The following is a 59,484-nucleotide window of genomic DNA, read 5'->3' as shown; positions in this document are numbered from 1 at the left end:
TTTCTAAAATGTAAATATTTGAGTTTATGAAAGCATGTATGTGTGCTAATGACATCTACATTTAAGTTTTGTGTATAAATATTAATATGCAACTTTTTGTTTAAAAAATGCTCCTAAATATTAGATGCTTTACGTTACATTAAAGAAAAGAAAGAAAAAAAAAGAAATTCACACCAATATTTAAGAACATCTAAAAAACCTTGAAATAATTTAAACCAAAAGCACAGAAGAACAAACAAAAGTCTCTGACCATCAGATCTTGAAGAGGAAAAGCTACTTTAATGATAAGAATAAGTTATGAGCAAGTTTCCATCACCAATCATCACACTGACCAAACACTTGCAATAATATCTATTATGCTAGGCAGATTATACTCTGTGATAAAAATGCTAAAAAAGATTCCTTTTTCAAAAGGTATTAAGTATAGGGACAGTTAGGTAGCTCAGTGGATAGAGAGCTAAGAATGGAGATGGCTGGTTTCAAATATGACCTCAGATACTTTCTAGCTGTGTGACCCTGGGCAAGTCACTTAACCCCTATTGTCTAGCCCTTACTGCACTTGTATCTTGGAATCGATGTTTGGTATCTATTCTAAGAGAGAAGGTAAGTGCTTAAAAAAAAAAGAAAGGAAAAAAAGAAAAAAGGAAATACTTTATTACCTAGTTCATCTATAACACTTTATACAGGGTGAACCTAAAGTCAAGATATTGGCCAGTATCTTCTCTCTCCAGAAAGGATTTATTTTTATAAAATGTTTAAAAATTGCAAAGTATTTTTTTTACTATTTAGGAAGATCATGGGAACATAGATATAGGAATGAAGGAAGCTGAGAAGTCATCTAGACCAACCCACTTATTTAGAAAAAAAATATTTTTTAAACCCTTACCTTCCATTATTATATTATGTATTGGTTCTAAGGTAGAAGAGTGGTAAGGGCTAGGCAATGGGGGTTAAGTGACTTACCCAGGGTCACACAACTGGGAAGTGTCTGATTCCACATTTGAACCTAGGACCTCCTGTCTCTAGGCCTGGCACTCAATTTACTGAGCTACCCAGCTGCCCCTGAAAAAATATTTTTAACAAACACAAATCAACTCTTTTTTTCTCTCTCTTTCCAAACTCCTCCATTGTCCTCACCAAAAAAAGAAAGACACAACCCTTGTAACAAATATATAGTCAATCAAGATATATTACCACATTAACCAAGTCAACTGCTACCCCTTCCTTCCTCTCCATTAATAACAACATTCGTCAGTCTGCATTCAGAGTCCATCTCCTCTCTGTTGGAGCATGACTAACATCTTCCGTCATGGATTCTCAGAAGTTATATTGACTCTCATTTTACAGATGAAGAAATCATCAAGGGATTATTTGCTCAAGGTCACATTAGGAACCTTGTTTTAACCTGTTCCATTAACTTCAAAAAAATGCTAGGGAGCAAATGATGGTAAATCTTAAAAAAAAACATAAATCTCTGCAAAGGGGGACTCAATTTATTTATTATTATTTATTTTTGTTTTGGGGGGTGGGTGATGTCCTCAGGCATGCATGGTCAGGGGGAGGGGAGTAGCCCAGCCCCATGTGGCTCTGGCTTTGGCTTTCTAGTAATGGATTCTGTGATGGAGTGACAGTGAGAGACAAGGTTCTGAGTACCTCCCCTTCTGGCATGTGTGCCATAGGTTTGCCACCACAGTGATAAGGATTCATGGTGCCCAAGAACTATCTTGTCCCCAGGAAATTTTGGAAAAGTTTTTTTTAAACCCTTACCTTCTGTCTTGGAGCCATTTAAGCCAATACTGTGTATTGGCTCCAAGGCAGAAGAGTGGTAAAGGCTAGGCAATGGGGGTCAAGTGACTTGCCCAGGGTCACACAGCTGGGAAGTGTCTGAGGCCAGATTTGAACCTAGGATCTCCTTCTCTAGGCCTGGCTCTCAATCCACTGAGATACCCAGCTGCCCCCTTGGAAAACTTTTATAGCTTTTATGGCTATTGGATTTGAAAATTCTGAGTTCCTCATGTGATGGAGCCTCAATAGTTGGGATGATTGTAACTAAGCAAGAGTCCCTTTATCTTCTTAAGCCTCCTTATTCATCCTCAGTCAAATAAAAAGTCCCACTGCTTTCCATTGAAGACCTGAGTTTTATAGAGAAGTCATTAGACTAAGAATTATTTTGGGTGCTCCAGAGGAAAAACAACCACATGGACTCTTTTTTCCCCATATAAATCACTAGGAGTGGTATCTACCACTTGTCCTAACAATCTTCTCTTCCTCTATTTTATTGATGTAAGCATTTAAACATATACTTTTTCCTCTGGTTACTGCTTTTTCTGCATCCATAATTACTGTCATACTGATGCATTATCATCTTCTTTAATAAAATTATTATTTCTATGGTATTTGATGCACCCACTATTTAAAATTAGGTATCTAGTTTCCAGTTTTTAATGTTTACATGGTCCTTTATTAAATGTAATTTTATTACATTTATTACATTGTGAGCTGAAAAGAATGTGTTTAATATTTCTGCTTTTCTTCATTTGACTTTGAGGTTTTTATGCCCTAATAAATGATCATTTTTTGTGAAGGTGCCATGTACCACTGAGAAAAAGATATATGTTCCTTTCTATTCCCATTCAGTTATCTCTGATGTCTATCATATCTAACTTATCTAAGATTTTTTTCATTTCCTTAACTTTATCTATTTGTGAAAGGGGGAAATTGATGTCCTGACTATTATAGTTTTGCCATTTCCCCCCTGTAATTCATTTACCTTTTCAATATAAAGTTGGATGCCACAGCATTTGGTGCATATATTTAGTATTCATATTATCTCATTACTATATATACAAAAGTATCATACAACCTTTCAACATAAGGTAGTTTCTCTGCTTATCTCTTGATTAAATCTATTTAATTTTTTGTTTATGTTCAAATATCAGTGTAATAATTTGTTTAAATAAGGTATTTGAAGAGGTAATTAAAAAAAAAACAAGATTTATATTTTTATTTTCTTGTAAAAATCTTTACACATGCAAACAAACCAGTGTAAGAAAGTCTCAAGCATCATTTAAACAAATAACTACACTTAAATAGTCAAATACCTCCAATTTATCCATATAAAAATAAGGTACATATTTGAGAAGACCACTCTATAGTTCTTACAGTGATAAACAATACAGAACTATAATAAAAGATACAATTAAATTTGATTAGGATTTCAATAAAATAATGCTAGGACATTTTAATGTGCAAAAAAAATAACATTGTTCTTTCAAAAGGAAATTTTATCAGTATTTCTAAAAACCTAGAGATCTTTTAATAAATCAAATCCTAATCATTTTGTTTCTTCTATTTCAATCAAGAGCCTGTACATCACAATATAGATAGGCATAAGCACCAGAGAATAATGTGGACTCCTAGACCAGTCAGCGCCTCTGTCTGCCCTGCCCTGAATGATTCCCACTGAAGTGTTTGCCTTTGTGTGTGTGCTGGAAGAACCAGGACCTCTTGAGTCTCTCCTGGTGATGTGATGGCCAATATCTTACCTGTGCTTCTTGGCAGCATCCTGAAACTTGCTCTGAGACCAAGAGTAGGATTTCCCCCCCTTTTTTGATCATGTCTATTGGAACTTTTCAAATCCTTCCTGGTGTGTTTGGCTTTCAGGTGTGGAGAGCCATGGTTGTTATGTTTTGGAGACTTTGACTGTCACTGCAGGATCAATTTCTGTATGTCACATATCGACTCCACCTTTGGAAGCCTGTTGTCTTTCTTCAGGTTCTTTTTTGATAGTGTGATGCTAGCAGAGATGGGTGTTTTCTCCTCTGACTTGACTTCTCTCAGTGATGATGGTTTGGAAGCTCGAGAAAAGTAATACAGTGTTGACAGAGTTGGAGTTCCAATCAGATTCAATCCTATTGCTTTTAATTTAGCTTCCTGTAGGGTTCCTTCCCTCATCTACTTACTTTTCCAGCAATTCATAGTTGGGCTTTTTTTCTGGTATAAAGTCTCAGAGTTTCTATACAGATATCTTGAATGACTTCTTCTATGGTTCCAAAGAATAGAAACCAATGAGGACAAGTTGGGAGGGCAATCTGAGGAGCCTAGCTACAAGGTAGATAGAAGTACATTGTATTATCTATTGTCTCTATTGTCTCTGGTTGAAATCGAACAAAGGCTAGCATTCATGTAATTCTAGGCTGTCTGAACCAGGGTGAGATTTCATTCACCTTCTAAGACATGTAAATACATAACAATGATCTTGTGCAGATTCTTGACATGAACACAAAATCACAACTCCTTCAATACCCTTCTCTCTGCCTTGGGTATTTGATTTTTGGTGTTTATGTAGTCCAGATCAGGGGCCTTGGCATCCTTTTTTCCTCTTACCTTCCTAAAATGGTGAAATATATTCATCATATCTCATATTCTCTGGTGATCTTCAGTTTTGGAAGCAAGATGGATACAGACCATGGCAACAATCTGAAAACTGTGTTTGAAGGACTAGGAGTAGAAAAAGTGGTAGAGCAGCACCTGCCCTGTAGCTATTATAACCACAGCAACTGGAGCAGGATGCTGGATTGCTAAATGAGCTGGCAGCCCAGGATGCAAAAGTCCTTCTCAATGGGCATGTAGAGGCTGTCCTGCAAAGACTGTGTGAGTGACAGACACTCCTCCATGATCAGCACTTGATATATGGACAGTGACAGCTCCAAGTAGAGCCAATAGCTGAAGAGGATCCACTCCCCGTCCTTCCTCCCAAATGAATTTTCCAGCCTTCACTAGCCACTAGCACTAGCAGGGGAACACACCCACCCCTACTCCAGTTTGACTAACCCAAATATACTTCCATGCTCTTGCCTGTGCCGGAGGGGATTGAGGTAGCATGTGGCCCCTAGGGGGAAGGGGAAAGAAGGTTACTATAACAGGAATTAGAATTGCAAGCATGGCTCACTCTATGAAAGAACAGTACATTACCTAGCTCAAACAGCTCCCAGTTTTAGGATGTCTCTTCTTCCTGCCATTCCTAGGCGCAATAGTTCTTGTTATTAGCTTGAATAATCCTGAGATTCAGGGAAGAAATTCATCTCCCATCTCCCCTTTGCCATTCTGGCCTTTTCAGTCTCTAAAATATATCAAATATGGGATTCCTCCACTCTATGTTCAGCATGGAATTCTCTCCCACTATGGGAGATCCCAGAGGTGTGACAAAAGGAACTTAAATGGATAATGATCCTGGGAAGGGGAAGGAACCTTAAAGAGTCTCGAGGTGAAATTTTTAAGCCTTTTCAGACTCCATGGTTTTATGTAAATCTCTATGTTGGAATTGAAAAAAAGAACATTTTAATTCAGCGTCTGTATTCTGTCATACATTTTGCATTTTGCTGATTGTTTGCTTTAAGATTTAATTTTGTTTGTAAGTTCATATATTAATCTGACCAATACTATTCCATTACACTGAATCATTTCAAGATACTGTGTTTTGGCTATTAGATATATTCTGTGACATTATTTTGATTTGGAGCTTTCCCCTATCATTGTACTGAACAAAATATCATTATACAACCTCATAGTCATCTTGCACAAACCTTCTTCACTGGCAAAACCATAGTACCTTAGGGATACTGAAGCTGTCATCAGATCCATTGAGGTCACATTATGCCTATATGGACTTTTTGTTCCATTTTGACTTTGTTAATTGTCACATAGATGATGGGTGGTCTCTGTCAACCTGGTTAACAATCTTTGGAGAATTTAATGACTTAAGAATTTAAATTTATTTTTAGGGGTCTTCAGGAAGTGATTTTTAGATATATAGTAACATACATAGCTCCTACTGATCATTTTGCCTGCCGTTGAGTACTTTGTAACAAGAGGTAAGGGTCCATTTAGTAGCTGAATGAAGTGCAATAAGATTTATATTCCCCACATCTGCATTTATAAAAATGTAATGGATGAGATATAGAAAGACATGTCTTTTAAGGCTGTTACAGTCTCATACCAGAGGATCTGGGAAGGTGTTCCTAGGGTGTGGTACCCCTGGATCGTTCCCAAGAGGGAGCATCTTTCATGAAGTATAAGTAGCTTCTGGATGATTTATAACTCTACGGCTTATTCTAGCCTTCAACCAGAATGATCTAGATTCTTGGTGACACTGTAGACCAAAAAGTTTTTCATCAGTAGTACAGAGGCTTGTGTTTTTTTTTCTGGGCTCCTCTGCCACATTTTGAAATTATGGCAGTAATAGACTTCGTTAAAAATATCTTTGCCAAAGTTGAAAGACTTACTACATCTATAAAACTTGAGACAATATTCATGAGTTCATAGGTTTTTTAAATGTCACACGGCATGTGGCTATACAGAGACTCCTGTGAATCCTATATGATAGTGGGTTTGTTTGCTGTTGTCAAGAACTGGGCTACTGTGAATTTTGGGTATTTTAGTACTTTCTTTGAATGTGCATTACCTACTGTACTCTTGTTTTATAAAGCTGTTCCCAGTTTTTCCACAAACATTCCAACATTTGTCATTATCCTTTACTATCAACTTAGACAGTTTGAGGTGGCATTTCAGGGCTCCTTAAGTTTGCATTTGTCTAATCAAGTTATTTAGAATATTTTTTGATAGGACTACAGATAATTTTAGAGTCAACTAGGTGGTAGAGTGCAATAGTTTGGAGAGAAAAGACAAGAATTCAAATTTGGCCTCAGACACGTATTAGCTGATTGAATCTATTCCTCTTTCCCTGATTTGGGAGAGGTGAGCACTTTTGCTTGAAATATATAACCCTTGCCACTGATGGATCCACATACATATTCTCATGGAGCCATGAATACAAACATACTCATAAATACATACAAACACATAGGAACAATACACTGTGAAATGGGATGATATGACAACTAGGGATAACTATTTTCTAGGAGCATTTGCTGGGATGAACATCAGAGGAATCAGATGGGGAAAACACCAAAAAGAATGAGTATATGTTACAATGAGATTTAGGAAACTAAAGGGGTCTCAGGAATGTCAGACTCATGTTCCCTGTCATCATCTAGGTACTTAGTAGTGTCTTCCCTCATCTGATCCAAGCCTTCCTTCCATGTCAGGATCTTACCTGAAGCAGGGGGCTCAGGGAGAAATCTTCTTCATTAAATAGACCTGGAATTATATATAATCTTGCCCAGACATTAAAATGTTAGTCAGTGTGGCCATATGGAGTGGAAGTGGGCATATCACAAGGCATCAGAGGAAGAGGAATGGAAGCAGAGTCATGAGGAGATGCTGAGATATTTCTGTTAAGAGGCTACTTTTAATACTTCTGTGCTCTGATTGGACAGTTCTAGGATACCACAAACTACAAGGACTTATTTAAGATCTTGATTTCATTTGCTGTACCCAAAATTTCCATTCAGAGGTTCTCATAGACCAGGTCCACACAAAAATCATCTCCAGGTAAGTCTCCCCATGGATATGTCTTCCCTTGAGGGTAGACCTATGCCTTCTGTCCTGGAGGAAATGGTATAGAAATGATTAGTAGGGATACATTCCCTCCTTTGGGGATTGTTGTAAGTGACAGAGGTTAAAACCAAAAGGGGGACAACTTTGAGGGAATAATAGAGGAATAAATGCTTCTCCTCTTGCCTTTCTCATTCTCTTATCTCAGCATCATTTCCTTTTCCATTGTCTTCTTTGTGGCCTCTTTCAGTTGTCCCTTCTTTCTCTTTGTGTGCAATAGGAAAAGACAAATTCATTTTGAAGGGAGTGGTGGCAAAAGAATTACTCTTAAGCACAGGTGGGTGGCTCAGTGGATTGAGAACCAGGCCTAGAAATGGGATGTCCTAGTTTCAAATCTGCCTTCAGACACTTACTAGCTGGGAGCCCCTGGGTAACTCACTTAGCCCCCCTTGCCTAGCCATTACCACTCTTCTGCCTTGGAACCAATACACGGTATTGAATCTGGTAAGGGATTCAAAAAAGAATTACTCTCAGCACATATTGAAAAGATGAATAATTTGAAATTATGGAAAGGGGTCATTTTACAGATATCCAGGAAGATTTTAGTATGTGTAGACAAAATATGTATCTGGTTCCCATTTCTTTTGCTCATTCCAGGAATCAGTTTAACACTAACCACTCTGCTTCTTTATTGAAAATTAAAAAGACTCATAGTTAGCAAAGAGTTCAGTAACATTTTCACACAATCAAGAAATTCTTTTATATCCTACAGATCTGACCAGCATCTTTTTGGCTTCCCTAATTTCATGGGAGGAGGGGATAAATCACTCATGAGAAGCCTAGCATCTCAAGATCATAGAGTAGGAATTAGAATGGACCTCAGAAGAGGTAAATGATATTCAATACACTTTGACTCTTTCTGTAATAATAAGAGTGTATCTTTCAAGATTGCAGATAGGATTTATATTGTCATTATAAAGTATTACTTTTGTATTGTACAAATGTGCTATACTACAGTATTTAAGGGTTATCAGTTAGAAGAGGGATTTGTTTTGATCTTCTTGATCTCAGAAGACAGTCCAAGGGGAATGGCTACAATTTGCTAAAGTAAAATTGTGGTTGGCTATCAGGAAATAATGTTTCACAAAGTCTCAACTCGGGATCCATGAGAAAGAGAAGGCTGACATTTGATACAAGAACCAAATTGGCAAGCATATGAATGAGGAAAATCTATTTGTATAAAGTACCTCACAACTTTCTGAACCAATTCTGAATGATTAACATACTTCTATTCCACACACCAATCCTACCTGGTAATTCAGATTATCACCTCGCCATTGCTCAACTGCCAACCTCAATCTCCCACTTCCCATGATTTGGATCTATCTCCTTCCTCCTAGATAGACAGACAGACAGACAGACAGACACAAACATACACACACACACACACACACACACATACACACACACACACCTCTAACCTCTTTCTTGATTTACATCATATTCTTATTGACTGTTTTTTGACCTTCAAACTGAATATCCAAAAAATATTTTTAAATGGCTAAAATAGAACTAATTGCTTTACCTCTCCACTAATCCAACCATCTGCTGAACTTTCATATTGTATAGTGTCATCTTCAGCACCTCTCACAAACAGACACCATCTAGTTATTCGGTTGTCCAAATTTTCTATTTCTCTCCTCTCATCATCTGATTTATATGTATTCTTCCCTCAAATCTCAGCTAAAGTTCCAGTTTCTACAAGAATCCTTTCCCAGTTTCCCTTCATCTGCCTGCCTTTCCCTTCTTCTCCCTCCCTTCACTCTGTGACTACTCCCAATATGTCCTGTCTATATATTTTTTGTGCATACATGATTGAATTCTACCTACTACATTATACTGAGAGCTTCTTGAGAACAGGAACATTCATATTGTGTGTGTGTGTTTGTTTCGTTGTATTAAAAATGTACCATAGGCACAACTGTGGGCCTGGCACATAGCAATTGCTTGGTGAAGGCTGTTTGACTGGCTGACCAATAAAGAACACAGAGGAATGGAGAACTAATTGGTTTTCCATGTAGAGCCCAGGAATCATGAGTCTGATGAGGTTTGCAAAACCGAATTTCAAGAATATTAGTCACATGAAGAGGCAAAATATCTCAACCTCTCCTTTAGGAATCAATATAAATTGAATGAATGGGCAAATACTTTTTGAATATAGAGATTTGTGTCATTGACAAGATTGAGCATTGGAAGTCATGTGGTGAGCAGAGAAGCACCTTCAAGTGATTCAGGGCTTTCTGAATAGATGGAGAACATCAGAGCCTGAAGCCCCCAATTGGGAAATGTTTTTCCTCATAGGTTTTCCAGCCAAGATCCTCTAAATGCCTGCCTCCACTTCCCTTGGATACTGAATGCATTAAGGAGTGAGACTCACCCAGTTAGACCAGTGAAGTTAAGGACAAGTAAGAAGAGGCAAGTCAAAAGGGAGAAAAGGTAGACAGTAACACATATATGGGAAGAGGTGTGGCCTTGAAGGGTGTGGCTGTAAGAACAAGAGGGCTCATTTCTACTTTACCAAATCATTTTAAACTCTTCTTTTTAAGATGAAGAGTAGTATGACTGATAGCCCTGTTACATGATTTCAAAGCTTATATCTCAGGCACAAAAGAAATCATTATTAATCTTTGGACATCAGCTTGGTAGGAAGTGTCCAATGAAGGGTACCCAGGGAATCTCTTGCCTAGGAACTTTGTCATTTTTATTTAGAGTTTAAAGAAAGGCACATTGAGCATTAACAATTCAGGTGCAACAATGATGGGAGAAGAGGCAACATTGTAAAGAGAACAACAGGAACTAGAACCATCTTTGAAGTCTAAATACTGGGACTAAAGTTGAGAAGAGCCGGGCTCCTATACACTGAGCCCTCTAAGAGATTGGCTCATCTCCTTCTCCTGCTCTAGATAGTGGACGTGAGAGATAAGGTAGGATATTTTCTGTTCTTTTCTATACCAGGTTCTGATTGGGGTCTCACACATTATCTCCAGGTTGGGGATCAGTGAAAAATGAGCAGGCAGGCAGAAGAATGAGAAGATACAGAAAATGAGACAATATTTAAGGAGACATTAATGGGCCTCAGCTTCTGTCCAGGAGAGAATCAAATCTCTTACTTAATCCTTAATGGTGTTCAAAAAATCTCAGCTTAGAATGAACTCATGACTACTCTGACTGCTCTGTCCCAGTCCTATTAGTGTTTGTCTGAGACAGGCTATATTCTAGTTGAATAGAGGCTGGTGAGAGAGGCAGGAGAAAGAAAAAACAGGTATTTAATGGGTGAGACTTCCCTTTGGAGCCCATGCATCCCCGGAAGAGAAAAATAGCAAAATTTTCCCAAAGGCTCTCTTAAACTGAACAGTGGGCAATCCCATAGCCAACCTCCCTGGACTATTCAAACAAAGGTATAACAATACAATATGATTTCACATGTGGAAATGAATATAGTGATACCCTATTCCAATCCATGTCTAAAAAAGAATTCCATGGGCATGTGGGTAGCATAGTGAATAGAATGCCAGTTTAGGAAGCAATAATCTGGTCTCAGCCAGTTCCTAGCTGTGTGACCAAGGACAAGTCACTTAAATCCAACTGCCTAGCCAAGACTGATTTCCTGCCTTCAAATCAATACTTAGTAATAATTCTAGGATAGAACATAAGGAATTTTTTAACCTTCATATTTTGCCTTAGAATCAATAATGTTTATAGGTTCCAAGGAAGAATAGGGATAAGGGCTAGGCAATAGTGGTTAAGTGACTTGTCCAGGGTCACACAGATAGGAAATATCTGAGGAGAGATTCAAACCCAGGACTTCTCATCTCTAGTCCTGGATCTCCATCCACCGAGCCACCCAGCTGCCCTCTTCCCTTCCTTTTTAAAAATAGGAAACTCTACCTTCCATCTTAGAATTGATAACTCTGGAACAGTCTCTCACCCACTTCCATGTCTTGGTGTCTCCAGGTCGACTGAGAGGAGCAGAGCTTTCTGAGGCTAGAACCACCTACCATGGCTGAGTCTCCCACACCTGAGCATCTGGAATCTGTTCGTGACACCACAGTGCAGCCAACTACACATTGGAGCTTAGATCCTCCAGCTGAGGCACCTGGAGAATTTATCTTACGCTACTGGATAGAGATCCTCTCTCTGGTCATTGCCCTGGTTGGGCTAGGGGGGAACAGCATTGTCCTGTTGCTGCTGGGCTTCCGCACCCGGAGGAGCCCCTTTTCTGTCTACATCCTCAACCTGGCCGCAGCCAACTCCCTCTTCCTTGGTAGCTACTTTAGTTTGTACTTGTGGAGAATTGTTGGCGATTTAAACCGTTTTGTCCTGGTGCTGCTGTGGTTCTGCATCCTAAACATGTCCTACTGTGTGGGTCTGAGCCTGCTGGCTGCGATCAGCACCGAGCGCTGCCTCTCTGTGCTCTTCCCCCTCTGGTACAGATGTCACCGGCCCAAGCACAGGTCTGTAGTTGTGTGCGCCATCCTATGGGCTCTGCCGGGCCTGTTCTGGGGAGTATTTGGGGCTCTTTATTTCCTTAACAAGAACCACTTCTATGATTGCTACCTCGTTCTCTCCTTCGTCCAGTTCATCTGGTTCCTCCTCCTCACCTCTGTGCTGGGCGTGTCCAGCCTGACGCTGGTGCTGAGGGTCCAGTGCAGCTCCCAGCGCAGGCGCCCTCCCAGGCTCTACCTCCTGGTGCTGCTCTCAGTCCTCCTGTTCCTGCTCTGCGGTCTGCCCTGGGGGATTGCTGATGCAGTTCGGTATTTTAGCGGCTTCGGTTTAATGTCTTATGAGATCTCCAGTCTCCTGGCCTGTGTGAACAGCGGCGCAAACCCTTTCATTTACTTCTTCCTGGGCAGCCAATGGCGTAGAAGAGGGAGGGAGCCGCTCAGGGTGGTCTTGCAGAGGGCCCTGGGGGAGGAGCAGGTGGGAGGGGATGGGGGAGGGACACTTCCCACCCCAAGACTCAGGATGAATAATCCTGAGGATGAGAACAAGATGCTCAGACAAGGGAGCCCATGAAATGACCCCCCTTCCCCCACCCCTGCGGAGAGCAGGAGCCCCCCTTTCACCTTTCTAGGAAGGGAGACAAGATCCCTCCCCATCCCTTATGGTGGTTCTTGGGGGTTTGAAGTATAAGGAAAAAGCATTTATTAACGGCCCACTATATGCCAGTTGCTTTGCTAAGGGCTTCACAAATATCTCATTTAATCCTCACCATATCCCTGGGAGGGAGGTACTGTCATGATCCCTACTTTATGCTTCAGGAACCTGAGGCCAACTTGGCGTTCAGAGATTTGCTCATGATTCCAAAGCTGGTGTCTGAAACTGGATTTGAGCTCAGGTCACCCTGACTCCAGGACCAATGCTGCCTGGATTCAGGAAGCCCTACTGACTGTAGGCTCCAGGATTTACTGGGAGGAGATCCAGGAATCTGGTGTGATAAATCTACAGGAGATCCATTCAAAGAAATGCCACTGACCCTGTCTGGGAAAGTAGAGGAAGAGGAAAGTCATCCTCTAAGGCCCCATGTCTCCCTGCCCTGCCCTTGTTAATCTCTGTGATGGAGGGGAGACAGTCAGGGATCAGACTCCTCCAGGTTCTATGGGTCCTGCTCCCCCACTTTGTCTTCCCTCAGGCTTGATCCACAACATTCCCTGGGAGATCTCCTCTCTCCTCTTGCCCTAAACAGAGGAGACTCTGGCTCAGCTATGTTTCCTCCTCTTCCCCTAGTCTTCTTTCTTTCCTCTCTTCTCACTCCCATCACAGAAGGTGAACTAAACATTTTCCTGCCTCTCCAAGTCAAGGTTGGGGCTCAGGATCCTCTGGTTCTCTGTCTGTTTCTCTAGGGCTTAGTTTCTCTCTGAGTCTCTGTGTTTCTTTGTCTCTGACTGCCTCTGTTCCAATCTTTGTCTCTTCATGACTCACTTCCTGATGAGGTCACTACATGGAGGGAGGTATTGTAGGGTTGTCACATGACTGAGGGAACCTCATTGAGGCCAAAACAAGGGAAAGGAGACCCCTCTCAGACTCACATTTTCAACACCCATATCTCCTCACTTTCCTTTTCACATTATTCCCTGCCCATTATTCCTTTTGTATTTTACCTGATTGAGTTAACATTAAAAGTTATCTGTTCCCCAAGTTGAGTGTGAGTGAGCAGGTCAAGGGGAAACCTTGGGGTCTCAAGTAGTGAGGGGGTTCTCCTCTCTTTCCCTCTCTCCATACCAAAGGCTAAGCCTCCCTTTTGGGGGGTACATCCTTTCCCTTTTCTTTTTTTTTAAACAGCATCTAGCTATGAAGGCTTATGTAGGGACTATAGGAACATGACTACAATACATACATTATAGAGGGTTAAATAATTAGGGAAAATTCGTTGCTCAATGGTAGGCTAATATAATCTAATACAATAATTTATTCAGTAATATAACTAAATTACTAAAGTATATTATAGATGTATAAAAATCTAATACATGGAATCTAAAATCTAATAATATGGAATATTAAAAAAGTCAAGCATTTTGCCAGAAATAATGCACAGGGAAGACTCCAACAGGATCTGCTTTTCTCCCTTCTCTACTCCCTCCCTCCCTCCTTCCTTCTTTCCCTCTTTCTTTCTTCCCCCTGCCTTCTTATCTTTTATTTCTTCTTCTTTTTGAGGGAGGAGGGCATGGTGGGTGGAGAAAAGTTAAATGTTTGTCATTTGGAGAAAAATACAATTAAGAAAGAAAGAGAGAGAGAGAGAGAAAAGAGAGAAAGAGAGAGAGAGAGAGAGAAAAGAGAGAGAGAGAGAGAGAGAGAGAGAGAGAGAGAGAGAGAGAGAGAGAGGAAGGAAGGAAGGAAGGAAGGAAGGAAGGAAGGAAGGAAGGAAGGAAGGAAGGAAGGAAGGAAGGAAGGAAGCAACAGTCATTCTCAGATAAGGCTGCAACAAGGAAGGTACTAGAAGAGCACAGATTTCCCAAAAGCATCCCAAGAAAATGTTAAAATAGTACTAAATGGAAGCAATCAAAATTAAAAAATTGTAATCTGAAGATGGGAATGAATATTTTCAAGTTCTTCCATCCAATTCAGGACCACACAAGCATATTGCCAGAAGTCTGCAAGTATGTAGAGTAAAGTCATAGTACAGGAGATGGAAACCAGTCAGAGAAAACTTGAAAGGCCTGATACCTAACCAGTCTTGGCCATGACCTATCAGAAGCAGCCAGTAACACAATAGAGAGAGCACTAAGCCTGGAGTTAGGAAGATCTGAGTTAAAAACCAGTCTCAGACACTGTCTGGTTGTGTGACCCTAGCACTTAACATCTGTTTGCCTCAGTTTAACTGTCAAAAGGAATAAAAATTGAATTTGCCTCACCAGATTGTTGTGAGAATTAAGTGAGAAATTTTGTAAGAGTGCTTAGCTCAGTGCATGGCACATAGTGGGCACTATCCCACTATGGCACTATGCCAAGGAATGAAACTGATAATTTATGTGTACCTTTCCTAATACATTATGATGATAAATCTGAGAATAAATATGACTCCATCCTTAAATTTTTTTTACTTGCAATAATTATTCTTGTAGCATATTAAAAGAGCAAGAATTTCTTGAAATATAAAACTCTGTGCAATAATGAGACTATTTTTAAAGATCTGAACAATCAAAAATTATGAATGAAAATTAATGACATATCCTTTAATTATTATATATTCAAAAGCACAGAAAATTATATTTCTTTTTAATTTTTGTATATTGGACATAATAGTAAATTTTAAAATAAAGACGCATTGAATAAGTAAAAAAAAAGGTGGATCAGTATATTATATTGACAAGATACTGATTGGATACATGTTGAAGAAGAAAACATACAATACAAAATACAGAAAAAGTTCGTTCCATTCCCTTCTCCCCCCATTCCTGCCAAATACTCATAATTATGATTTGGTCAAAATAGGACTCAGAGCCAGAGGTCCAGGTGGTGGTAGGAGATTTGGGGAAAGGGTCCTTGGCTGCCACAATAAAGCTATTTCTCACTGGGCTGTGAATCAGTGGGGTGGCATTTGTTTCCTTCCTTTTCCCTTCTTCTTCTCTAGTGTAGCAACAAGATCCAGATCCAGCATTCCATAGATCATTGTTCAGAAACAATAGATGTCATAAGATATTCCAGGGTTTAACTAGAAAGCCTTCTAGGTATATAAATTGAGATTTTGAACCCTAGACTTCATTCCCCTGAAGTCCTTGGTATTTCCCAGAATTCCCTATAATCTCTCCTGTATCTCCATGTTGGCAAGATCATGTTTTTGGTATTTAACTGACAGTAACACCTTCCACATCCTCTCTTTTTGTATGATGTAGCATGAGCAGTGATGGTGGTAAGTTGGGGAAAATTTGAAAATGTCTAACCAGCCATAGGCATGTGGTTTTTATTTTGTATTCTCTTTATTCCTTGATTTCTAATGATCCTTAATAAACCTCACCAAATATAATAATTTTATTACTAGAGATAAAATATAATGTTATATAGGAAATCAGAAACCTATACTCACTTTGTGATCAGATTAGGCCATGTTCATAATCTATAAGGGGTCAGAGTCAACACCAAGACAGGGATTGGATAAATTAGGGGATAAAGAAATATGACTGAGTGCAGCCTGAGTGCAGATGAAAACATGAAATAAGAAATCAGGAAAGTTAAAATGTGATTAGGTCTGCACTCTAAGGGGTATATAACAGTGTAGAATAATGTACAGTCCAATGAGACCTAGCTTCCTCATATCAGCTGTTAACTACTGCTTTGGATTCCTAAATCTGCCTTCAAATGCCAACCACTGATAAACCAGTCTCTGAGAATCATCTATTATTCAATATTTTTGTTGTGAAATTGCTACTGGGTAAAAGATTGCTTCTTGATAATGAGTCTAGTTTAGCCTAAGGGGGAACCAAAGCTTCTCAGTTTCCTGATCTCATTTTCTTTGTATTAGTACACTTTTTAAAAGTTCAAACAATCTCCCCTTCTCTTCTCACATAGAAAAACAAAACAAAACAAAACAAAACAAAACAACTTTTAGTGAGGTTCTTGGGTGAAGAAGCCAGCATGACTGAAATCGATTCATCTGCTTGCCATGGCCTGTGCAATGCCAATAAGCTCCATCCTTTCCCTTGTTTATGTCATGAACATACTGAGTACTTGCAATATTTTTCTTCAAAAGGGTATGAAAGTTTCCATGGAGCAGAGGAGAAGGAAGGATGGTTCTTGTCCTTCTTACCTTACCCAGAAAACTGATGTATGAATGGGTAAAGCAAGCTGTTCTGGACATTGCTGCTTTAGAATGTGCTCATCCTGATGGGAAGGAAGTAAGGGAGGGTGAGCTGAAGTCTAGGCTATCAGGCCAAACATGGGACTCAGGGATCTAGATAAGATGAAGGAACCTTGGTTCTCCAAGGTCTGAAACTAGGTTTTGAACCTTTAGACTCTCCCCATTATTTATATTCTTATCGAACCCTACATCTCTATTGAAGTAGTCCCAAGAGGGCCAGAGAAAAATTGAAATAACCAAAACAAATAAAAAACCCTGACAGCATTTTTTAGGGAACAAACCTGGCTTCCCTCCCCCAGGAAGTTGAGCTGTTTATGCAGACAGCAGACCAGTCTCTACTTTGCTTGGGGGTGAGAATTAGAAAGGGTGGAAAGACAAAGGAATTTCAGGAATATCAAAAAGATCAGAATGGAAGCAAGATAACACATGGTCAGCTAGGGCTAAGTGACTTAATGGATGTGAAAGTAAATTTCCCTTAATAACAGCCCCCACATAAATCTGAGGATTGCCTTTTCATCTCAGACCCCACATTCCTGTGTCAGTGATAAGGTTTGTTTGATTAAGAACCTATGTGTAAAAAGAAATAACTCTTTATCTTGTAACCCTATATAAACTGTTTCTTAATGTTAACCCAACACAGCTTACACTAGGGAAGCTTGTACCAGCTGGTAGATTCTTTTGTTGTTCTTTTATTAATAAATCACGGTTCCAATAATTGAAACTCTGGGTGTTGGACTCACTTGTGAAGTGCTCCTTTTCACTACCACCTATATTGGGGTACTCAGGTGAAGTGGGGCATGAATGTGTGTTAATGGTCTTTTAGTGCCAGGCAAACCTGGGTACCATTAGGATATTTCCTAAATGCTTCTTCAATCCCTCAATTCCCATTGGATAGATGAGAAGAAGAAGACTTTTACCAAGGAAGTGATTTTCTCACATTGCCAGAGATAAGAAGTATCTGGGTGGGATTATACTCTGAATGGAAGTCTATGTAAGAACCCCATAGAGAAAGATATTTTCCCAAGTTTATTCTGTGGCTAACATCATGGGGATGGAATATCTGGGAATTTTATGTTTGTGTGTGCATATATGTTGAGTCCAGTTCTGGTTCAGATTGCATGGAGGACACACACACATGGTAATGCAACTCACAAAAGGTACTTTTACTAACCAAACTATAGCTTGGGGCACACCACAAAAATTACTGGCCCTGGGACTTGGGCTTGCAGGCTTTTTATACACTTTTAGGGCAGAGGAAGTACAGAGGAATTCCTGGGGTGGGGGTAGTGAATAGGAACTCCTGGGGCTGGGGTCCTGAAACCCAGGCTCCAAAAGGGAAGGCACATCAGTCTTAGTCTTTGGTACCCAGATATTTAACATATGGTCATGGTGACCTAGGTTAGGTCAGTGAACCCTGAGATATATCTTTCTGAAACCTGGGATAACATATCCTTGTGAAAACCTGGGATAACATATCCTTGTGAAACCACATAACTAAGGACATGTCAACCTTAGTTCTTGGGACAAGGGGCCCATTAGGGGTTCACCTGGAAGGCAAGTTCCCATGATATCAGTATGTTTCTTCATATATACACATGCATTCATTTATAATTCACTTGCTTAATTAATGCATATATCTATGTAACATAATAGTGTTGTCAGTGATTCCCAAATATGCTTATTTCTTTATGTACATAACTATATATGTATACATGAATGTGCTCACACACATATGTTTTAATCCTTCATCTGCAAAGCCTTAACTTGGTTCACTGGAGCAGGTCTCCTTTCTTCATCTGTATTCCAAATAACAGAATCTCTGACTCTATTATGTTCTCCAGGCGAATCTGAATTTGGGGCAGAATGTTTGGTCTCATTTTCAGAATTATGCTGGAAGGGCCAGAAATCTGAGACAATAGGTAAAGGGGATTATAATATTTATTGGGAAAGGAAATAGGATTGGGAAAACAGGGGATAAAAGGAGGTTTGTAGCAGGGTATGGAGGAGAGAGAGGGGAGAGAGGAAATATTGCTTGGTGAGGCAAGGGAGGAGATGCCCCCTGCTGAGAGGAAACAGCAGGGGTCCAATAAGGACGGTTTGTCTTTAAATGACTGAAACTGAAGTTCAGCTCCCTCTATGACCAGAAAAGATAGTCCACTTATCCGACTGTGAATTCAAATAATATAAAGTTTAATAATCCAGTTGGAATTGGAGTTTTTCCTTAGCTTAAGATTATAGGGCCAGGCCCTAGAGGCTGGTGGAGGGTTTGTCCCACTCCTGTCTACTCTTGTTGTTCTAATTCAGAATCTTAGCAATAGAAAGAAAGCAAACAAGAACAATTCTAACCTTCAGAATCCTGTGTCTTCGGGCTGAACCAAGAAGAGCATGCCACTCCAAACTGGGCTGAACAAGCTCCTCTCTCCTCCGACACCCAGAAGCCAGTCCCTCCCGGCTGGAAGGAAGTGCTAGTCACAAGACCCAACTGCCACTCCCAGTTGGGCCCTTCCCCCACAAACTGTTAGTCTAGTTTCCTTTCCACAGGATTTAAGGTGACTTTCCTGTCTCTTGTCTAAACCACAGGACACAGGACTTTCAAAAGTCCCTAAGAAATCTAGGAAAGACAAATAGAATGGAAATAATGGGCCATTGTGAGAATGGAGATGTCTCTGAGCTCAGTTGGGGATTTAGAGAGAATGAACTGCCATGCATGCACTTTTAACATGCTCTTTCCTGGTATCTGTCTCTTGATGTTGAGGTCTGGAAAATTACTACTTATAGCATAAAAGAATGGAAAGTTTCTACTTTCCTAGGTGATGGGCAGAATACAAGTACCTACAAGTGAGTGCTCTTCCATCACTGAGTTGGAATGAACAAGTGCTGGAGGAGAGGGGAAAGATCATAATCTGATGGTATCTTCTGTGATTGCTGCTATCACTTTTGGTTTTACTGAAATTTCCTCTGTAACTATTGTGCTTTTATTGGAGATGGGCTAAGAAAACTCTTCCTATAGGCCAGGGATGTGGTGTCATAGCTCTCTGAAACTTCTGTATCTCTCATGAAAGAGGAGGGAAGTTAAAATACAATTACAGTATCTAAGAGCTAAGAAGAAGCTAATATTTTTGTCCTTCTGGTTTCTTTTCCTTCTCCTTTGATCTATTTGTGGAATTGTCCTAGTAAGTATCCAGGCTGAGATTACTGGGAATTAATTTTTTACAGTATAAAGAAATATTTTTAAGTGGGAAAATTTTTGCCTCAATCTGTATGCAGGTGATTAGATAGCTATAACATCACACCAGTAGAATCAAAATTAATCACTGTGTTATTCTTTAGTCCTTAAGAATAAGGATTTAACCGGTCAAGATGGTGGCTTAGAGAGAGCTAAAGTTCAGATCTCCGGAGACCCTTCCTTACAGATCTCAAACTGTATGCTCCTAGGGCACCAAAATTCAAAACAAACAACAGGATAGACCCCAGGAACCCTCCTCCTGTACCTGGATCAAAAGGTATGGCCCCCAAAAAGCTAGAACCTTAGATCATTTGGATCTAAGGGGTAGGCAGAAGGAAGGTCCCAGGACTCATCCCCTCCAACCCAGAGTGCTGAGTCTGAGGCAGCAGCGGGAACCTCAGAGCTGGCAAAAGGACCTCAGGGCTGGCTATTCTGAAGGCCTCACTCTGAAAACAACCTAACCCAGACATGGGGGCACCCAACACAGATGGCAGGGAAACAGAGAGAGGTGGGGGGGGGGAGCCTGTAGCCCCTTGGCTAGATTCTTCCATCTGAGTCTCACAGAAGGTCCCTGCTTCAGGGCATACTCAGTCCAACTCAGCTGAAGTTAATCCTATCAGGAGCCCTCAGAGCTCCGGGAAGCCACGGCCCCTACCCCCTGAGAGTGCAGGCTCTTCTGGCCGGTAAAGGCACTGAGATACCTTGCTGACAGTGCAGAGCCAGGCTCAAAGCATGGAAGTAAGGCAGTGAAGAAGCATCAGGAGGGAACTGAGAGCAGTAACACCCCAAATCCCGGGCTTCCATGGGAAAACAGACCAGCTGCGAAGAACAGACAATTTTCCTGGGGCTAAAGTCTCTGAACATCAGATATGAGAAAATCTAGTCCTCCTTACACAGATAGAGATGGCAAACAATGCAGAAGCACAAAGGCCTCAAAACACCAAGAAAAACAAGAGGAAGAGGGCGACTCTGGACACATTTTATGGAGCAAAAATACAAAATACAGAGGAAATAGAAGAGGAAACACAAGCAAATGCTCCAAAACCTTCCAAAGGAAATGGAAACTCTCCACAAACTCATGAAGAATTTGAATCAGAAATGATCAAAAAGATGGAATCCTTCTAAGAGGAAAAGTGGGAAATAATGCAAAAGAAATTCACACATATACAAAACCAGTTTCACCAATCTGAAAAAGGAAAACCAGGCTTTAAAGGTCAGAATTAGCCAACTGGAAGACAGTGAGCATGTAAAAGAGCAAGAATTAATAAAGCAAAGCCAAAAGACCAAGAAATTAGAAGAGAACATAAAATATCTCACTGACAAGGTCATAGACTTGGAAAATAGAGGGAGAAGAGACAATTTAAGAATAATTGGACTACCAGAAAAGCCGGAAATAAAGAGCAAACTCGACATCATTATACAAGATATAATCAAAGAAAATTGCCCAGAGATTCTAGAACAAGAGGGCAATACAGGCATTGAAAGAGCTCACAGAACACCCTCTACACTAAATGCCCAAAAGACAACTCCTAGGAATGTAATTGCCAAATTCCAAAGCTTTCAAGCAAAAGAAAAAATCTTACAAGAAGCCAGAAAAAGACAATTTAGATATAAAGGAATGCCAATCTGGGTCTCACAAGACCTTTCAAGTGCCACTCTGAATGACCATAAGGCATGGAACATGATTTTCAGAAAGGCAAGAGAGCTGGGTCTTCAACCAAGAATCAGCTATCCAGCAAAACTGACTATATACTTCCAAGGCAAAGTATGGGCATTCAACAAAATAGAAGATTTCCAAGTTTTTGCAAAGAAAAGACCAGAGATCTGTGGAAAGTTTGATATCGAAAAACAAAGAGCATGGAATACCTGAAAAGGTAAATATGAAGGAAAGGGAAAAGGAGAAAAATGACATCTTTTTCTTTTATTCAAACTCTCTTCTATAAGGACTACATTTATGTCAATCTATGTATATTAATATGTGGGGAAAATGTAATGTGTAAATAGGGGGAAAAGAAAAACCAAAAAGAATAATCTTTCTCACAAAAAGATTCACATGGGAAGGGGAGGGGAAGAAAACTCCTATAATAAGGAGAGGAAGAGAGTTTTCACTTAAACCTTACTCTCAGGGAAATCAAATCTGAGAGGGAAGAACATCCAGATCCATTGGGATCTTGAATTCTATCTTACCCAGCAAGGGTAGGTAGAAGGGAAAACCAAGGGGGTTAGGGGAGAGGGAACACAAAAAAGGGAGGGAAGGAGAGGGAGGAGGGGGAGGGAACAAAAAGGGGGGGCTAGAAAGGGAAACATATCAAGGGAGGGGACAAGGGGGACTGATTTAAAGTAAATCAATGGATTAAAAAGTTAGAGCTGGTAAACATGACTGCAATCTATCTCCCCGGAACCGAATGAAATAGACTACATCAAAGGAGCATAAAAATCACCTTTGGAGGAAGAGAAGGACTTCCCAGTACCCCACAGAGGCGAAGGTACGTGGGGTTTGAACATTTCCATACAATAATAAGAAAGAGGAAAAGCTTGCACAGAAACTTGAACTGAGCCGCCCTTCCCCCCCCCCACCTCACCCACCAAACCAGAGTGAGCTAACGGAGCTCTCACTTGGACAGCGAGTGAGTGGGGAATGTCTCTGTCTGGGGGGACACTCCAAGGTCCTTGGGATCAGGGGACTGCCAGAAAACAACGTCTCAGTGCGGTTTCATGGGAGAATATTGAGCTGAACACAGGGGGCTCAGGGAGCTATACTCAGGGATGTTGTGCTGAGCATCTGAGCAGAACTAAACACCAGGGGCAGACCACATGCTGATTATCTGGGCGGAGCTGATCACCTGGGTGGTTGGGCTGAGAACAGGGGCCCACGCTCTAAGAAACCTCGAAGGTGGGGAAGAACTAGTCTGAGGCAACCTAAATTCACAGAAAACCCGCCCATATCACCCAGACCCCAGACCAAAAAGGAAAGGGGAATAAAACCACCAAAGGGATGGTTCATATGGCCCAAAATCAAGCCTTCAGGAAGAAAGGGAAAAAGGTGACTATTGAAAACTTTTATGGTGGGAGTATTCAAGGAAATGAAGAGAATGAGGATGAAATCTAAAAAAAAAATCAGAACATGCCTCCCAAAATGGAAACTATCAACAAGCTCTGGAAGATCTCAAACTGGAGCTTACCCAAAAGATGGAAACCTTCCGGAAAGAAAAATGGGAGAAAGAGATCAGCAGTCTTACAGATAAGACTGCTCAATTGGAAAAAGAGCTCGAAGCATCCAAATAGAAGGGCAGATAATGCTGAAAAGCAAAACCAGTCTCTAACGACTAGAATTAAGCAACTCAAAGAAAGTGAGATCATAAAACAGCAGGAATCAATAAAGCAAAGCCAAAAAAATAATGAATTAGAAGAAAACAAAATATCTCACTGAAAAGGTCACAGACTTGGAAAACAGAGGAAGAAGAGAACATCTCTGAATTATCGGTCTCCCAGAAAAACCAGAGATAAACAATGAACTCGATGTTATTCTACAGGATATTATAGAAGAAAATTGCCCAAACATTCTGGAGCAAGGGGGCAAAATAGAAATAGAAAGGGTTCATAGAACATCCTCTATACTAAATCCCCAAAAGACAACCCCCAGGAATGTAATTGCCAAATTCAAGAGCTTCCATGAAAAGGAGAAAATCCTACAAGAAGCCAAGAAGAGGAGCTTCAGATATAGGGGGGGCTCCCATAAGGATCACACATGACTTAGCGGCTAACACACTAAGATACCGCAAAGCATAGAACACCATATTTAGAAAGGAAAGAGAGCTGGGTCTCCAACCAAGAATCAACTACCCAGCAAAACTGACTACATACTTCCAGGGGAAAGTATGGGCATTCAACAAAATAGAAGATTTCCAAGCATTTGCTAAGAAAAGACCAGAGCACTGTGGAAAATTTGATATCCAAGCACAGAAATCAAGAGAATCATGAAAAGGTAAATATGAAAGAAAGGGAAAAGGAGATAAACCCTTATCTTTTTCTTTAAGTCAAACTCTCTTCTATAAGGACTACATTTCCATCAACTTATGTATATTAATATGTGGGGAAAATGTTTTGTGTAACTCTCAAAAATTTTATACATCATAAGAGTAGTTAGAAGAAACATGCATAGGGATATATTGGGGCATTAAGAAGATTTGGTGAAAGTAGGGGCAAAGAAAGGAAAAGGGAGGGGGAAGCGTCAATAATACTAAGATTTACTTTAAGAAATAGAGAGGGACTTAATAGAATAATCTTTCCCACATAAAGATAAACATGGGAAGGGGAGGGGAAGAACTCTCATAGGAGAAAGAGAGGAAGAGAGTGTGAAGTTGAATTACTTAAACCTTACTCTCAGTGAAATCAAATCCAAGAGGGAAGAACATCTAGGTCCAGTGGGATCCTGAATTCTATCTTATCCATTAGGGCAAGAAAGAAAGGAAAATTAAGGGGGGGGGATGGAGTATAAAAAGGGAGGGGCTAGAAAGGGAAGCATATCAAGGGAGGGGACTAGGGGGACTGACCTAAAATAAATCACTGGTTCAAAAGGATATAGCTAAAGAAGAAAGGTCAGAACTAGGGGAAGATATCAAAATGCCAGAGAATCCACAAATGACAATCATAACTTTGAACGTGAATGGGATGAACTCACCCATAAAACGTAGACAAATATCAGATTGTATTAGAACGCAAAACCCTACCATTTGTTGTCTTCAAGAAACACACATGAGGCGGGTTGACACCCACAATGTCAGAATTAAAGGATGGAGTAAGACCTTCTGGGCCTCAACTGACATAAAGAAGGCAGGAGTTGCAATCATGATATCTGACAAAGCCAAAGCAAAAATAGACCTGATCAAAAGGGATAGGGAAGGTAAATATATTCTGTTAAAAGGGAGTATAGACAATGAGTAAATATCACTAATCAACATATATGCACCAAATGGTATAGCATCCAAATTTTTAATGGAGAAACTTGGAGAATTGAAGGAGGAAATAGTAAAACCATGTTAGTTGGAGATTTTAACTAACCACTATCAAAGTTAGATAAATCAAAGCAAAAAATAAAGAATAATGAGGTAAAAGAGGTGAATGAAATTTTAGAAAAATTAGAGTTAATAGACATATGGACAAAAATAAATAGGGACAAAAAGGAATACACCTTCTTTTCAGCACCACATGGCACATTCACAAAAATAGATCATACACTAGGTCACAGAAACATGGCACTCAAATGCCGAAAAGCAGAATAATAAATGCAGCCTTTTTTGATCACAAGGCAATGAAAATATTGATTGGTAAGTGTAGATGGAGAGCCAAATCAAAAAATTAATTGGAAATTAAATAATATGATACTCCAAAATCGTTTAGTTAGAGAAGAAATCATAGAAACAATTAATAATTTCATTGAGGACAATGACAATGGCCAGACAACCTTTCAAACCTTATGGGATGCAGCCAAGGCAGTACTTAGAGGAAATTTCATATCCCTGAGTGCATATATTAACAAATTAGGGAGGACAGAGATCAAGGAATTGGAAATGCAAATCAAAAAACTTGAAAACAAACAAATTAAAACCCCCCAGAAGAAAACCAAACTAGAGATCCTAAAAATTAAGGTAGAAATTAATAAAATCGAAGTGACAGAACTATTGAGCTAATAAACAAGACTAGAAGCTGGTACTTTGAAAAAACAGACAAAATAGACAAAGTACTGGTGAATCTAATTAAAAAAGGAAAGAAGAAAGGCAAATTAACAGCATCAAGGATGAAAAGGGGGATCTCACCTCCAATGAAGAGGAAATTAAGGCAATCATTAAAAACTACTTTGCCAAACTATATGGCAATAAATATACCAACCTAGGTGATATGGATGAATATTTACAAAAATATAAACTTCCTAGACTAACAGAAGAAGAAATAGATTTCTTAAATAATCCCATATCAGAAAAAGAAATCCAACAGGCCATCAAAGAACTTCCTAAGAAAAAATCCCCAGGGCCTGATGGATTCACCAGTGAATTCTATCAAACATTCAAAGAACAGCTAACTCCAATAGTATACAAACTATTTGACATAATAAGCAAAGAGGGAGTTCTATCAAACTCCTCTTATGACACAAACATGGTACTAATTCCAAAGCCAGGCAGGCCAAAAACAGAGAAAGAAAATTATAGACCAATATCCCTAATGAATATAGATGCAAAATTTAAATAGGATACTAGCAAAAAGACTCCAGCAAGTGATCAGAAGAATCATTCACCATGATCAAGGAGGATCCATACCATGAAAGCAGGGCTGGTTCAATATTAGGAAAACTTTCCACATTATTGACCTCATCAACAAGCAAACCAACAAAAATGACATGATTATTTCAATAGATGCAGAAAAAGCCTTCGATAAAATACAACACCCATTTCTATTAAAAACACTGGAAAGCAGAGGAATAGAAGGGTCGTTCCTAAAAAAAATAAACAGTGTATATCTAAAACCATCAACTAATATCATCTGCAATGGGAATAAACTAAATCCATTCCCATTAATATCAGGAGTCAAACAAGGATGCCCATTATCACCTCTATTATTTGACATTGTATTAGAAGCACTAGCAGTAGCAATTAGAGAAGAAAAAGAAATTGAAGGCATCAAAATAGGCAAGGAGGAGACCAAATTATCGCTCTTTGCAGATGACATGATGGTATACTTACAGAATCCTAGAGATTCAACCAAAAAGCTAATTGAAATAATACACAACTGTAGCAAATTTGCAGGATACAAAATAAACCCACATAAGTCATCAGAATTTTTATATAATTCCAACACAGCTCAGCAGCAAGAACTAGAAAGAGAAATCCCATTAAAAATTACCATGGACAAAATAAAATACTTAGGAATCTATCTCCTGAGAGAAACACAGGAACTATATGAACACAACTAAAAAACACTTTCCACACAACTAAGACTAGACTTGAACAATTGGAAAAACATTAACTGCTCATGGATAGGACGAGCCAATATAATAAAAATGACCATCCTACCCAAACTCATCTATCTATTTAGTGCCATACCCATGGAACTTCCAAAATTTTTTTTACTGATTTAGAAAAAACCATAACAAAGTTCATTTGGAAGAACAAAGGAACAAGGATATCCAGGGAAATAATGAAAAAAAAAATACAACGGAAGGGGGCTTTGCAGTCCCAGATCTCAAACTATATTATAAAGCAGCAGTCACCAAAACAATCTGGTACTGGCTAAGAGACAGAAAGGTGGATCAGTGGAATAGACTCGGGGCAAGTGACCTCAGCAAGACAGTATATGACAAACCCAAAGATCCCAGCTTTTGGGACAAAAATCCACTATTTCATAAAAACTTCTTGGAAAATTGGAGGACAGTGTAGGAAAGATTAGGTTTAGATCAACACCTCACACCCTACACCAAGATAAATTCAAAATGGGTGAATGACTTGAACATAAAGAAGGAAACTATAAGAAAATTAGGAGAACACAGAATAGTACACATATCAGACCTTTGGGAAAGGAAAGACTTCAAAACCAAGCAAGACTTAGAAAGAGTTACAAAATGCAAAATAAATAATCTGGAATACATCAAATTAAAAAGGTTTTGTACAAACAAAACCAATGTAAATAAAATCAGAAGAGAAGCAACAAATTGGGAGACAATCTTCATAAAAACAGCTGACAAAGGTTTAATTACTCAAATTTTCAAAGAACTAAATTAATTGTACAAAAAATCAAGCCATTCTCCAATTGATAAATGGGCAAGGGACATGAACAGGCAGTTCTCTGCCAAAGAAATCAAAACTATTAATAAGCTCATAAAAAAGTGTTCTACATCTCTTATAATCAGAGAGATGCAAATCAAAACAACTCTGAGGTATCACCTCACACCTAGCAGATTGGCCAACATGACAGCAGAGGAAAGCATTGAATGCTGGAGGGGATGTGGCAAAGTAGGGACATTAATTCATTGCTGGTGGAGTTGTGAATTGATCCAACCCTTCTGGAGGGCAATTTGGAACTATTCCTAAAGGGAGATAAAAGACTGTCTGCCCTTTTATCCAGCCACAGCACTGCTGGGTTTGTACCCAGAAGAGATAATAAGGAAAAAGACTTGTACAAGAATATTCATAGCTGCGCTCTTTGTGGTGGCCAAAAATTGAAAAAGAGGGGATGCCCATCAATTGGGGAATGGCTGAACAAATTGTGGTATATGTTGATGATGGAATACTATTGTGCTAAATGGAATAATCAAGTAGAGGAATTCCATGGAGACTGGAACAACCTCCAAGAATTGATGCACAGTGAAAGGAGCAGAACCAGGAAATCATTATACACAGAGACTGATACACTGTGGTACAATCGATGGTAATGGACTTCTCCATTAGTGTTAATGCAATGTCCCTGAACAATCTGCAGGGATCTAAAAAATACTATCCACAAGCAGAAGATATACTGTGGGAGTAAAAACAAGGAGGAAAAGCAACTGCCTGACTTCAGGGGTGGAGGCGATAGGACTGAGGAGAGACTCTAAATGAACACTCTAATACAAATACCAACAACATAGAAATGGGTTAGAACAGGAATACCAGTGGAATCCTACATTGGCTATGGGAGAGGGAAAGGTGGTGGGAGGGTGAGGGAGGAAAAGAAAATGATCTTTGTTTCTAGTGAATAATGTTTGGAAATATCCAAATAAAATAATGTTAAAACAAAAAAGGTTAGAGCTGAAGAAGAAAGGTTAGAATTAGGGAAGGATATCAAAATGACAGGGAGTCCACAAGTGACAATCATAACTTTGAACGTGAATGGGATGAACTCACCCATAAAACATAGACGAATAGCAGAATGGATTAGAATCTAAAACCCTACCATATGTTGTCTTCAAGAAACACACATGAGGTGGGTAGACACCCACAAGGTCAGAATTAAAGGATGGAATAAGACCTTCTGGGCCTCAACTGACAGAAAGAAGGCAGGAGTTGCAATCATGATATCTGATAAAGCCAAAGCAAAAATAGACCTGATTAATTATATTTTGTTAAAAGGGACTTTAGATAATGAGGAAATATCACTAATCAACATGTATGCACCAAATAATATAGCACCCAAATTTCTAATGAAGAAACTAGGAGAATTGAAGGAATAAATAGACAGTAAACACCATATTAGTGCGAGATTTTAACCAACCACTATCAAATTTAGATAAATCAAATAAAAAAATAAATAAGCAAGAGGTAAAAGAAGTGAATGAAATCTTAGAAAAATTAGAGTTAATAGACTTATGCAGAAAAATAAATAGGAACAAAAAGGAATACACATTCTTCTCAGCACCACATGGCACATTCACAAAGATTGACCATACACTAAGTCACAGAAACATGGCATACAAATGCAGAAAAGCGGGAAAAAAATGGAGCCTTTTTTATCACAAGGCAATAAAAATAATGATTAGTAATGGTACGTGGAAAACCAAATAAAAATTAATTGGAAATTAAATAATATGATACTCCAAAATCAATTAGAGATGAAATCATAGAAACAATTAATAATTTCATCGAGGAGAATGACAATGGCAAGACATCCTTTCAAACCTTTTGGAATGCAGTCAAAGCAGGAATCAGAGGTAAATTCACATCCTTGAGTGCATATATTAACAAACTATGGAGAGCAAAGTTCATTGAATGGGAAATGCAAATAAAAAAATTCAAAAGTGATCAAATTAAAAAACCCCAGAAGTAAACCAAACTAGAAATCCTAAAAATTAATGGAGAAATTAATAAAATTGAAAGTGATAGAACTATTGATTTAATACATAAGAGAAGAAGCTGGTACTTTGAAAAAAAACAAACAAAACAGACAATGTACTGGTTAATCTAATTAAAAAAAGGAAAGAAGAAAGCAAATCAACAGCATCAAAGATGAAAAGGGGGACATCACCTCTGATGAAGAGGAAAATAAGGCAATCATTAAAAATTACTTAGCTCAATTATATGGCAATAAATACACCAATCTAGGTGATATGGATGAATATATACAAAAATACAAACTGCCTAGACTAACAGAATAAGAAATAGAATTCTTAAATAATCCCATATCAGAAAATGAAATCCAACAAGCCATCAAAGATGTCCTTAAGAAAAAATCGCCAGGGCCTGAAGGATTCACAAGTGAATTCTATCAAACATTGAGAGAACAATTAATCCCAATACTATACAAACTATTTGACACCATAAGCAAAGAGAGAGTTCTACCAAACTCCTTTTATGACACAAACATGGCACTGATTCCAAAATGAGGCAGGTCAAAAACAGAGAAAGAAAACTATAGATCAATCTCCCTCATGAATATAGATGCAAAAATCTTAAATAGGATATTGGCAAAAAGACTCCAGCAAGTGATCAGAAGGGTCATTCACCATGATCAAGTATGATTTATACCAGGGATGCAGGGCTGGTTCAATATTAGGAAAACCATCCACATAATTGATCATATTAACAAGCAAACCAACAAAAATCACATGATTATCTCAATAGATTCAGAAAAAGCCTTTGATAAAAATATTAAAAACATTAAAAGGCATAGGAATAGAAGGGTTGTTCCTAAAAATAATAAACAGTATATATCTAAAACCATCACTAATATCATCTGCAATGGGAATAAACTAAATTCATTCCCAATAAGATCATGAGTGAAAGAAGGATGCCCATTATCACCTCTACTATTTGACATTGTACTAGAAACACTAGCGGTAACAATTAGAGAAGAAAAAGAAATTGAAGGCATCAAAATAGGCAAGGAGTCCAAATTATCACTCTTTTCAGATGACATGATGGTCTACTTAAAGAATCCTAGAGATTCAACCAAAAAGCTAATTGAAATAATCAACAACTTTAGCAAATTTGCAGGATACAAAATAAACCCACATAAGTCATCAGAATGTTTATATAATTGCAACACAGCTCAGCAGCAAGAACTAGAAAGGGAAATCCCATTCAAAATCACCTTAGACAAAACGTTAGCTCCTCGTGGATAACACAAGCCAATATAATAAAAATGACCTCCCTACCCAAACTTATCTATCTATTTAATGCCATACCCATTGAACTGCCAAAAAATTTCTTTACTAACTTAGAAAAAACCATAACATAGTTCATTTGGAATAACAAAGGATCAAGGATATCCAGGGAAAATTTAAAAAAAAAAATACAAAGGAAGAGGGCCTTGCAGTTCCAGATCTCAAACTATATTACAAAGCAGCAGTCATCAAAACAATTTGGTACTGGCTAAGAGACAGAAAGGAGGATCAGTGGAATAGACTTGGGGCAAGTGACCTCAGCAAGACAGTATACGATAAACCCAAAGATCCTAGCTTTGAGGACAAAAATCCATTATTCGATAAAAACTGTTGGAAAAATTAGAAGACAGTGCGGAGAGATTAGGAATTGATCAACACCTCACATCCTACACCATGATAAATTCAAAATGGGTGAATGACTTGAACATAAAGAAGGAAACTATAAGTAAATTAGGTAAACACAGAATACTATACATGTCAGACCTTTGGTGTAGCAGCCCAGCCCATAGACATTATGGGGAAGCAAGGAATGTGAGTGAGCACATGGCCATTCTGTGCATGGCAATGAACTTTATTGCCAGCATGGCTGAAGTTTAGGCGCGAAACCTTGCTTTCCTCTGTCCCACTCACCTGAGGAGTATAACCCCACCTTCACCTTGTCATAGGTTGTATTATCCAATAGGGGTACCCCAGATAACTCATCCATATGTATTGAGGTATCATATAACTGTTCAATATGTATTGAGCTGGCAAGGCTATAAATAAACACGCTCCACTAAGCTCCGCCCACTGGATCAGGATCCCCGGGTTTGGCAAGTTCTCCCCTGTCTTCTCCCCTGTCTCTCTTCTCTATCTTTCTCACTAAGGCCTGGCGCCAGGCCTGCCTTACTTCCTCTCTTTCTCCTAATGCTACCTAGCATTATCTACCTCCTGTAGTTTCTGGTCTCCTTTCCATCTGAGCTAGCTTTATTCCTCTGACCAGTACGGTGTTAAATTGGGATCATTGGGTGGTTTCAGCCTGAATATTCACACCCAGTGGTCGGAGCTTAGCTGTGGCTTATACAAATAATATTCGTCTACTGACTCGGTTATTCACATCTCTATAGTCGGCTCGTTCACGCCCTTCGCGGGTTAAAAACTTCTTCTCTATCTCTATCCTCTCTTTCCCCCCTTTGCAGCCTCTCGCAGGCCGGGAGGCTATATTCGGGAAGGGAAAGACTTTAAAACCAAGCAAGACATAGAAAGAGTCACAAAATGTAAAATAAATAATTTCGACTACATCAAATTAAAAAGCTTTTGTACAAAACAAAACCAATATAACTAAAATTAGAAGTGAAGCAACAAATTGGGAGACAATCTTCATAAAAACCGCTGACAAAGGTTTAAATACTCAAATTTACAAAGAACTAAACTAATTGTACAAAAAATCAAGCCATTCTCCAATTGATAAATGGGCAAGGGACATGAACAGGCAGTTCTCAGCCAAAGAAATAAAAACTGTTAATAAGCACATAAAAAAGTGTTCTACATCTCTTATAATCAGAGAGATGCAAATCAAAACAACTCTGAGGTATCACCTCACACCTAGCAGATTGGCCAACATGACAGCAGAGGAAAGCAGTGAATGCTGGAGGGGATGTGGCAAAGTAGGGACATTAATTCATTGCTGGTGGAGTTGTGAATTGATCCAACCCTTCTGGAGGGCAATTTGGAACTATTCCTAAAGGGAGATAAAAGACTGTCTGCCCTTTTATCCAGCCATAGCACTGCTGGGTTTGTACCCAGAAGAGATAATAAGGAAAAAGACTTGTACAAGAATATTCATAGCTGCGCTCTTTGTGGTGGCCAAAAATTGAAAAAGAGGGGATGCCCATCAATTGGGAAATGGGTGAACAAATTGTGGTATATGTTGGTGATGGAATACTATTGTGCAAAAAGGAACAATAAAGTGGAGGAATTCCATGGAGACTGTAACATCCTCCAGGAATTGATGCAGAGCAAAAGGAGCAGAACCAGGAAAACATTGTACACAGAGACTGATACACTGTGGTACAACCGAATGTAATGGACTTCTCCATTAGTGGCAATGTAATGTCCCTGAACAATCTGCAGGGATCTAGGAGAAAAACACTATCCACAAGCAGAAGACATCCTGTGGAAGTAAAACTCAGAGAAAAAGCAACTGCTTGACTACAGTGGTTGAAGGGACATGTCTGAGGAGATACTCTAAATGAACACTCTAATTCAAATACCAACAAAATCGAAATGGGTTCAAATCTAGAACACATGTGATACTCAGGGGAATCACGCGTCGGTTATGGGATGGGGGAGGAAAAGAAAATGATCTTTGTCTCTAATGAATAATGCTTGGAAATGATCAAATAAAATATTATTTAAAAAATAATAAGGATTTAATTCTTGAAGATTTTTTTTCAATATTGATGATTTATTATTTTTTTTCGTTAGTTCTGCTTACTTTATACTACTCCAGTTCATCCATGATTTCCCAGGTTTCACTGAAACCATCCCTTTCTTTTGTATATCATTATTTTATTCTCATACCACAATTAGTTCATCCATTCTCCAGTCATTGGGCACCCGCTTAGATTCCACTTCTTTGTTTCTATGAGAAAAGCTGCCATCAATATTTTTTGTCCATATAGGTTCTTTTACTCTTTCTTTGATCTTTCTGTGAAATAGTCCTAGTAGTAGCCTTGCTTTCTAGAATAGCTAGATGAATAGAAAGCTCCACCATGATGAGAGGAGGTCAGGGCAGCAAGGTGTATCAGTAGATTGAGAGCCAAGCCTAGAGACAGGAGGTCCTGGATTCAAATATGGCTTAAATTACTTCCTAGCTGTGTGACCCTAGGAAAATCACTTAACACTCATTGCCTAGTCCTTACCTCTCTTTTGCCTTGGAATTTGTACACAGTATTGATTCTAAAATGGAAGGTAAAGTTTAAAAAAAAAGAGTGGAAGGGGTGCTCTCCAACAATCCCAAGAGTCTTATTGGACAATGGCACTGCACACAAACTCACAGGTTCTAGCCTCTTGATAAAACTTAATCTAATTTCAAATTCTCTCAATATTTCTAGAACAGAAAATAGTGACATACCTAGATCAGTTTCCCTACATGTGCTCCATTTCTTCCCAACAAATCTGGGTCAACTGCCATGGAAGAATTTGGTTAAAGTCACCCCTTCTCACTCCTAGATAACATGGTCAATGTGAGTGGGTCTGGGCTCTCCAAATGGTACCCAAAGAGAAGGGGACTACTGAGTCCTTCACCCCTCCATAATCTCTTCAAAAATGTCTTATTACTCCTGAGACTCTAGAAATGATGAAAGGAAAAATTTCAGAGGAATTCACCAAGACTTGTATAAACTGATTCAAAGTGAAGATAACAGAACAAAGAAAAAATATATGTAGTAGCAAGAACACTTAAAGACAGTTTGAAAGACTTAAGAACTTGAATTAATTGTGACCTAGATTGCCTACATCCTAATAGAGAGATAATAGACTCAAAGAAGAATTATTTCCTACAGTAAATCTGTTAAAAGATTTATTTTTATGTTTTTCTTCTTTCACATGGGCGTAAAAGAGGTGAGGGGATATTTTGTTAATTTATTTTTTAATTTAAAAGGGAACATTAAGTGTTTCCTGTGTTAATGTGGAATATGGAAACCCTCAAACTTACAGCCTAGTAAGATCTGATGAACCAACTTATATGTTAATCCTAAAACTTGGAGTTCATCAGATCTTACTAGGCTATAAGTTGCGGGGTTTCTAGATTCCCCATCTATACCTTCTATTTCTCCTTTTTAATGGAGCCTCTTTTACTTATTACTTATATTGTAGGGAGTTGAAGTGTATCTAGACAAAGAGCATAAAATAAAAGATAACAAGAACATTTCATAAAAGAAATTATGACCAAATGCCCAACAACATAAAATAGAATCCCTCTGATTTTCCAGAATGAACTTTGGCTCATTCTGATAAAAGAAGGAAAAGTTAATTTGGACAGTTCACTCAGATGCCAAGTGAATCTCCTCTATGAGAACAGGGTCTGTCCGGGAAGTACCACAGAACCTCAGAGAGCTGTGAATTTAGTGCTTCATGTCCCTTTCAAAGCTCCAAATGTGAACTGAATAGCCTCAAGTTTTCATCTTTTTTTTAAAAACTTATTTCATGCCTCTAGTTATAGAGGTGGAAAGGTCCCAGAATCTTTTTTCATGATTTTGGAAATATGAGTTCACTGATTGAAATATATTGCTTCTATCTGATGGATTCATATTCATGATCCCATGGAGCCATGAATATGAACACAACACACACACACACAAACTCATGGCCCATCACTAGCATCACCAACAACAAAAATATATTATGCAACATAACTAGGAATCACAGTTTTCCAAAAGGACCTTATGGGATGAGGGTGAGGAGAATCACATGGGAAAAGGAATTAAAAACACAGAGTATATGTCTCAATGAGTTTTAGGAAACTAAGGGAACATCAGAAATATGAGAGTCATGCTTCCTAACATCAGCTAGGAATTCACTATGGTCTTGCTTCATCTAATCCAAGCTTCCCTTCCAATTTAGGATCTCAAATAAAGGAGGGGCTTCAGGGAAAAAGCCAGATCATTAATTAGATATACCTGGAGTTGTACAAAATCTGGTCTGGAAGTTTGGATGTTATCCAGGGTGTCCATGTTGGTTGGAAATGGGCAGATCACAAGGTATTAAAGGAAGAGTAACATGAGCAATGTTATGGAGAGATGATGAAATAATTCCCCTGAAGGGTTACTTTTCAATAATTCTGGACTCCAGTTAGATAGTTTTACTATATCAGAAAACACAAGGACATTTTTACATTATTTTTTTAAAATTATATTTGGTTAATTTAAACATTATTCCTTGGTTACGAGAATCATATTCTTTCTCTTCCCTCTCCCCATCCCCCATCCTTTCCCATACCCAACACACAATTCTACTGGGTTTTACATGTGTCCCAGATCAGAACCTATTTCCATGGTTTTGATGTTTGCACTATGATGATCATTTAGAGTATACATCCCCATTCATATCCCCCTCGATCCATGTAATCAAGCGGTTGTTTTTCCTTTTGTGTTTCTACTCCTATAGTTTTTCCTCTGAATGTGGATAGTATTCTGTCTTGTAAATCACTCCAAGTTGTTCAGAATCACTGCATTGCTATTAATAGAGAAGTCCATTACTTTCTATTGTACCACAGTGTATCAGTCTCTGTGTATAATGTTCTCCTGGTTCTGTTCCTCTCACTCTGCATCACTTCTTGGAGGTTGTTCCAGTTCACATGGACTTCCTCCAGTTTATTATTTCTTTGAGCACAATACTATTCCATAACCAAAATATGCCACAAAATGTTCAGTCATTCCCCAATCAAAGGGCATACCCTCATTTTTCAATTTTTTTTCTTTACAATTTTGGCAATACACAGTCTTGAAACCCACATTTTTGCGGTCACATTTCCCAACATTTTGATTTCCACTCCTTGTTCTGCCCTTCCTTCTTTCACTATTTCCTTCTATATTAGTGTTTTTTAAAATAAGTCCCCCTAATTCTACCCTTATTTTACTTCCCTTTCTAACCCCTCCTTCGCCCTCCCTTGTATTGCTTCCCTCCCCACTAGTCCATTTGTTACCCTTCTACTTCTCTATAAGGCACAAATAAATTCTCTGCCCCAATGTATTTGATTGTTCTTCCCTCTTTGAGTCAATTTCAATTCAAGTAAGAATTGAGTATTTCCTATCTCCTACCTCTTTACCCTTGCAGTGTATTGGTATTCTCCCTCATTCCCTCCATGTGTTTCTTTATATATATATATATATATATATATATATATAGAGAGAGAGAGAGAGAGAGAGAGAGAGATACATATCCTGGTCTTGACATTTTATCCTATACAGTTTGTCGTTCCCTCTAAGTATAATTCTTCTAGCTACCCAGGTGAGATAATAACAATTTTTATGAGTTACCAATATCCTCTTTTCTTGTAGGGATACATATCATTTTAACTTATTGGGTCCCCTTAAGAAAATCCCCCCCCTTCCTAATTACCTTTTGGTGAATCTCTTGAATTCTGTGTTTGGTCTGGTCTTTTCTTTAAGAATGCTTGGAAGTCTTCTATTTTTTCGAATGACCATACTTCCCCCTGTAAGAACATATTCAGTTTTGCTGGGTAGTTGATTCTTGGTTGTAGACCTAGTTCCCTTGCTTTCTAGAATATCATATTTCATGCCTTTTGGTCCTTCAGGGCAGATGCAGCCAGATCCTGTGTTATCCTATCTGTAGTTCCTTGGTATCTGAATGACTTCTTCTTACCAGCTTGTAATATTTTTTATTTGGTCTGGTAGTTCTTGAATTAGGCTATAATATTCCTGAGTGTTGTCAGTTGGGGATTAAGTACAGAAGGATATCAGTGGATTCTTTTAATCTCTACTTTTTCTTCTTGCTTTAGAATGCCGGGCCAGTTTTCTTGCATAATTTCCTGTAGAATGATGTCCAGGCTTTTTCTTTTGTCATGATCTTCCAGTAGACCAATGATTCTTAAATTGTCTCTCAAAGACCTGTTTTCTATATCTTCTGTTTTGTGGATGGCGTGTTTAATATTTTCCTCAAATTTTTCATTCTTTTGATTTTGTCTTATACTTTCCAGATGCATTGTGAAGTTGTTTACTTCTAGTTGTTGTATTCTAGGTTTAATAGACTGAATTTCATCCCTGCCTTTTGATCATCCTTCTCCTTCTGGTCTTATTTTCTTTAGAGGTCATCTTTCATTTCCTTTATCTCATTTTTAAGGTGGTTAATTTTGGCTTTCAAGACACTCTTTTCTCATTTTATTTCAAGCCCCTCTGTTTCCAGATGAATTATCTTGCTTTTTAAGTTCTTTCCCCAGTTGTCTTCATCCTCTCTTAATTGTTTTTTTTAATTATATTTTGAGTTATTCCAAAGCCTGTGTCCAAATTGCTGGAATTTCTGTGTTTTTGCTTGGTGTTACTTGATCTTCCTCTGTTTTATTTGCTCCTTGTTCATTGCTTGGATAGAAGCTATCAATTGTAATTCTTTTTTTCTTTTTCTGTTGTTTGCTCATATTTGTCCCTTCTTTTCCCACTGTAGTTGTCTGTAGTCTTGCTTCTCTCATTATGTGCTGGATCTGTGGGTTTGAGCTTTTCTATCCTAAAGGGGATTCTTCTCTGCTCACCTGATTGGTCATGTTGAGTCCTGATGTCAGATCTTTGCCAGCTGTCAGCAGAAGGTGAAAAGGAGTTGGGCTTCCCACCTGGTTATTAAGGTGTTCTGTCTTAGTTGAAGCCTTCACCCTTGAGGTTAGTCAGAAAGGCTCTCATAACAGTCTGGGGTGGGGAGGTGTTGGAGCTTGAGCTTCTCTGCCCTCTGAAGGCTTGATAAGATTAAGCCAGGGTGGAGTTGATTTTGCAGACAGAGTTCGATGTGCCCTGAGGTCAAAACCTTTGAGGGGGTGAGGCAATATGGAGCCTCAGCTGCTGTGACTAGGCTACCTCCTCTGTGCTTCTCTTCCAGCTGCCTCTGCACTTCCTGGGTTCAAATCCCTTCGCATGACACAACTGTTCCCTCAAGGTACTCCCTCCAGGCTAGTGTCCACACCAGTCCAGAAATTCCAGCCACTGTTGGAGGCTCAGTACTGTAGGTGGGGGAGTGGTCCTGGGACCTTCCTTCTTCCTTCCCCTTAAACCTGAGTGTCCTAGAATTCAGGCTTTTTTTGGGGGGTATGGGGCATACCTTTTAAGTTGAGTCCAGAAGGAGGTTTCCTTAGCTCTGTCCTGTTGTTATATTTGGTTTTCAGTCCCCTAGAAGCATTTTTTTTTCAATTGGTGAGGAAGGGTTTTTCAGAGGTCTTAACTTTTGCTGCCTCTACACCACCATATTGACTCCACTCATTTTTAAGTTCTTGATACCATTTGCTCTAGCCAAAATTTGCAGTCAGAGATTCTTATAGAATATAAGCATTATAACTATGAGCCTGGCATTGAATTACTATTGTTTATTAGAATCCCTTGGATATTTAAAAGATGAGAAACAGGTAGAAAGATAGGAGTAAAATAGTTCAATCTAGCTCACACATGGGTGCTCTAAGCCTGACCTCCAGCAGCAACTTTCTTGGTTTGTCACCTAAGACAGAAGCAGAGAGAGAGCACACTTCCTCATTCTTCCCTTTTTCCTTTCTCTCACTTCCATGTCAAATTCAGAGTAATATCTGGATCAAGTTCACAGGTCACACTCCCATGACCTGTGCTAGATGATGTAGGTGACAAACTCATGCAACATGTTACCAAATTTATGTAATGATTTCCCTCACACAGTCCTGGCTTCTAAGTCAAATGGTTGGCAGGAGATGAGGTCAAGTGTGAGACCCTAGAAGAGAAATTTTCCTTCACACGGAGACCCAGATCCAGACAAAAGAGCAACATCTCCAGGCCAGTCTCCCAAGGTTGCCTTCTTTTTAGGGTAGACCTTTTCATTCTGCCCTAAAGGAAATGATGTAGAGGGAAGAGGTTGACTTTCCTTTTCATCTCTGGGGATTGTAGTAAGTGACAGTTCTCTACTGACCAATACTAAGAGAGTCATGGAAAGAGGAATAAATGTTTTCACTCTCAGTTCAGACCAAAAAAACTGAATAATCTGAAAGGATGGAGTAATTTTACTGATATCAGAGCAGTATTCAGAGTATGTAGACAGAATGAATATTTGCAAAATATATATTTGAGTACCAGATCTTAAAATGTACTATAAAGCAGTGGTCATCAAAACAATATGTTAATGGCTAAGAAGGATGGATCAATGGAATAGACTAGGGGTAAATGACCTCAGTAAGCTAGTGTTTGATAAACTCAAAAATCTCAGCTTTTGGGACAAGAACTTACTATGTGACAAAAATTCCTGGAAAAATTGGAAAACAGTATGGAAAAAAAATTATGTTTAGATCAACATATTATACCCTATACCAAAGAAATTCAAAATGGGTAAATGAATTAAATATAAGGAATAAAATCATAAATAAATTGGGTGAACATATAGTAGTATACCTGTCAGCTCTGTGGGAAAGGAAGGATCTTCAGACCAAGCAAGTGTGAACCTTAAAAATTTCCCAGACCCTACTTCATAAGGCTGGGTTAAGACCATTCCCCATTTGGGCAGTGAAGGTACTTGATCAAAAATGTGAAGACCTCTACTCCACCCATACTTAAGCCTGTTTTAGGGGGAAAAACTCCTTGCTGAACAATGAAAAGTACTTAAACCCATACTTAAGCCATGCCTATTTTTAGAACTAATACAAAGGGGTGCTAAGTACCTATAAAGGTCAGGCAACTTGTGAACTTACAAGGAGCAAAGAGGTGGAAACTTACTCAGAGCTTTCCTGGTGTAAATTACTCAAAAGTTTAGTTTACTCAGGTATGAATTCAGAATGGGCTGTCTTTTGGAAAATGTCTACTGTGATTGGTAGATGGAAGAACTTAGGGGAGGTGACATAGGAGAAAATGCCCTTTAAAAGGAGATGAAAAGCTCTCTCTAAGAACAGTCAGCTGGGAAAAGGCTGCCTTGAAGGGTCTCTCTCGAGACTCTCTCGGGGACATTCAGATTGAGGATTGAGCTGGTGAAGTCAGCTGAGATGGAGCTGGCCTGGTGTCACTAGAATCCTTGCTTGGACAGATCTTGTGGTGAGTGATTAAGGACTGACTGATCTTTTCTCTTAGGACTTAGGCCTGAGTTGGCCAGGACTGGCCAGGACTGGCTTATCCCTTTCTCATTTCCTTTTTCTCTCTTTCTCTTTTTCTTTAATTCCTCATTGTATTATTAATTAAATTCTCTATAAAACCCAGTTGACTTGGCTATATTCTTAATTGGGAATATTTCCCTGACGACCACCTTATATTTGATTCTAAACAAAACACTGTAGTGAAAACATATTTTCTGTGGTCACAAATTTACTCATCCACTCTTATATCTACCACACTTTAAGTCTTCCACTATTTTAATCATCACAGTTTATGACAACCAACTATTTTAATTATTACACAAGAGGGAGAGAACATTAGAAAATGTATATCAAATTTAAATGATTTTGGTCAACCAAAACCAATGCAAACAAAATTAGAAGGAAAGCAACAAATTGGGAGAACATTTTTTATAACAAAGTCCTCTGAAAAAGGTTTAATTTCCTAAATATATAAAGAACTAAGTCAAATGTACAAAAATCAAGCCATTTGCGAATTGATAAATGGGCAGAGGACATGAATAGTTTTCACAGAATGAAATCAAAACTATTGATAAGCACATGAAAAAGTGTTCTAAATCCCTCCTGATTAAAAAAATACAAATTAAAACAACTCTGTGGTATATGTCAGCAAAGGAAAGTGATAAATGTTGGAAGGGATGTGGCAAAATTGAGACACTAATACTCTGCTGGTGGAGTTGTGAATTGATCCAACCATTCTGGAGAGTAATTTGGAACTATGCCCAAAGGGCTTTAAAAGACTACTTACCCTTTGATTGAATCATAGCACTGCTAGGTTTGTACCTCCAAAGAGATAATAAGGAAAAAGACTTGTACAAAAATATTTATAGCTTCACTCTTTGTTGTGGTAAATTTGGAAAATGAATGGTGTCAATTAATTGGGGAATGGCTGAACAAATGTGGTATCTGATGGTGATGGAATATTATTGTGCTACAAGGAATAATGAACTAGAGGAATTCCATGTTAACTGGAATGATTTCTAGGAATTGATGCAGAACAAAAGGAGCAGAACCAGAAGAACATTATACACAGAGACTGATACACTGTGGCACAATCAAATGTAACTGACTTTTCTACTAGGAGCAATGCAATGATCCAGGACAATCCAGAGGATTGTAGGAGAAAGAACACTATCCACATCCAGAGAAAGAACTGTGGAAACAGAAATGTAGAAGAAAAATATATTATTGATCATGTAGTTCGATAGAGATATCATTAGGGTTTTGATGTTAAAGGATGGATCTACTGCAAATATGAATAACATGGAAATAGATTTTTGAACAACAATACAAGTATAACCAATTGGGATGGCTTGTCAGGTTTGAGGTCAGGGGAAGAAAGAGTGGGGGGAAGAAGGGAAATCATGAATCATGTAAAAATGGGAAAATATTCTAAACTTTTATAAAGGCAACTTGTTGAGGCAGAGAGTGTGTGTGTGTCCACAGCACCTGGTTTTCTTGCTAGTGAGTAGGACCATTGGACTGAGTTGATAGAAGGTTGTGGAAGGGATTTCTACTACAAATTTACTTGCTGACTGAATTGCCTTTTGGTCATGTCTTTGCTGTGAACTTTACAGTGTGGACTCAGAATAATTATCTCAGCTGAAAAAAATGAGATTGGATCAGAGACAGACCCCAAGTACAAATACCATCTTAGACACTTGCTAGCTGCATGATTGGAGCAAGTTATGTAACCTCAGTATCTCAGTTTTGTCTTCTGTAAAATGATAATGGGACATATTAGGATAAGCCTCATAGGGATGCTGATTCTCCAGAAAGAATGAACTCTATGAACTATAAGCAGTTATATATCTTATCAGATAGGTAGCTAGATAGTATAGTGGATAGAGCATTGGACTCGGAATCAAGAAGATGCCTCATGAGTTCAAAATCTGGCAAAAGTCCCTTACTAGCTGTGTGACCTTGTGCATGCCAATAAACTCTGTTTTCCTCTGCTTCACATGCGTTAAATGAACTGGAGAAATGGTAAAGCACATGGGTATCTTTGTTGAGAAAACCCCAAATTGGGTCATGGAGAGTTAGGCATAATTGGAAACAACTGAATAATCCTGTGTGTTGGTGTATATTAAAATTGGTAGAATACCAAGATGAAGAAGAACAATTATCCCTGCGTCTGTTGAGAAGCTGAAATTTTCACAGTTCTCTTGAGAAAGAAAATGGAGTTATGCAGGCATGGATAATATTAATAGTAGGGGTTTATGTCAATTCAAAGGAGTTTGGGTACCTACTATTTATAAGGTACCATATATTTTATTGAACTTCATTTTTGTTTAACTGATTATACCTAGCACATGGCAGAGTGGAGGAAAGGGGAAGATTAGTACCTGTTATTTTACCTCTTGAAAGCCTTTTGTTGGGTTATCTTTATAGAGTTAACTATCTATCTTTGTTTTTTTAAATTGCCACAGGTACTGAGACACAAAATAACTTCCCCTTTTATTACCATTGATAACCATTTGTTTAATATGAGCTAAAAAACAAGAATTTGAACCCAGATCTTTGTCTTTGAAGCTGGTCTGCTGTCTCCTACACTATGACTAACCCAATTATAAACTAAATAGTTGCTTTGTATTTCTTTAAAATTTAGAATACTAATGTAAGTTCCAAAAAGTATTTAGTAACCAGCTCCTGTTTGGTTGGAACCAGGATCTAGATTCAAATCTTACCTGTCAGTAGTATAACCTTGACCAGTCAGTCTCCTCACTTTTCAGTGATATACACACTCTAAGACATTGTTATGTCTGCAATGGTAGGGGAAAGTTTCCTAACCCAAAGTTCCCTATGCCAGGGAAATCCCAGTCCCTTCCTTCAAGTGCCAGACCATCCTATTGACAAGAAAAGTCTATCATCAGCACAGGAAGGATCTCCATTCCCTAGAAACCTGGACTGATTAATCTCTGCTTGATGCCACCTGATCTGCCAGCTGAGTGTTTGTCCCTGAGCTAAGGGTTACTGGGAGTCTTAAAGAAAGGAAAAGCAAGATCTATCAGCAGATAAAGGGAAAGATCTGGCTGAAAAGCATGCTATTCTATCCCCCATCAAAGAAGGATTACTATCCTGTCAATTGGAACAAGGGCACCCTTTGGTATTAATCCCATGCCAGAATTCTCACGTTTTCAGGAGAAATCCAAAGAATCATAAATGCTGAAGGGAATGTGACAAAAATAGAAGACTAATACATTGTTGGTGGAGTTGTAAATTGATCCGTATATTCTGGAGGACAATATAAAACTATGCACAAAGGGCTACAAAACTATGAATATCCTTTGACCCAGTATTATTACTTGGTCTGTAACTTGAAGACATCAAAAAAGGGAAAAGAAAATACCTGTACAAAATGATTATAGTAGCTGTTTTTGTGGAGACAAAGATTTGGAAATTGAGAACATGCCTATCAATTAAGATATAGCTAATCAAATTTTGGTATATGAATGTGATGGAATACTATTGTGTGGGGAAAGCATGGTGACTCAGTGGATTGAGAGGCAGGCCTAAAGATGGGAGGTCCTTTATTCAGATCTGGCCTCAGACACTTCCAGCTGTGTGACCCTGGTCAAGTCACTTGACCCCCATTGACTAGCCTTTACCACTCTTCTGCCTTTGAACCAATACATAGTATTGATTCTAAGATAGAAGGTAAGTGGTAAAAAATACTATTGTGCTCTAAGAAATGATGAGCAGGATGATTTCAGGAAACCTAGAAAGATCTACATAAAGTGAAGCATTGTGAAGTGAGCAGAAATGAGAACACTGAAACTACTAATAGCAACATTGTATGATGATCAACTATAAAACCCTTAGCTTATTCTAAGACATACAATGATCCAAGTCAATTCTGAATATCTTACGATAAAGAATAGTATTCATTTCCAGAGAAAGAACTGATGGAGTCTGAAAGCAGATCAAAGCATAATATTTTTTACTTTATTTGTATATGCTTTTACTTTTATATGAAGGGTTTTGCTTTTGTTTGAGTCTTCTCTCACATGACCAACACAGAAATATATTTTGCAAGATCATACATATATAACCCATACCAAATTGCCTAACATCTCAGGGAATGACGAAAGAAGGGAAGAAGGAAGATAAAACTTGGATATTATAACTTTGGAAAATGTGTGTAAAAAATTCTTATTTCATTGGGAAATTGAGAAAATAAAATGTATAAAGAATGGAAAAATAAAATAGCAGCATGGGGAAATTGATCTAAGAACACTTACCATTAATTTCAAAAGGTCAGTCTCTCAGGCTTCCTGGGTCCTATATGCAACTGTAAAATTTTTACCTCTCAAAAGTTCATTGAGCAATTCAAGCCATTTTCCTTGAATGATGGAGTGCTAATCAAATGTAAATGGTAATACCTACATTCAAGACAGAGAAAATCCAGTTATATTTCCAACTAACAAAGTGAGTGCCACTGCTTTAGTGGAACATTTCAAAATAAGGCACAATCACTTTTTGGTCAGAACAAGAGTTTATAAATAACAATTAATATTTTTTTCAGTAATTATTAAATGCATGCAATTCTCCCAAAAGCATTTATCCAAAAGCTCTCTTTTATTTTTGGCTCTTCTTATTTCACTCTTCAAAATTTCGGGCAGGTGTTTCCATGCTTTTCCAAAATTAAGCTGTGCAGCATTTCTTTTTTAGTATATGCATATTCTGCTGTAACAGTCACTAGACAAGACTTTCATTTCTCATATACATGCTTATAGCTCCTTTCACAGAACTGATAAGAAACTTATCAGGAAAAACTCAATGAAAAATTTAACATCAGATACTTCCCAGTAGTATGACTCAGTAGTCAGTTAGCCTGTTTGTGTCAGTTAACTCTTCTTAAAATAGAGATCAAAATATCACCAGCCTCATAGGGCTGCTATGAAAATAAACGGAAACAATAGTTAACGAATGCTTCACTTTGTACCAGGCACATAGCAAGAACTATATAAATGTTATTATTATAAGGATGATAATCAGACTTTTAAACTTATATGACTAAAGAAAATATGGCACATTCCCTAAGATCTCTACATATGGTAAGAATGTTTGAGATCCTTTGAACAACTCCCCCCAAATCATTCATCATTATTGTTTTTCAAGCAAAATATACCCAGTGCAATGCACAACACATTTTTAAAGCAGAGCAACAAAAATATTTATGTGATAACTCCAATTCCTAATTTCAAAACGTTCAGAACTTATTCTCTACTAATACAAACATAGTACACTCCAGCTTTCATTGTTCAGCTTAACTCTATTTCTTGTACAATGGTTCCCAAAATAATAAAACAAATCATGAGCTTACTAATAACATAATACAATATTAGTTTTTAAAATTAAAAATAATAAAACTTCCTTTAAGTGACATCATTTCAGGTTAATGTATTTTAATCATATTGAATAGAAAATAATTTTATCCATAAATCAAACCTGGCATTCTCTAATTGGTTGAATTTATTTTTAAATGTAATTGCTCTAAATGTGATCACCTTGTTTCAAAGTTTGCTACATAAATACTGCTACATTATTACATCCACAACAGTATCAAAATTGGTGAGAAAGGGGAAGCTGGGTGATCAGTGTATTGAGAGCCAGGTTTTAGGTTCAAATCTGACCTCAGGCACTTTCTAGCTGTGTGACCTTGGGCAAGTCACTTGACCCCCATTGCCTAACTGTTACCACTCTTCTGCCTTGGAGCCAATATTGTCTCCAAGAGAGAAGGTAAGGGTTTAAAAAAATTGGTGAGAAAAAACCTCGGAATTTACTGCAAATGTCAGGGGAGGAAACAAGAAATTCTTTAAATTCATTTATAATTTTGAGGCCATTGAAAACTTCTTGCCTCTTTTCTAAATGAGATCTAGGATTTAAATGTCAGTAATTCTTGTTTTACTAAATTATTTTGGCCTTTTTTATTTATGATGTTTTATTTTATAATTCCAATTAACTACCAAATGAATACTTCACCTTAAACAAGATAGAAAATTCAGGTTTACAGAGAGTGTCTCATTTTCAGGAAAAAAACAAAACAAAACTTCTGATTTGGTTTCTTTAAGAATTTAGGATTAACAGTCTATTCCAATTCCTTTCAAATTCCTGTTTTTAATTTACATAGTCAAATCATTCTGATAATCTCTGGTTGGATTTATAATTTTTTTTCTTTTTTCAATCTCATACTCAAATTGTCTGGCTTGTTTCATTATTTGACACTATTGATCACTCTCTCACTTTTCTGAAAATCAATAAAAAACTATAATAAGAAAGTCAGTACAATGTTCATTTATTTTGTCCCACAGATCCTCTTTCCAGTCAAATACCAAACAGAAGATGATGGTAGAAAGAACATTTGGACATTTCTTTTTTTTTCTTTTAGTATGGAGGAATTGAAATAAAAACAAACACTCATTGATTGGAAAATGACTAAATGAATTGTGATACATGGATGTATTAAAATGTTTTATGTATGCAGGAAACTTGAATATTATGAATCTAGAGAGATTCATGAGAGGACTTAGATCTGTCCCTCTCTCTGTCTTATGAGGAATGACTCCACAGGAAGGAGAATGGCATTTTGGAAATTATAGGTCTAAAACTCTAAGTTTTCTATAGAATATTTTTAATTAACAAGAAATTATTGAACATGAGAGCTGATGACATGATATGACACTGGGTTATTCCTGCTTCCCTGTTTCTGACTCAGAATATTAAAAAAAAAGATGAAAGGTCAGTTCATTCTAATTTTGGTTGCAAATTATGATGGAAGAGAAAGTGGGAGTAAATAGAGACTAGTCTCAGATGAACTAGGAGGCCTTTTCACTATTTTCCATTATATTCCTCAACCAGTCCTTCTTACCTCACCAGATAATTGTGAGGAACTGACTTTTTCCTTTCCTTGTGATTCCCCAAGAAGTGTCCAATATCTCCTCAGTATTTCCATCCCTGTCACAATCTTTGCAGTTAATAAGGAAACTTTGCCCTCTCTCTCCAAACATTCCCATCCAGGATAAATAGAATCTTCTGGATTAGAGGGAAGATTTATTCACAATATGACTTCTATGGAAATATTTTCTTTTATTCTGTTCTACAAGTGCCAACCACTATCCCAGGTTATCACAAAGGCCAGAGCAATTTTGATTGAGAGACTGTACAATAGCAGAGTCCAGACAGGAACCAGCAATGGATGGAAAGCATCTCTGCAGGGAGCTTATCATAGCACATTCCCCTAATTATGCTCATGTTCCTATTGCTATAATTTTCCATTCCATATAGTAACACAGGTCAGGCTAATGTTATTTGTTTCTAGGTCAATATTAGTGACTCTTCTGCATCCCAGGTTTGCTTATCTCTCTGAGTACCAGCCTTGTTAAAGATGCTTGTTTGGAAAAGAAGTTATGACCAGCCTAAGCAAGTTATCTGCATATTAGAATTATAGATTTAGAGATTGGAGAGTCTTTAGAGACTATAAAGTCCACATCACTCTTCATTATCATTTTCAGGTGAGGAACTGAAGCCCAGAACTTAAGTGACTTGCTTAGGGTCACTCAAGAGGTTAGAAGACAAATCTTCCTGGGTCCGATTTGTTCTGCTATTTCCACATATAGATTGTTGATATCCTTTGCAAAGACTCCCAACTCTCCATGATGTTCAGCTATCTTTCCATCCTCTAGCTATGCTACTATTAGATCTTTACAACAAAGAAATCAAAGAAAGAGGTTTTAGAAAGAGCATATAATACTTATCTGGTAAATACTGATAATCACTTTCTTTGTTGGCAGCAAAACTTTGGGAAATTAAGAATTGTCCTCTTATTAGAGGGTGACTAAACAAATTATGTTATGGAGGAGTAAAGGAATATTATGGTGCAATAAGAAATGTTGAAATGTTCAGATTCAGAGGAAACCAATACAGAGAGAAGTTAGAATTAGGAGAAAAAAAAGTATATAATATTTGTGTTATGGAGAAAACCTTTTAAAGGCTTTGAAATCTAATCATTAAGATGATTAGATCTGGAGTCCAAAAAAATGAAGATGAAACATCTTGATAAAGAAATATGTATAAAGTCAATATAAAATGAAGAAAGAAGCATACATTTCAGAATGAATAATGCAGGAATTTGTATTGCAACAATAAACAGCTACATTTTAAGTACTTCATTTTTCAAGTTTAAAAAAAATTTAGAGAACATAACAGGAAGGAAATATTCATTTTAAAGTGCTTGTGAAATAAATAAAATGTTTAAAAGAAATGTAAGATGCTTAACAATGCTGTATGTCACTTATATTTATTATTGATTTTATAAGGGATTGGTTTGCTATTTTAACACCCCATTCTCTTTTTAATCCTGTTTCTGAAGAAATATTGAACTAAATACTATCTGAGCAATTTTCTTGCTCCACATTTTCCAGCAGACATCTTCCTCCTGGATGCTTCCTCTATTTCTTCATCATGGATCACAATTGCCCTTTGTAACCTAGATTTGACAAGTCTGCTATGTTACAGATGGACTCCCCATCACTCCAATGCCCATTGGAAAGGCATATTATAATTTAAAGGGATTTGCTGCATCTGAGGACTTTATTAAGCACATATCAGCATAGTCAAAATAATAATGTAAAAGTATTGAATGTATAGGATTGTTATTTATGTTTGGATATTCTAAAAATCATCCAGGTATCAAGATTCCTGAGATCTTATGGCCTTGGTCTTACACAGCTATTAACACACTTATATCTAATACAACAAACTACACAGTTTTGTGAAACAAAAGGATAGAAAGAGATAGTGAGTAAAATAATGAACTAATTAAAAGAATTTAGGAATTAAATTACACCTTTATAAAAAATGCCATGGACAATGAAATAATATCAATATTAAAAAGATATGAACCTGATGGAAGAGTATCCAAATTCCTACAGGAGAAATTATATGTGTTATAGAAGGAAATAGAAAGTAAAACAATACTAGTGAGGGATAGAGGAATCTCTATTTTCTCCTCTCAGAACTAGATAAATACAACCAAAATAAACAAGAAATAAGTAAAGTTGATGAGTAGGATTTTAGAAAACTTTGATATGATAAACTTCTGAAGAAAACTGAATGGGAATAAAAAAGAATATATCTTTTTTCTCAGCAGCACTTTACGCCTTTATAAAAATTGACCATGTAATAGGGAATAAAACCTTACAACCAAATGCATAAAAGCAGAAATATAAATACATATTTTCAGATCATAATGCTATAAAATTCCATTCAAAAAAGACTATAGAAAATAAAACTTACAATTAATCAGAAAATAAATAACTTTTTTTTTCTAAAAAGTGAGTGGGTCAGAGAATATACTAACGATTTCCTTTTAAAAATGAAAACAAGGAGATAACATACCAATATTTATGGAATGCCACCAAAGCAATAGTTGGGGAAAAATTGAATCTGTAAGTGCTTATATTAATAAAATAGAAAAAGAGCAAAATAATGAATTGAGCATGAAACTAAGCAATTTGGTCAATTTGATTTTTAAAAAGACAGAAGAAAACTAAATTACCAATATTAGAAATGAAAATGGTAAAAACAAATGAAGATGAAATTAAAACAATTATTAGGAATTATTTTGCCCAATTATATACCAATAATGCTGAATATACTTGAACAACCCTATCTCAGAAAAAGAAACTGAACAAACCACCAATGAATTCCCAGGGTCAAATGAATTCTACTAATTCCAGTGCCAAGATGGTAGAGAAAGGAAGGAACTTGCCTGAGCTCTCCCAAATTTCTCACAAAATCTCATTAAAGCAAAGCTCCTTACCAAACTTTTGAGCAGTGAGGCAGTTTTCCAGCCCAGAAGAATTAGGGGAATCAGCAGCAGAAGGTTTGTCTCCCTGGTGTGGTAGGTAAGCTCAGTCCTGAGAAAACAGCCTGAGCCAAGGAAAGCAGCCCCCTGTAGGGAAAGGGCAAGGCTTAGATCCAAGAGCAAGCTAGCAGTGAGGCCCTATCCAGACAGTGACAAGCAAGCCGTGAGGTCCTTCACTGTATAAACCAACAGTGGAGCCCCCCCATCCCCCACTGAATAAGCCGACAGGACCCTTAACTGGTACAAGTCATCAGTGAGAATCTAAACTGTACAACCAAATAATGAGGACCTCACATTGTGCAAGTAAGCAGAAATTTCCCTCCACTTTGCAAGCCAGCAGCTAGACCTTGAGAATTCTACAAACTAGAAGCAAATTTCTGAGCTTCCTAAGAATAAGCTTGGGACAATGACTTCTCCAACCTAAAAAGAGAGGCAATTTTAATATATAATAAAATCTGTATGAAAAAATGGGAAAAAATTAGCAAAGAAATGGAACCTAATGATAGAAAGTTATTATGGTAACAGGAAAGATCGTGGAATAAACCCTAGAAGAGAATAATGTCAAAACAGTTACAACTGAAGCCTCAAAGAAAAAATATAAAGTGGAGTCTGACCCAGAAAGAACTTCTAAAAGGATTAAAACAGAACTTTAAAAAAGAAGAAAAGTTAAAAGAAAAATTGGGGAAAGGAATGAGGGCAATACTAGAAAATAATTAAATAACATGCAACAGCTTCATAAAGGAAGCATAAAAATGGGGAAAATGTACAAACATTCACCCTACAACTTTTTAAAAAGTAGGACTATTCAAATGGAAAAGAAAGTACAAAAAATCACTGAAGAAAGTAATTCCTTAAAAAATAGAATTGGGCAAATGGAAACTAATGACTCCATAAGACATCAATAAACAATCAAAGGAATGGGCTTCCCAGTAAACATGGATGCAATCTAGACAATAATCATTTTCTCTCCCCAGCACCCAGCGAAATAGACTACCTCAAAAGAACATAAAAAACATCTTCGGAAGAATGGAGGGACTCTACAGTAGGGCACAGCGATGAAGGTACACGGGGTGTGAGCATTTCCACAACATAAGGAGAAAAAGCTCTCACCCAAACGTGATCTGAACTACCCTCCCCCACCTCACCTACAAAACCAGAGTCGGGACCAGAGCCCTCCCCAGAGATAGTAAGTGAGTGAGGGAGGTCACTGTAGTGAGTGGGGTGCTCACCAGGGTCCTTGGGATCTAACTAGGACTGTCAGGGAACTACCCCTGAGATAGGCTACACTGAAGATCACTGAACACTGGAGAGCACAGACCATGGGTGCTCTTGCAAACTGCAGACACTGCGGAGACTTCAGAGCCTGCATTAGGCAAAAGCTTCACTCCTTGTTGTAGTGAGGAGGGGCACACCAGAGTCCTTTGGAACTGACAAGGACTGCCAGGGATCTACCCCTCAGAGAAGTTTCACAGGACACCCATGGCATGGGAGAGCACAGACCACAGGCGTGCTTCCAAATTGCAGTGGCTGCGGAGACGCCAGAACCTGCCTGAGGCAAAAGCCCTGCTATATAACTCCACAAAACACCTGCCCATATTAATCAGATTTCTGACTAAAAAGGAAAGGTAAAACCACCAAAGGGATGGCTCATTGTGCCCAAGACCAACGCTCCATGAAAAACAGGAAATAACGTGACTATTGAAAACTTTTAAGAGGGAAAACTCAGGCTACAGAGGAAAAAGAGGATGAAAGTCAAAGAAAATCAAAACCTTCCCCCAAAATGGAAACTGTCCACAAGCTCTGGAAGAACTCAAATTGGAGCTTATTGAAAAGATGGAAACCTTCTGGCAAGAAAAATGGGGAAAAATTCAGAGAGGTCAACAGTCTGATAGACAAGAACTCCCAATTGGAGAAACAGCTAGAAGCCTCAAAAAGCAGGGCAGACCAAACTGAAAAGCAAACCAGTCCTTAAAAACCAGAATTAAGCAACTGGAAGACAATGATCTTACAAGGGGCACCTTACCTCTAATGAAGAGGAAATTAAAGCAATCATTAAAAACTTCTTTGTCTAATTATATGGCAATAAATATGCCAATCTAGGCAATGTGGACCAATATTTACAAAAATATAAATTGCCTAGATTAACAGAAGAAGAAATAGAATTCTTAAATAATCCCATATTAGAAAAAGAAATCCAACAGGCCATCAAAGAACTCACTAAGAAAAAATACCCAGGGTCAGATGGATTCACAAGTGAATTCTATCAAACATTCAGAGAACAGCTAATCCCAATACTATACAAACTATTTGACATAATAAGCAAAGAGATAATTCTACCAAATTCCTTTTATGACACAAATGTGGTACTGATTCCAAAGTCAGGCAAGTCAAAAATGAAGAAAGAAAACCACAGACCAACCTCCCTAATGAACATAGATGCAAAAATATTAAACAGGATACTAGCAAAAAGATTCCAGCACATGATCAGGAGGGTCATTCACTATGATCAAGTAGGATTTATACCAGGGATGCAGGGCTGGTTCAATATTAGGAAAACCATCCACATAATTGACCATATCAACAAGCAAACCAACAAAAATCATATGATTATCTCAATAGATGCAGAAAAATCCTTTGATGAAATACAACACTCATTCCTATTCAAAACACTAGAAAGCATAGGAATAGAAGGGTCGTTCCTAAAAATAATAAACAGTATATATAAAATCATCAGCAAACATCATCTGCAATGGCAATAAACTATATGCATTCCCAATAAGATCAGGAATGAAATAAGGATGCCCATTATCATCTCTATTTAACATTGTACTAGAAACACTAGCAGTAGCAATTATAGAAGAAAAAGAAATTGAAGGTATTAAAATAGGCAATGAGGAGACCAAGCTGTCACTCTTTACAGATGATATGATGGTCTACTTAAAGAATCCCAGAGAATCAACAAAAAAGCTCGTGGAAATAATCAACAACTTTAGCAAAGTTGCAGGATATAAAATAAACCCACATAAATCATCAGCATTTCTATATATCTCCAACACATTTCAGCAGCAAGAATTACAAAAAGAAATCCCATTCTAAAATCACCTTAGACAATATAAACTATTTAGGAATCTATCTGCCGAGACAAACACAGGAAATATATGAACACAACTACAAAACACTCTCCACACAACTAAAACTAGACTTGAGCAATTGGACAACCATTAACTGCTCATGGGTAGAACAAGCTAATATTAAAAAAATGGCCTTCCTACCCAAATTTATCTATCTATTTAGTGCCATACCCACTGAACTTCCAAAAAATGTTTTTACTGAATTAGAAATAAAAAAAAAGAACATAAAGTTCATCTGGAAGAATAAAAGATCAAGGATATTCAGGGAAATAATGAAAAAAAAATCAAAGTAAGGTGGCCTTGCAGTCCCAGAACTCAAACTCTATTATAAAGCAGTGGTCATCAAAACAATTTGGTACTGGATAAGAGACAGGAAGGAGGATCAGTGGAATAGACTTGGGGTAAATTATCTCAGCAAGACAGTCTATGACAAAGACCCCAGATTTGGGGGTAAAAATCAACTATTTGATAAAAACTTCTAGGAAAATTGGAAGATAGTGTGGGAGAGATTAGCTTTGGATCAACACCTCACACCCTACTCCAAGATAAACTCAGAATGGGTGAATGACTTGAACATAAAAAAGGAAACTATAAGTAAATCAGGTGAAGACAGAATAGTATACGTCAGACCTTTGGGAAGGGAAAGGTTTTAAAACCAAGCAAGACTTAGAAAGAGTCACAAAATGTAAAATAAATAATTTTGACTACATCAAATTAAAAAGTTTCTGTACAAACAAAACTAATGCATCCAAAATTAGAAGGGAAACAACAGATTGGGAGACAAACTTCATAACAAAAACCTCTGACAAAGGTCTAGTTACTCACATTTTCAAAGAGCTAAATCAATTGTACAAAAAATCAAGCCATTCTCTAATTGATAAATGGGCTAGGGACATGAATAGGCAGTTTTCAGTTAAAGAAATAAAAACTATTAATAAGCACATGAAAAAGTGTTCTAAATCTTTTATAATCAGAGAGATGCAAATCAAAACAACTCTGAGTTATCATCTCACACCTAGAAGATTGGCTAACATGACAGCAAAGGAAAGTAATGAATGCTGGAGGGGATGTGGCAAAGTCCCGACATTAATTCATTGCTGGTGGAGTTGTGAACTGATCCAACCATTCTGGAGGGCAATTTGGAACTATGTCCATAGGGCAATAAATGAGTGCCTGCCCTTTGATCCAGCCATAGCACTGCTGGGTTTGTACCCCAAAGAGATCATAAGGAAAAATAATTGTACAAGAATATTCATAGCTGTACTCTTTGTGGTGGCAAAAAATTGGAAAACGAGGGGATGCCCTCCAATTGGGGAATGGCTGAACAAATTGTGGTATATGTTGGTGATGGAACACTATTGTGCTCAAAGGAATAATAAAGTGGAGGAATTCCATGGAAACTGGAACAACCACCAGAAAGTGATGCAGAGTAAAAGGATCAGAGCCAGGAGAACATTGTACACAGAGACTGATACACTGTGGTACAATCTAACGTAATGGACTTTTCCATTAGTGTCAATGCAATATCCCTGAACAATCTGCAGGGAACTAGGAGAAAAAACACTACCCACAAGCAGAGGATAAACGCTGGGAATAAAAACACCAAGGAAAGGCAAGTGCTTGACTACAGGAGTGGAGGGTATATGATTGAGTAGAGACTCCAAATGAACACCCTAATGCAAATACCAGCAACATGGAAATGAGTTCAGATCAAGGACACATGTGATACCCAGAGGAATCATGTGTCACCTATGGGAGGGATGGTGGGGAGGGGGAGGAAAAGAAAATGATTTTTGTTTCTAATGAATAATGTTTGAAAATGACCAAATAAAATGTTTTTAAAAATCAAAGAATGAAAAAAATTGAAGAAATTATGATTTTTTTCATTGAAAGCACAACTTACCTAGAAATTAAATTAAGAAAAAATAACTTAAGAATTAATGAACTATCTGAAAGCCATAATCAAAAAAACAAAGCTAGACATCATAGTTCAAGTTATTATCAAGGAAAACTGTCTTGATATCCTAAGATAAGAGGACAAAATAGGAATTGAACAAATATACTGGTTATCTGCAGAAAGAGACCTCCAAATGAAAAATCCCTGGTATGTTTTAGCCAAAATCTAGAGCTTCTAGATCAAGGGAAAAAATAATACAAGCAATCAGAAGGAAACAATTCAAATATCATGGAGTAATTCTCAGGATAACGCAACATTTAGCTGCTTCTACCTTGAAGACTATGACCTGGAAAACGCTATTCTGAAAGGCTAAGGAGATATGATTGCAACCAAGAATTATCTATTCACCAAAAATTAAAACAATCCTTTGGGGGGGGGGAAAGGATATTTAATGAAATTGAGAACTTTCAAATATTTATAATGAAAAGACATGAATTGCATTGAAAATAGGGCATTCAAAGAGTAGACTCAAGAGAAGCTTAAAGAGTTTAACAAAAAATCATGAGATTCAATAAGGTTGAACTGCTCGATTTCTTACAATGGAAGATAATACTTCTAATTCTTAGGAACTTTTTCAATATTAGAGTAAGTAGAAGGAATATACATAAAAAATGTGGATGAAGTGAACTAAAATAGAATGTTATGCCACAAAAATATTAAAGGGTGAAAAAGAGAACTGCTCTGGGAGAAGAAGAAAGTGAGACATAGGTGAGTATGGTGAATTATCTCAATAAAGAGGCACTATAAAACTATTACAATGCAGTAGAAGATGGAGTTGGCAGAGATTAGAAATGCCTAAACCTTACTCTCTTCCCATTTGGCTCAAATGGCAATGACATACACACTCAGTATTATAGAGAAATCTATTGAACCCTGTTGGGAAGTAACAAAAGATGAACATAAGAGAAGAGAGAGTTACTACTAGAAGGAAAGATGGATTTGGGGAGATGGTGCTCAAAAGTAAACCACTTACTAGGGGGAAGATATTGAAAGGAAAGAAAAGGAAAAAAAATACAGTAAATATAAGGTGGAAGGAAACATATAATTAATTATCATAAGGGGAAGCTATGGAAGCTATGATGACTACAATGAATATAAAGATGGATACGGCTTTGGGTCTGATAGATTTGGAAGAGACCTCAATTACTGTTTTTCAGGAATGTCTGATCATAGATATGGAGATGGTGGGTCTACTTTCCAGAGAACAACAGACCATTGTGTGCACATGAGAGGATTACCTTACAGAGTTACTGAAAATGATATTTACAATTTTTTCTCACCGTTCAACCCTGTTCGAGAACACATTGAAATTGGACCTGATGGCAGAGTGACTGGAGAAGTAGATGTTGAATTTGCTACTCATGAAGATGCTGTGGCAGCTATGTCAAAAGACAAAGCAAATATGCAGCACAGATATGTAAAACTCTTCTTGAATTCTACAGCAGGAGCAAGCAGTGGTGCTTATGGTAGCCAAATGATGGGAGGCATGGGCTTGTCAAACCAGTCCAGTTACGGTGGTCCAGCTAGCCAGCAGCTGAGTGGGGGGTTATTGTAAACCTCAAAATTTCTTAGACTTATAAATGTTGGAAATTTCACCATTGGGAAATTTCATACTTGAAAAATTTCCTATTGATAGTGGGTCTTGGCTATTGGAATGTGAACCCCATTGGCATGAGAGTTTCCCCCTCCTCCCTTCTTAAGATTACTTTAGGACAGAAACCTTTTGCTGAACAATGGAAAGGACTTTGACCTATGCTTAAGCATAGAACAGGAATTTCTTTGAGTCATGATTGATTTTAGAATTGATACAATGGAGATACTTGGAATCAATCTCCACCCTACTCAGTCCTAACAGGATTTAGGAAGGGCTGTAGCAAAGGATCAAAGATTTAATTATTTGAAAATATGACCTTCAACAGACATGTGCAAAGCCAGAGACCTCTGGGTGGTCCTGGGTTAAGCTAGAGCCTCCATTGGCACAGGGAAATTGATGGACAGTGATTGGTAGATGTGAGAACTGAGGGGAGGCAACTTGGATGGTGTCCTTAAAGAGAGAGGGGTCTGAAGACTGAGAGGGGTTTTAGGAGTTTGTCGGAGTGGTTGCAGTGTGCTCTGAGAAGCTTGCTCTGAAGGAAGCTGAAGGTGGGGGCTCTGAGGCTGTTTCTCCATTTTGGTCACGTGAGTAATAGGGACTGATCTCCTTTCTTTGCCCCAGCTATCTAAGGGCTTGGGCCTTTTGGCCCAGCCTAAACAGAGGGGGTATTTAAGCCCTATTCCCTTCTCTCCCCTTTCTCTCTACCTCTATCTCTCTATCTCTAATTCCTTTCTTCCTCCTGTTTGTAATTAAAACTCCATAAAAGGTTGATGGCTGACTTGAGTTTTCATTTAGGAATTACATAGCTGAATTCCTTGGCAACCTTAAATTAATATATATCAGTCTTTAAAAGTTATTTCCTTGCCACATTGTGGCTGACCACACGGGAGTCTAAATAATCCTCTCAATAAACTTCTGAAATTCCTTGCCTTTTTACTATACGTCTCACCGCTTAGTCCCTTTTTAAAAAAAAAAAAAACTTGGCTTAAAGACACAGCTGCTAGAACACGTGAGTATAAAAAACTTTTTTTTCAATGGAAAGAAATTCCTGTTCTATGCTTAAGCATAGGTCAAAGTCCTTTCCATTGTTCAGCAAAAGGTTTCTGTCCTAAAGTAATCTTAAGAAGGGAAGAGGAGGAAACTCTCATGGCAATGGGGTTCACATTCCAATAGCCAAGACCCACTATCAATAGGAAATTTTTCAAGTATGAAATTTCCCAATGGTGAAATTTCCAACATTTATAAGTCTAAGAAATTTTGAGGTTTACATTATGGAGGAGGATATGGTGGTCAAAGCAGCATGAGTGGATATGATCAAGTTTTACAGGAAAACTCCAGTGATTTTCAATCAAACATTGCATAGGGAGCCAAGGAGCAATGAACAGCAGCTACTACAGTAGTGGGAGCCATGCATCTATGGGAGTGAACAGAATGGGAGGGATGTCTGTCATGTCCAGTATGAGTGGTGGATGGGGAATGTAAATCCTGATCACTGACTCTTGGTCAACTTTTTTTTTAAAGAAAAAAACAAACAAAAAACAAGTTTAACAGTTTTGCAATACAAATTTGTGATTTATGCTTACTGTAAGTGAAATCAGAATTGTTTTAAAAACTCTAGGTTCAGTATTTTTGAACACGGAAAAACATTCATCTAGGATGTGATAACCAAGTTGAGTAAAGACTATAACTGTTAAACAATTTCAGCTTTTCTCAAGGTAGTTATGTTGTAGGAGTGTATTTAAGCAGTAAGTGTATTTAGGTTGAAGCAGTTTCAATTATGTTAAATGTTGCTCTTATACCACATTACATGGAGCACTGTTTGAGATGCATGTTGGGAGACATGCTTTTTTGTAAAACAAAATATAGGAGCTGTGTCTACGATTCAAAAGTGAAACATTTGGCATTTTTGTTCGAGTTTATTTCATTTACTATCCTGTAAGTCACGTACGTTTA

The 59,484-nt window shown here is 37.9% G+C and overlaps 2 protein-coding genes and 1 pseudogene across 2 annotated transcripts; 2 read left to right on the top strand and 1 right to left on the bottom strand.

The window, feature by feature from the left end:
* Positions 1 to 3,557: 3,557 nt before the first annotated feature.
* LOC100619663 (cyclin-L1-like) lies at positions 3,558 to 5,643 on the bottom strand (annotated as a pseudogene).
* Positions 5,644 to 11,514: 5,871 nt separating this feature from the next.
* Positions 11,515 to 12,531, top strand: LOC100619624 (mas-related G-protein coupled receptor member X4-like). Its single transcript, XM_003340796.1, has one exon. It carries the CDS (start codon positions 11,515 to 11,517, stop codon positions 12,529 to 12,531), a length of 1,017 nt encoding a protein of 338 aa, XP_003340844.1.
* Positions 12,532 to 16,587: 4,056 nt separating this feature from the next.
* LOC130458049 (heterogeneous nuclear ribonucleoprotein H-like) lies at positions 16,588 to 57,507 on the top strand. Its single transcript, XM_056820942.1, has 2 exons — positions 16,588 to 16,703; positions 56,997 to 57,507. Exons 1-2 carry the CDS (start codon positions 16,588 to 16,590, stop codon positions 57,490 to 57,492), a joined length of 612 nt encoding a protein of 203 aa, XP_056676920.1. The 3' UTR covers positions 57,493 to 57,507.
* Positions 57,508 to 59,484: the final 1,977 nt, after the last annotated feature.

Source organism: Monodelphis domestica, chromosome 3 (genome assembly GCF_027887165.1).
Source record: "Monodelphis domestica isolate mMonDom1 chromosome 3, mMonDom1.pri, whole genome shotgun sequence".
NCBI classification, from domain to species: domain Eukaryota; kingdom Metazoa; phylum Chordata; class Mammalia; order Didelphimorphia; family Didelphidae; genus Monodelphis; species Monodelphis domestica.
Note: the sequence above shows the minus strand (reverse complement) of the source record. Positions and strands in the feature narration are given on the sequence as shown.

Coding starts and splice junctions, on each gene's coding strand:
- LOC100619624 (XM_003340796.1), top strand. CDS start 11,515: ATGGCTGAGTCTCCCACACCTGAGCATCTGGAATCTGTTCGTGACACC.
- LOC130458049 (XM_056820942.1), top strand. CDS start 16,588: ATGACTGAAATCGATTCATCTGCTTGCCATGGCCTGTGCAATGCCAAT. Junction 16,704..56,996: donor CAATATTTTTCTTCAAAAGG/GTATGAAAGTTT, acceptor AATTATCATAAG/GGGAAGCTATGGAAGCTATG.